The 69,151-nt window shown below is 54.6% G+C and overlaps 2 protein-coding genes across 2 annotated transcripts in view; both read left to right on the top strand.

Annotated features, from left to right (window-relative positions):
- Positions 1-17,907: 17,907 nt before the first annotated feature.
- On the top strand, positions 17,908-37,882 carry RPH3A (rabphilin 3A). Its single transcript, XM_041410240.1, has 20 exons — positions 17,908-18,031; positions 18,423-18,437; positions 19,476-19,610; positions 27,113-27,242; positions 27,430-27,516; positions 27,878-28,040; positions 28,415-28,441; positions 30,412-30,549; positions 30,655-30,735; positions 30,871-30,943; positions 31,007-31,203; positions 31,900-31,979; positions 32,540-32,614; positions 33,613-33,722; positions 34,291-34,417; positions 34,861-34,917; positions 35,060-35,211; positions 36,623-36,704; positions 37,177-37,273; positions 37,592-37,882. The coding sequence occupies exons 1-20, from the start codon at positions 17,955-17,957 to the stop codon at positions 37,720-37,722; spliced, it is 2,034 nt and encodes a 677-aa protein (XP_041266174.1). The 5' UTR covers positions 17,908-17,954; the 3' UTR covers positions 37,723-37,882.
- A 15,337-nt stretch (positions 37,883-53,219) lies between these two features.
- The window catches only part of WSCD2 (WSC domain containing 2), a 24,154-nt gene continuing 8,222 nt past the window's right edge, over positions 53,220-69,151 (top strand). Inside the window, exons 1-6 of the mRNA XM_041410429.1 lie at positions 53,220-53,618; positions 62,044-62,961; positions 65,667-65,781; positions 66,816-67,000; positions 67,805-67,926; positions 69,110-69,151. The exon at positions 69,110-69,151 is cut by the window's right edge and continues 133 nt beyond it. Coding sequence (XP_041266363.1) covers positions 62,586-62,961; positions 65,667-65,781; positions 66,816-67,000; positions 67,805-67,926; positions 69,110-69,151 — 840 coding nt within the window. The 5' untranslated portion in view covers positions 53,220-53,618; positions 62,044-62,585. The remainder of the gene's footprint in view (positions 53,619-62,043; positions 62,962-65,666; positions 65,782-66,815; positions 67,001-67,804; positions 67,927-69,109) is intronic.

The raw sequence follows: 69,151 nt of genomic DNA on the forward strand, positions 1-69,151 counted from the left end.
TTGGTTCACCCAGCTCTGGATTTCACTCTCCTACTTCAACCCTCTGATGAGGGACACAGGACACAGCCAGAGCGAACCAGGCTGGGCAATCTCTGCTCCCCATTCCCTGCTCTTATTTGCTGCCCCCTGCCCCTCAGTTCACTCCAGCCAGGACAGGAATCTGCTGCCACTCTCCCTCTTTGGGGACGCCGGGAATCGAGGCAGGAATTTCCCCCGCTGCTGGAGGGGATTTCTCCGTGTGCCCGGCAGGAGAGGAGCAGCGGAGCTGCCTTGGGAAGGGAGGGATCGCTGGGATCGCTGCGGCAGCCCCTGATTTACTCCATCCCTGCACTGCGGAGCAGACGGAGCCGCTCCGTCCTTTGCCTCCGGGGCTGTGCAGAATTCCACAAACCCTCTGGATTTCTTTTTTTTTCTTCCTCCCCCTCTTAAATCCTTTGGAGCGGGGAAGTGTCGGTGAATTTTAAACAAGCTCCGGAAAGCTGTGCATTAAAACATAACGAGCCAGAATATCAATTGTGCCGAGGGAAATGAGGGGAAGGAAATGGTGGCGTTGGGCTGGGGCTGCTGCTGAGAGATTGGGACCTGCTGAGTGATGGGGGCAGAACGAAATCCAAATCCTTCATTTTCCCACCAGCAGGGTCGTGGATGTGCCGGGGGAGCTGGAACAGTCAAACCCTAGAGGGGAGAGGGGGAGCTGGAGGTTCAGAGAGGAGTTAAAAACTGGATTTGCTGGAGATGCTGAGGCCTCTGGTCCCTTGGGAAGCCGAGGATGTCACTGAGCATCACCTTGCCCCCAAAATTCCCTCTCTGCCTCATTTTCGGCCACCTCAGCCCGTGCCAGTGCCTGTGACTCAGAGAGGATCTGGCTGGGTCTGTGTCCTGCAGGTGAATGCACCAAAATCCTGCTCCAAAGTCCCCATCAGCTCTGATTAGGGAACAAGAGGTGCCAATTTTCCTTCTGTGGCTCCTGCCGGGTGCCAGCTCCTCTGGGATTATTGATGTTCTCTTTGTCCTGGGAGTTTGGGAGCTCAGGAACACTTCACCCCCAAAATTTCAGCTGTATTCTTTGACCTGAGCATAATTTTCTATCTGTTAAGTTTAATTATGCTGCTAATTTCTCTCCTGGAGCAATTAAACCCCAAAATGCCAAAGCAGGCGTTGAATCTGTGTTTAATCTTTAATCAAAATGCCAATCAGGACCTGGCCACAAACTGCACGTGGCACTGTTGGATCCTCTGGAAAATCCTCTGGTTTGAGGTCACCAGGCTCTGTGTGGGTGAATTGCTGACACTTTTGGGTAGGAATCCTCTTTATCAGCCACTTTTGGTAGCACAGGGCTGAATCACTGGAAGAGTGAGTGAGTTTAACCCCAGGCTCAGCTCAGCAGGGAGGGATGTGGGATCAGGATCTGTTACAGCCAGGGTGGTGCAGGGACATTATGAGAATAAATCCCACAGACTCCATGGTCTCCATGGTGGAAAAAGACCCTTTTTTATCCACAGAACTCCTTTTTATACAGTTTTACTCACCTCGTGTGGGACTCCAATTGGTCAGGAGCTTTCTTGCAAATTATTAATTATTATTAACAAGTTGTTGTTAATAACAATTATTAATAACACGTTGTTATTTCTGCATTGATTGGTCACTCAAACCCTCAGTGTGTACATGCAGGGAAAGTTGTTTGTGACAGATAGTTTTCATTTTTCTCTCTAACATTTCTATCTAAACACTTTATACAGGTGCAAGTTGTTTTTTCACCCAGGAATAGATTGTTATGTTAATGAACTGCTCACACCAGGGTTGCTTTCACATTTTAACTTGCAAAGTGCCAGCTCGACTTGGAAGAAATGACAGGCCAGCCAGGGCAGGCCTGATTCTATCATTTTTCTTTATGATTTTTCTACCTTACTGGAGCAGGAGATCCCGCTGTGCTCCTTGGTCCTTCCTGGTGATGGATTCCTCTGGGATCTTCCCGTGGCTGCAGGAGTGATGCCCACCCCAGCCCAGGCTGTCTGGGGCTGGTGGGATTGTCTCCAAAGCCAATCCAAACCCGGATTTCTGCCACTCTGAGGAGTGGAACAGAGTGTTCCTGTCATGGGAAAATCCCTTGGGAAGAGCTTTGGCACCTCCCAGCAGCACCTGCCCTGGCTGTCATCACACCTCGGCTGCTGGGAGATGTCACAGAGGGGCCCTGCTGCCCTCTCCAGGGGAATTCCAGGCGTGGGGAGCACCAGGGATGAATGGGGCAGCACCTTCCAGCCTTTCCCAGCCTGGAATCACCACAGGATCCATCAGCACCCTACAGAAATGACCCCAGGAAACCCCAAAATTAGGAGAGGACCTGTGGGGAATTGCTGCTGGAGATGCCACAGGGGGAAAACTCAGCTGGGAGGGTGGGAAGAAAAGGGAAATGTGTGTTAAATCCACTTTGGGGGATGAGCTGAGGCAGGAGAAGCACGGTGTGGGTGGGAGAGGCCCAGCAGCACATCCTGGCTGTCATAAATTGCATTTTCCGAGCCATCCCAAACTTTGGTGTCAGTTAATTCACAGTGCCCGGCTCTGCAGCGGAGAAATCCAGGGCAGGTTTGTGAATGCTGCATTGCTGGCAGCCAAAACACAAATACAACCTGAACAGCTGCCAAATGGGAAAAAGCAGGGGGGGGAAAAAGCGGTCTGTGTCAGGATCTACAGCCCTGGAAAAGAACAGGCTCAGCTTGGGTGGCTGGGATGAGGCTGGCACCACTCCTGACTTCCCTCCTGGGGCAGAGATTTGGGAAAAAGAGAGAGAGAAGCTGTTTTCAGGCTGCCTGGAGCTCTGGAGAGGGTCCTGGGAAGGGATTTGAGTGGGTTTTGGGTCTCTGGGATGCTGCAGGCTCAGGGAGAGGCACATTTGGGAAAGTGGAGGGGTAAAAGGAGTGTAAAATTCCAGCTGTGGGGCAGGATTGGTGATTCCTGTCCTGGCTGGAGCCTTCCTTCCTTCCTTCCTTCCTTCCTTCCTTCCTTCCTTCCTTTTTTCTCCCGGTGTTGTGTACTCAGGAATATCAAAGCCCAGGGGTTGTTTTTCCCTTTAAGCAGCAGTGAGATGATTCCACTGAAGATCAAAGCCACGCTCTGGCATCTCTCAAACCCTCTCCTCTCCCTCCCCTCCGAGGAGATGCAGGTGTTGGAGAGAATATTCATGGAGAGATCCTCCAGGATTAACCCTTCCAGGGCTGGGGAATTGCAGAGGCTCCAGTTTGCTCTGTGAGGAGCCACCTGTCCTTGCTGGAGCATCCCAGCAGGATGTGCTGCCTGGGATGAGCAATATCTGAGTTTATTCCCAAAACGGGGCACTCTGGCAGCTGTAAATATCCCAACCAGCCCTTTCCCAGCTCCCAAATTAAATCCTTGTGCTGCAGGCCCAGCAACCTTTCCATTCTCCTGTGGGAATTTCAGCTGCTGCTGCTGCTTTAATTCCTTGGAGCAGCGGCCTGAGCAGGGATCAATATCCGGCTGGATTTGCTGGGAGACAAAACTAGCTGGAAAACAGCCCTTGGAATGAGATGGGATGGTGAGCTGGGGTCCCAAATCCAGCTCCTGGACCTTATTCCTGCCCTGGCCCTTCCTGGCCAGGCTGGGATTTGCCCCTGGGATGGATCATCAGCCAAACCCCTCTGGACAGAACCCGGTGACAGCCTCGATCCCTGAGCTTGTCAAACACCTCCTGTGCCTGGGCAGGGCTCTCCTTGCTCATTCCCTTGTGGGAACAGTGTGTGCTGCTGCCAGCTCCTGATCCAACAGGGATTTTTTTCCGCCGCTCCATGGGGAAGGGACATTTTCATGGAATTCCAGAACGGTTTGGGTTGGAAGGACCATAAAGTTCATCCCATCCCGCCATAACAGGGATTTTCCCCCCCCTCCATGGGGAAGGGACATTTTCACAGAATTCCAGAACGGTTTGGGTTGGAAGGACCATGAAGTTCATCCCATCCCGCCATGGGCAGGGACACCTCCCATATCTCAGGGTACACTTCTTTTTTCATGGTTTTGTTTTAATCCCAGCGTGCTCCAGCCTGGCCTTGGACACACTTCCAGGGATGGAGCAGCCACAGCTTCTCTGGGAAAGCAGGGGCAGAGCAAAATGTCCAGGGTGTGGGAAAAGGAACCCTCTAAAAATCACAGAGAAGAGAAACAACAACAAATTTGGAACCCCAAATCCCACCATGTGCTACCAGCGAGTGCCTGGATGGGATAACAACGGGATGGTGGCTTGGGAAAAGCAGGAGATGATGAATCCCATTTTTTCCGCCGCTCCATGGGGAAGGGACATTTTCATGGAATTCCAGAACGGTTTGGGTTGGAAGGACCATGAAGTTCATCCCATCCCGCCATGGGCAGGGACACCTCCCATATCCCAGGGTACACTTCCTTTTTCATGTTTTTTTTTAATCCCAGCGTGCTCCAGCCTGGCCTTGGACACACTTCCAGGGATGGAGCAGCCACAGCTTCTCTGGGAAAGCAGGGGCAGAGCAAAATGTCCAGGGTGTGGGAAAAGGAACCCTCTAAAAATCACAGAGAAGAGAAACAACAACAAATTTGGAACCCCAAATCCCACCATGTGCTACCAGCGAGTGCCTGGATGGGATAACAACGGGATGGTGGCTTGGGAAAAGCAGGAGATGATGAATCCCATGGATCCAGCTGTGGTACTTGGTGAGCAGAGCCACGGTGAGCTGGCACTGCCATCCCCACCGCCGGGCACCTCTGCGCCTCTCCCCGCGCGATGCTCGGCTGGGAAGGGGAGAGGGAGCCCCCAGCTGAAATCCTCTGCCCTGTGCTGGCAGAACGGGGGGATATTCTTGGAGCCGGGCTGGGGGAGCCAGCAGACACTTGCCATGCCGGGCTTTTCTTTCCCGGTGTAAAATTTCCATTTGGGAGCGAGCTAAGAGCGGGGCGAGGCTCCCCCGGTGCGCGCAGGAGAGCTCATCCAGGGGAGAGCGCTCCCGGCTTTCTGAGCCGGCCGGGAATGCAGCCTGGACGCGGCTGGGGCTGGGAATTGATGCAGATGGATCCAAAAATCGGGCTGAGCTGGCATCTGGGGATCTTTTTCCATCAAGCCTGCCACGGGGGGATTGTCCTCGGCGCGGAGGTGCCACCGGTGCCACAGGGGGACGGGCTTGGGGACAGCAGCACCTCCAGGAGCCCGGGCACATCCTGCTGTGCCCACCCTGGAGCTGGCAATTTTGGGGGCCCTCCGGCATCCCAATCGCGGGATTGCAGCCGCCCTGTCGCCATCCCTTCCCGGCGGCTGGCGGCTGGCACAGCCCGGGCACGGCAGCAGCCCCCGGCCGTGGGAATGGGAAGTGGCGAGGCTCTATTTTAAACCACCGCTGTGGGTTGGTGACCTAGAAAAGCAGCTCCGGGAGCAGGAGTGTGAAGTCCAACCTCCCCCGCTGCGAGCGGGGCCGCCGAGCACAGGGTGACCTAAATAAAGCCACGGGAGAGGTGTCGGGGTGCTGCTCCCCCAAATTAAACCATGGAGAGGTGTTGGGGGTGCTGCTCCCCCAAATTAAACCATGGAGAGGTGCCGGGGGTGCTGCTCCCCCAAATTAAACTATGGAGAGGTGCCGGGGTGCTGCTCCCCCGAATTAAACTATGCAGAGGCGCCGAGGGTGCTGCTCCCCCAAATGAAACCATGGTGAGGTGTTTGGGATGCTGCTCCCCTAAATAAAACTGTGGTGAGGTGTCGGGGTGCTGCTCCCCCAAATTAAACCATGGTGAGGTGTCGGGGTGCTGCTCCCCCAAATTAAACCATGGAGAGGTGCCGGGGGTGCTGCTCCCCCAAATTAAACCATGGTGAGGTGTCGGGGGTGCTGCTCCCCTAAATAAAACCATGGAGAGATGTTGGGGTGCTGCTCCCCCACATAAAACCATGGTGAGGTGTTTGGGATGCTGCTCCCCCAAATTAAACCATGGAGAGGTGTTGGGGTGCTGCTCCCATAAATAAAACCATGGAGAGGTGTTGGGGTGCTGCTCCCCCAAATTAAATCACAGAGAAGTGTTGGGGGTGCTGCTCCCCCAGCCCCAGGTTTGCAGCTCAGGACCCTCCCAGCCCCATCCCTGTGGGTTTCAGAGGGACAAGAGGCATTTAAATGATAAATCACAATGCTCGGCAAGGATGCAGCAGGAGCAGCTCTGGGGGTCCCTCCTTCTGGAGGGTTATGGAATACATCCATGGGATATTTCAGCAGTGGTTTGGCAAAGCTGATGCTCCTCTTTGAGAGGTGGGAGGGGAAATAAAGCTGAAGGGAAAGCTCCTTCCTCCCCTCTTTTTAATGCGCTGTCAGGAGGAATTTCAATTATTTAAAGCTCACAGGTACGTGCTCCTTGCAGCCTCTGAAATGAAACAACGCCCAGCTCTCCTCAGCCCCAAACCCAGGAAGGTTCTGGGCCGCTGCGTTCAGCTGAGTGCAAGACAGGCCAATTAATTAAATCAGTAAATAAGTTCTCCTAATCCCATTAACAAAAGAGGAGCTGGAGATTAAATCTTTGATGGCACTCGCTGCAAAATTAATGCAGGCAGTCTGTTAGGAAATGTATTCTTCCCCTCACCTCGCCAAGGATAGCAGTGCAGTTTTATAGGACAGGGCCTTATCAGGAGTGGGAAATTGATGTAAAACCAGCACAGATCTCATTAAAAGGCTGTAATGAGCTGCAGACACAACGAGCTGGGCCTGCTGAGCTCGGGGCTCTGCCAGATCCTGCCTGTGCCACCACGGGGAGGGGACATGGGGGTGCTGCCCAGGGGTTTGGGGTCCCTGTGGGTTTTCTCAGCTTTGGGATGAGGCAGGAAGTGCCTGGGAAGGGGATTTTTCACCCAGGGTGGGAGGGAGCAGGGTGGGATGCTGAAACTCCCTGGTATCCCTGGCAGGTTGGCAGCAGGGGACTGCCAGGCTGGGGGGAGGCACGGGGGGCGGTGAGAAACATCCTGGAATCCTCCCAAGGTGCTGCTCCTCCTCGGCTTCTCCAGAGGAGAAAATCCCTTCCCCAGCCCTGGGAGCAGCACCACCGGAACCGAGGGATGAGGGGGGAAATTCCTTTCTTCTTCTTTTTTCATGGTTTGTGGTTCTTATCCCAGCACTTTCACCAGGGGGGTGAATCAAGGATGGCTCCCCTGGCTTGTGCCTGGCTTGGTGTTTTCTCAGGGTGGGCTGGAGGGGTTGGAGGTGCTGATGAAAGGGGGGGATCCAGCTGTGTCCCTCAGAGGTCCCGAGGGAGAATCCCAGGGATGGTTTTCTCCTGCTCCAGCCTAAATCTTGGCTGGGGGTTTTCTCTCCTGGAAAAAGGAGATGCAAACTCTGTGGTTCCCAAAGTTCTGGGACAACCTCTCTGGATTCAGCTCCTGCTGCTCCCATCACTCCTTCTCCATTCTCCTCCTGCTCTTTTCTCCTCCCCATCTTTCCCCAGGACTCATTCCCAGAGAGGAGCTGCTCTGGCAGGCTGGGGGTGGATTTGGAGCGCAGGATTGTGGATCCTTTCCCATCTTTCTTGTGTTTCCAAGAAGGAAATCCCTCTTAAGCCCTCGGTGGGTGTGATGGGCAGCACATGCCAAGGATGAGTTAAAGTCCCTGTCACATTCCAGGGAGATCCTGGAGGCAGATCCATGGGGATCTGCGGCCAGGCCAGCTCGGGGGAAGCAGCTCAGTGATTTACAGGAGTGGAAAACGCTCCCCTGGGTGCCTGAGCTGCCACCAATCCTTCGAATTTAACTCACTGGAGCTGCTCAGGGAGGGCCTGACCTGCTCCTGATTTATTTTCCCTGTATTGGAATTGATGACAGCAGAGTTATCCAGAGTTTTCGTGTGCCTGAGCTCCCAGAGTTTATCCATTGCCATTGGAACTCTCAATGAATAGAAACATAATAATAAAAATTAATATATACATGAACATAAAATGAATATATAAATTAATGTTAAATATTCTATAGATCAAATAAATAAATATAAAAATTAACATAATAGAAAATAAATATATACATAAATATATACATTTATATATAAATATATACATAAAATATATAAATCAATGTATAAATGAATAAATAGATGAATGTATGAATTAATGCATAAATAAATATATAGCCCTCCCTGCTTTGATCCACTGGAGGATCTGCCAGACTGCCAAACTGCACTTCCAATTCCACAAAAAAAATTCCAACTGGCTCTTTTATTTTTGAAGAGGGGCTAAAAAAAGGAGAGTGGAAATGCCAGGGATTTAGAACAGACAAGAAAAGCAGGTGTTGCTTTGTTTCCTTTCTGGAAAGCCACTTTTAGATCTGATTTTCAAATTGCTGCTGCTTTTTGTGAATCTCTAAGGAAGGTGTCAAGACAGATCAGCTTGAAAGTGCCTGTGCTGCTCTCTCAAAGTATTTTGCATAAGTGAGGCAATTCTTTTGCTAAATAAAAACACACAGTTGGGCCTGGAAGAGGAGAAAATGTCCATCAAGGATGCAGCTGATGCCAATCAACACTCAGCCTTCAGTGCTGCAATACTTTCCTGGCTGAAGGCAGGGAAAAGCTCCATCCTTCAAGGATTTCTCTCATCAGGGATTTCTCTTTACATCCCCCCAGAGCAGCGTTTTCATGGGGGGGTTTACTTGCAGCTGGGGAAAAACCTTTTTTGGGGAAGTGGTGAAATCCAACTGGAGGAATGAGGAACTTTGCTCCTCCAAGGCTGAGGCAGCGTGGTCCCGGCTCGTGCCTGGGCTCAGGAGGTCTCTGGGACTTGGGAAGGGCTGCCAGGCTCTGGGATCTGCAGGAATCTGGGAGGGGCAGCAGCTCCCACAGCTTTTGGGGGATGCTGCAGGTGGGGAGGGTGTGGGATCTCAAAGCTCATCCCAATCCACCCCTGCCATGGGCAGGGACACCTTCCACCATCCCAGGGTGCTCCAAGCCCCATCCAACCTGGCCTTGGGCACTTCCAAGGATCCAGGGGCAGCCACAGCTGCTCTGGGCACCAGTGCCAGGGCACCACCACCCTCACAGGGAGGAATTCCTTTCCAATCTCCCACCCAGCCCTGCCCTCTGGCAGTGGGAGCCATTCCCTGTGTCCTGTCCCTCCATCCCTTGTCCCAAGTCCCTCTCCAGCTCTCCTGGAAGCCCTTTAGGAACTGGAAGGGGCTCTGAGCTATCCCTGGAGCCTTCTCCTCTCCAGGAGAACACTCCCAGCTCTCCCAGCCTGGCTCCACCCTTGGGAGCCTCTTTGTGTCCCTCTGGACCCGCTCCAGCAGCTCCAGGGGCATGGCTTGGGATAAAAGGGGATGGGATGAAAGGAGGATGGAAGATGAGGGTGGCAGAGGGCTGGGGAGCAGAAAGAATGGAAGAGACACGGAGAGGGGATGGGCTGGAGGAGCGCAGGGCTCCCGCTGTCCCTCCAGCCCGGGCAGTGCCAGGGGGGGCCGAGCGGCTGCGCCTGGGATGGGGGCGGCTCCTTGGGGCGCGGAGCGGGGCGGCCCCGGCCGTGTCCCCTCCCGTGTCCCCTCCCGTGTCCCCTCCCCTCGCCGTCCGCAGTGCTGCCGCCGGAGCCGCGCAGCGCGGCCGTGCGCGGGGAGCGGCCCCGGAGCCCCGGGACCCCCAAACCCCGGCACCCCGGCCCAGGTAAGGGGGGGATCAGGGGTCCCCCGGCTCCGCGGCGGGGATGGATCTGGAGTGCCGCGGGCTCCGCAGGGACAGGGACCGGGATGCGGCTCTGGGGGATCGGGATGCTCGTCCGGGGGTGTTCCTCGCCCCCGCACCCCGCTGTCGGCCCGGGGAAAGTTGCGGCATCCCGGAGGGTGCGGGAGGTGGGTGACACCCCCACGCCGCGGTGTCGCCCGTGGGTGGCCGGTGGCAGCGGCTGGAGCGGGTCCCCGGCGGGGCGTGGGGCTGGCAGCGCCCGTGGCTGCGGCTGCGGCGAGGCTCTGCGTGCTGCTGCTCGTCCCAGCCGTGTGCGGACAACTTTGAAGCGTGTTGGGCATTTGCGGGGGTTGAACCCCCCAAAATTGGCTTTTTTTCCCCGTCCCCGGAGTGTGCCCTGCGGGAGCTGCGGTGGCACAGGGCTGAGCCCCTTCCCAGAATCCTGGCAGCGGGGGGATGTGGGGAGAGCCCTGACCGTGCTGCTGGGACATTTTGGGGTGCTCTGCTCCCTGTTGGGGCTCTGCAAGGGCATCGCTGCCCGGTCAGGGCGGCCCGCGGGCTCTGGCAGTGCTGCTCCTTCCCCAGCATGGACCGAAGTGAAGGAAACGGCTCCAAAAACCTTTCTGGAGTAACCTGGAACCTCCAGGAGGCAAAAGTACGTCGGGAATGAGGCTGGGGCTGCTGGAAGCTGTCGCTCCCAGGGATGGGTTCTTCCAGAAAAAGCAACTGGTTCTGTCTCTTGCTGGTGTCTTTCTAATAATTCTGGTTATAACTGGAGCAGCAATTTGTCTTTGTGTGATGATGAACGCTCCTTCATTTCCCTGCTCTGAGCAGAGGCAGCTGCCCCGGCCGTGCCTCTGCTCTGGGCTCGGGCCATGGGAGTGTGTGTGGATCAGCCTGATCCCCCTCTTCCCATGAGGTTGCAAGAAAAAAACAAACAAACAAACAAAAAAGAACAAACCCAAAAAACCAAAACAAAAAAAAAAAAAAAAAAAAAAAGAAAAAGAAAAAAAAGAGGGATAAGGCTTCCAAACACGGCCAGTTGGCTCCAGGGATGCAGAGATGAGAACAGATGAACCATTTGCTTTAATTACTGGTATCAAAAGCCCAGGCTGCAGCTTAGCCTGAAAATAAATATTGTTAATGTTGTGACACTGGGCTCTATTTGATGATGCATCATTCATCCGGGAGGGATTGAGCGAGCTGCGAGCTGCTGCTGCTGGAGGGCTGACTCAGACCTGCCTCGGGGGTTCCGTGGGGAGGGCTCAGCCCGGAGCTCTGGGGCAAAGCCTGGGGCTCATCCCGGAGCTCTGGATCTCATCCCGGAGCTCTGGATCTCATCCTGGAGCTCATCCCGGAGCCCTGGGGCTCAGCCCCACTCGCGGCACAGGGAATGGCTGTCGCATCCCGTGGGCATCCCGCGGGAGGGGAGCGCCGCAGCAGCCTCGGGCAGCGCTGTGGCAGCGCCGGGCGATGCGCTGGGAGCTGCCGGCCGTCACCTGCAGGGTGGGAATCCAGGAATGCCAGCCCCGCTATTCCTTCTCGGCTGCAAACCCCGGCTCCAGCTCGGCTCCCCGCTCCTTCACAGCCTTCCCTTTGCGCTGCCCGGCTCTGCCGGCCGCGGAAAAGGCGATTTTTTGGTGTGGATCCCCCTTTTGTCAGAGAGGGTGACAGCCCGGAGCCCATTGCGGGGCTCTGCGTGGGGTGGAACATTCCCAGCTGGTGGAAAACTGCTGCGGGAGGGTGCGGGGCCCCAGCCTGGCTCTGTGCGCGAGTTTGGAGGGACTTGTCGCGGGGGGTGACAACGACGGTGGCGGCAGCGGCGACCCCTGGGCCAGCTCGCTGGTGGCCCCGGCTCGCTGCCCTCCTGCCGCCCGCAGCCCGGTGACGCTGTCACTGCAGTCGCTGCTAATTAGCGCTGATAGTAATGAACCGCTCCAGGTGGTCCCAGCCGAGCCCGCAAGGGCTGGGAGGGGAGGGATGAAGGAAGGGATGAAGGAAGGGAGGGATGAAGGAGGGGATGAAGGGAGGGAGGGGGCTCCGCTTCCCCAGGCCGGGCTGATGAATTCCCCCGCCTTCCTCAGGCCGGGGAGTGGCTGCGGGTGAGGCCGTGCTGGTTGATAAAGGTTCCCTGGTGGGGGCAGCGATTCCCTTCTCCAGCCCTGGCAGGTTCGGATGCAGCTCTCTGGATCTGGTGGTGGTGGGGGCACGTCTGGCTCCGTGAAACCAGGTACGGAAGGGGGTGCAGGGAGGAGAGAACGGGGAAACAGGGAGCCCAGAGTGTCCCAGGCTGGCGCAGACCCTGAGCTGGTGGCTGTGTGCTCCTCCCTGCCCGTGCCCTCGGGGATGCTCACACTCCCCACAGCCCTGCGTGGCTCCTCTGCCCCAGCCTGGGGACGCCACCCCCGCTGTCCTGTGGGTGACACCGCAGCCCTCCACCACCCCTGGGGCACCTCGTGGGGACTGTCACTCTCCCCTGGCAGCCAGCAGGACCTGCCACCTGCGAGCTCACCCGGCTGGTGCTTCCCAGCCTTTCCCAGCGCTGCCCCTCTCGCTGTCGCTGTTCGAGGGTCCCTGCTGGAATTCTGGTGGCTCTGGCCACGCTCCCTGTCCCTGGCATCGAGGGTGTGATGCTGGCTGCCTGTGCCCGAGCCCTGCAGGGATCTTCCCGTTGCTAAGCAGCTCCCGTGGAGCGATGGCAGCACCGGGGTGGGCTCAGACCTCACCTGGATCTGCCCCTCGGGCAGAGTTGGATACACCCAGGAGTGGGTTATTTATTTAATTTTTTTTCCCGTTGTCTTTCCTGTAATTAATCAAGGGGAGTAAATCCTTGTGACAGCACCCTAACGGTGTTTGGTTTGAGAGGGAGCTGCTGGAGGAAATGTCAACGTGCTGCTTAAATAAAATTGACTGAGCTGCTGCTCAGCTGCCTTGGGACGCAGCTTTGTCTGGAGGATGACGGGGAGCTGGGAATTCAGGGGGAGAGGAATGAAGGCAGTTCTCAGCACCTTGTGGGAATTTAAAGGCAGCAGTGCCATTAGCCAAGCCAAAAGGAGTTGGTGTTCCCAAAGACTCCCAGGGGATGTGGCGTGGATTTAACTGGAGGGCACTGGAGGCATCACTTTGCTTTTCCTGCCTCTGGTCTGTCACTGTCACCTGTGGACTGTGGCTGTCACACTGAGCTTTAATTAACTAATTAGCACCCCACTGAGCAGGGAAGTTGTGGGGCTGCTGTTCCCTGCAAGGGTTTGGTGTGGAGCTGAAGGGTGAGGTGACCCCAGTGTTGTGACTCGCTGGCTCTGGGTCATTCCCAAAAGCTGCATCCCCAGGAGCCCTCAGCCCCCGTGGGGCAGTCAAGGGTCTGATCCCACACCGTGGCTGTTGGAGGATGTGGGAACATACAGGGTGTGCTGCCGTGGCTGCGTCACCTGGGGTGACACCTCTGGCGTTGTCCTGTCCCTTGCCCAGGTGTCCGGGAGGAGCTCCAGCCCCAGCTGAGCTCTGCCTCCCTCCCTCTGCTCTTACAGGAGAGCCTGGGCCGTGGGCTGCTCCCTCAGCACCATCCCCTTGGGCAGCTTGCCCAACTTTGCCCGAACTTTCTAAAGGAATTTGCACGTGGGATGAGACAAATGCTGGAATGTCGGGGCTGGAGGGAGTTTGGGTGTGTGGGACCCTCCGGGGCTGGGCTGCCCTCCTGCCCCTCCCTGTCACCTGCTGATCACCTTGCAGGGTTACACTGCTGCTCTTGCAGGTATTTTGGGGGATATTTTCCCTTTTCCCCCCACCCTCTGCAGGTAAATCCAGCAGTACCAAATCCTGCCTGGAGCCAGAGGACACTGAGGACCTGCTGCCCCTCCCTGTAGCCATGAATGTGCTCCACAGGGAATGGTGTGGGGTGTGCAGTGGGCAAAGTCCTTTTCCTGGGAAGGGACAAACCTGGATGTGTGGTGTGGTGTGGTGTCTGTGCCAGGTGTCTGGGCAGGATTTGGAATTCCCTGTGGTTTGCAGCCCTTCTGGGTGCCAGGCAAGGAGCAGGGCAGGACCTGGTGCTGGTGGACTTGGGAGATGGCTGGAAATGTCCCCAGGAGCTGGGAGGGGTTTCCAGCCAAACTTGGTGGTTTGGGATGTGTGCCCTGAGTGGTGAGGAGACAATTCCACCCTGGCTCATCCAAGCTTTGGCATTTGCTCCTCACACTGCTCATCTAGAGGGGGTCTCCATGGGTCATTGTCACCCCAAAATGAGCCCCATAAAGCAATTCCATCCTCATCCCCTATTTTCCCATCCCTGGCTCCAGCTGTGGAGCATAAACCCACTCTGGTGCCAATGTGCAAACCCCACCATCCCAGCAGAGAATCGGTTGGATCCACTCCACTTCCCAGCCTCCTGCTTGCTGATGACACCCAATAATCTCCCACCTGGCACCAGGGCAGCAGCTTGGGCTGCTTGGTTGGGGTCTGGCTGCTGCTCCGTGTCCCAGGTGAGTGGATGATGCCCAAAATCTGCATTTTTCCACCCGGATTAATCACATCAGGCTTTGTCAATGGAAAAATTACCTCATCATTGGCACTGGCAGGTGGTGAGAGCAGCAGACTTATTCAATATTTAAGAAAGCTGCATTGCAGAGCTCAGGAGGCTGGAGGGAGAAATAGGTTGCCTGTGTCAGTGTCTGCTGCTGGAGACAATCCCCTATTTTCCCATCCCTGGCTCCAGCTGTGGAGCATAAACCCACTCTGGTGCCAGTGTGCAAGCCCCACCATCCCAGCAGAGAATCAGTTTGGATCCACTCCACTTCCCAGCCTCCTGCTTGCTGATGACACCCAATAATCTCCCACCTGGCACCAGGGCAGCAGCTTGGGCTGCTTGGTTGGGGTCTGGCTGCTGCTCCGTGTCCCAGGTGAGTGGATGATGCCCAAAATCTGCATTTTTCCACCCGGATTAATCACATCAGGCTTTGTCAATGGAAAAATTACCTCATCATTGGCACTGGCAGGTGGTGAGAGCAGCAGACTTATTCAATATTTAAGAAAGCTGCATTGCAGAGCTCAGGAGGCTGGAGGGAGAAATAGGTTGCCTGTGTCAGTGTCTGCTGCTGGAGACAATCTCTGCAGGCATCGGCTGGCAAGCTGGTGGAGCTCGCTGGAAAAACCTCACCCTTACCCTGGGAGCTTGGAAAAGATGGAATTTTGTCTCTTCTCCCCGGGTTTGGCATTCCCAGGTGGTGCCTCTTTGTGCCGGGCTCCCTGCAGGTGTCCAGCTGTGGGTGGCTCTGGTCCCTGCAGCGCCATGGGGTGGCATGGGCTCATTCCATGAGCATCCCGCTGCCTTTCCAGCCCTCCCCCGGCTGCTGGAGGGTGAATGGGACCTGCTGACTCCTGACACTGCACCTGCTAACTGCTGACACTGCTCCTGCCAGGTTTTGGGTGCTGGAGGTGAGCCCAGGAGTGAGAGGGACCCACGGGGGGCGTTCAGTCCCATTTTATTAAAGCGTGGCCAAGGCCACGGGCTCTGTCACACAGCAGCAATGGAGCAGCATGACTGGAGTCATGTGGCCCTTCCTCAAGGCCAGAAATTAAGACCTCACTGCTATTCCTTGCTGGTTTATTTAGCTGTTCTTTTGCACTGGGTGCATTGGGAATTTGCACAGAGTGGTTTTTGTATTGCACTGAATAGCTTATGTTGTATCACGTGGTTTGTTCTAACTTTCACCATCACATGGCCTTTCCCTCACCCACCCCAGTACCCCCTGGTGGTCTCTGCCTGGGTGAAGAGACCCTCCCCTTGCCTCCCCTCACTGTATCCCATTGGCTGTGGGCCTCTTCCTCTGTCCCCATTCCCTGGGGTATAAAAGTCCCCTGCCACCAGGGAACGCCCTCTTTCTCCCACGGGTTTGTCCACCTGCTGTGTCTCTGAATGAAGGAGAACGTTTCCCACGTGGAGAGGAGCACTTCTCAATCTTTTACCTTTGTCTGTGAATTATCCTGTGGGCCCAGGAGTGAGAAGGACCCACGGGGGGAGTTCGGTCCCGTTTTATTAAAGCATGGCCAAGTCCACGGGCTCTGTCACACAGCAGCAATGGAGCAGCATGACTGGAGTCATGTGGCCCTTCCTCAAGGCCAGAAATTAAGACCTCACTGCTATTCCTGGCTCTGCCCGGGACCTGCCGCCTCGGCGCCGGCGGGAGCTGCCAGCATCCCTCGGAAAACCTCGGGATGAGGCAGCTCCTCCCATCCCCAGCGACACCAGGGCAGCAGATCCGGGACCCTTCGGGGTCAGCCAAACCCTGGAAGGTCTTGGCACCCTCCTAGGTTGGGATATTTCCATTTCATTAAGGAAATGCTGCTGCATCCCATCGATCCCCGCTTGGATGGCCACATCCTGGTGCTCAGGAGCCAGGATCTGGCAGAGGGGAGGGGAAGAGCCACCCTGAGCTGTTATTTTGTTCTTTCCCATGTGCTAAAAATGCTGGAAGAAGCATTAGGGCAAGCGGGGGTAGTTGCTGGAAGTAATGCAAAGTAGATTTTCCAAATCTATTATTTATAGGTGGAGAAAGGGATTGTGTATTCCTCCAGGAGCAGCAAAAGCAGAACAGAACACTCGTGGCCTCGCTCTTATTAGCACAAAGTTCCAGTTGGACAAGAGTTTACCTTCCTGATCCCTCTTGGCTAGGAAAAAAACAGGAATCTTCCCCTCTTTTCCCCAGTTGAAGGGTTGGGGTGGACATTCCTGCCCCGTGTGACCTTGGGACAGTCCCTTCCCCACCTGCATCTCCCCAAAAATGGGTGGTGGCATCGTGGTGCTGCCCTTGCTCCCTGCTCAATCTGTGCCCACCCCGGGACCCCGGGATGTTTCATTCCCAGTGGGAGTTCCGTGCTGCAGTGCGGATTGTGGAGGTGGTGGGGGGGACTTAAATGAACAATTTCCTTCGTTAAGTGACCTTGTTAATCAGAGCCTTCTGCTTTGGCACGGGAACAGGCGCTGTGTGAACCAGCAGAGCACTAATTACCCACGTGCTTCACTTCTCCTGCTTTTCCAAAAATACTTTTTTACATCCCCAACTTTTCCATGAAGCCAAGGTGAGCCTCAAGCCTCCACAAATCCTCAGGGAGTGAGGAGAAACTCCTGCAGAGCATTTTTTCCTTTTTTTTGTTTTTTTTTGGGGGGAAAGTTGGGTGTTTTTTCCTGGCTTGGAGCTGTGGCAGTTTTGCAAGCTCCTGTTTTCCATCATTTCCTTGGTATAATCTCCCCAGTTTCTCTGTTGGAGTTTTGCTGGAGTTGTTTTGTGCCCTACAAAGGTGCATTAACCAGTTTGGGCAGAGCTCTGGTCCTGCTGGGATGCTGATTTTGGGACCCACTGGGATGAGGGGAACTGAGAGGTCCCTTCCAGGCAGGGAGGAATCCAAGGCAGTGTCATCCCAGGGCAGCAGGATGGGAAGGTGAATGATCCATGGGCTGGGAGCAGCCTGCTTGTCCATGGTTGGACTCTGCAGAGGGGTTTTTAATGAATCTTTTAGCTCTGCTGCAGGCAAATCTATCAAATCCCTGGTTTTCCCTCAGATGAGGTGACGGATGAATGGATCCATTCATCCCCATCCCCCTGCGCTGAGTAGGAGCAGTGGGTGGAGGGGTAAAACCCCTCAAAAAATGGGAATAAAGCAACAATCAGGCTGTGGATTCGACATCCATTGGTATTTTAAGGAGAAGGGTTTGAAGAACCCTCTCTGGATGAGCCTTTGGAGAGGAGTGGAGAGACCCCCCTGTTTGAGTCCTGGTGCTGTGTTTTCCCTCCTGGATCCACTTGGCAAAAGCTCCAGTAAACCAAAACGAGAAAGGAGGAGGTTTTTGGTTTGGTTTTTTTTTCCAGAGGGAATGTGGTGTGGGAAAGGACAGCGAGGTGTACTGGAATCTGGGGAGAAAGTTTCCTTGTTTGCAGCTGTTTCTCTGGAATGGATCCCCCTCTTCCCTCCTGGCTCTGAAGCCTCATAATTAATGTGAGGTTGGGGCTTCATTAATTACATCCAGGCTGTGCTGCCCTCGTGGGAAGGAGGTGACTGGAGGCTCCTGTGTCTCAATATCCAGACTAAAGTGACATTCCTGCTCCAAACCCTCTTAATCCCACAAAGCCTTTCCCGGCGTGACTTTTAGTGATTTTTTTGGGGTTTTTTTTTTTCCTACAGCCTGGCTGGAATCTCCATTTCTTCACTGGCTTCAGGGAGCAGAGCTGTTGAAGTCCCTGCTGTGCCACGTTGGTGACACTCAGAGGGGCACTGGTGTCCCCAGCCTGGTGCCCGGGCTGGCGGGCGATGACCGACGCGGTGCTGGGCGGCTCCTCGGACCGGTGGATGTGCCCCAGTGACAGGACCATGTCCCTCCGAGCCAGGTGACAGCAGGGCACAGGGAAGGCCCCAGGGTGGGTGGTGACACCACTTTTCCCCGTGGGGACACCGGGAGTTGGTTCAGTGCTGTTGCACGGGGACGTTTTGCTGGGTTTGATTCTAAACGCCTCGAGCGAGGTGGTGGGGACAGAGCTGGGGTGTGCAGGGACCTGGTGCTGTCCCTGTGTCCTGTCACCCTGCAGGGTGATGCCACTCTGGAGCACGTCTCCAGCCCGGATGGGGGCTGGGTTTGGTGCCTGGAGGTTTGGAGTTGCTCTTTGGGGACACTGGGGCTCCATGGGGAGGGACCCTGAGGTGGGAGGTGTCACTGGCTGGGCTCTCCTCGTCCCTGCTCTCACCTAATCCTTATTCCCTCTCTTTCCCTGTGCTTCCCAGCAGTGAGAAGGAGCAGTAAGTATCTTTTATTTTTCACTTATTCCTCTTTTCCTGCTGCTTTGATGGTCTGGGAACAGGAAAAAACTGGGTTTGGATGCAAAAAAAATTAAGTTTGGAAAGTGTCACACAGGGTTTTAATGAACTCAAGGCTCAAAGCCATGCGGGTCTGCTAATCCAGAGGGGGAAAAGAGTCAGGAAAGGTCTTTGGATGAGCAGGAAGGTGAGGAATGTTTGCCTTTTGCACCCCTGAGTGGCAGACGTTACCCTGTCACCAGGTTAGCACTGCCTGACGCCCAGGCTGGGAGACAGGATCTTTGGGAATGATGTTAGAGGGACAAACACTCCCATATTTGGAGAAATGTTCCCAAAAAAAAACCACCCACTCCTGTGCCACCACCCTGGTCCCGTGGCTGCCAGGCAAACCTGGAGCTGCAGGGTGCCAAAGGAAACGTGCAAATAATGGGAATGGTTCTGAAAAGGAGTTTTCCCTCTGTATGAAACCAATATTCCCATATGAAACCACCTAAAAATGGAGATCAGAGCTCCCAGCCATGGGTGGGGGCTCATTGCAGGCTGGATGGGGTCTGGAGGATGGAGAGGCGGGCTGGGTTTGGGGTTTGGAGGATGAGGAGGGGGCTGGGTGAGGGGTTTGGAGGATGAGGAGGGGGCTGGGTGAGGGGTTTGGAGGATGAGGAGGTGGGCTAGGTTTAGGATTTGGAGGATGAGGAGGTGGGCTGAGTTTGGGGTTTGGAGGATGAGGAGGTGGGCTGGGTTTGGGGTTTGGAGGATGGGGAGGTGGACTGAGTTTGGGGTTTGGAGGATGGAGAGGTGGGCTGGGTGAGGGGTTTGGAGGATGAGGAGGTGGGCTAGGTTTAGGATTTGGAGGATGAGGAGGTGGGCTGGGTGAGGGGTTTGGAGGATGAGGAGGTGGGCTAGGTTTAGGATTTGGAGGATGAGGAGGTGGGCTGGGTGAGGGGTTTGGGGTTGGGGGCTGGGCACAGCCGGGGCGGGGATGGACCCGTGGCTGGATCCCTGTCCCCGCTGTGCCCGCAGGCTCCCGGCGGGATGGGCGGCACAGCCCGAGCGGCAGCGCAAGGGCGAGGAGCTGACGGATGAGGAGAAGGAAATCATCAACCGGGTGATCGCCCGCGCCGAGAAGATGGAGGAGATGGAGCAGGAGCGCATCGGGTAAGGGGGGGCTGGCGACACCGAGGGACACAGCAGGGACACAGCAGGGACACAGGGACCCCGGGGCCGCGGCAGGAGGCTCTGCTTGGCTGCTTTCCTGGGCAGCAGCCTCTGCACTGCGGTGCTTCTCCTGGAAGGAGCCTGCGGGGATCTTTGGGCCCCGGCCAGGAGGAACCTGGGAGGGAGCGGCTCCGGGAGCCTCGGGGGGCTGGAGCCTTCTGCTCTCATCCCGGGTTTTTTTTTCAATGGAAAAGGAATCATTGATAGCAGCTCACTGAGCCAGAGCACGGAGGAGTTTGGTGCTGTTGTGGGATGGATGAATCCCGCTCTGGAAGGAGCTGTGTGAGGCTCAGGAGGGCTGAGTGATGCTCACTCGGGGCTGTGATGCTCGGGTTTGCCAGGCTGGCCTCTGGCAGGGAGGCAGCAGTGGTGCTGGCCCTCAGCTGGCCAGGCAGCTTCAGGGAGCTGCTCATGGAAATCCTGATTTTCTGGGATTTTTCTTTTCTGGGTCCTGGGGTCCCCAGGGCCACTGGTACCTCATTTTTCACCAGGGGCATTCCTGGTGCCCATGCAGAGGGAGGGAAGTGCCCATGTTTCCTTTCCTGCCAGGTAAAACGAGCTAAGGACGAGGTATCCATCCCCTTCCTCTGCTGGGAATGGTTTTCCAGAGGGGATCTCCATGATCCCGTTGGAATCTCCATAATTCTCTTTTCCTGACAGAGGAGCACTTTCTTCTCACTGAGCTTAAGCATCCACCACTCCTTTTTTCTTTTCCCAGCAGGGAAAACACTCAGCCCCAGGCAGGAGCCACACTCCCCACTGCTTTGGGAAGTGCCAAATTCCCTCTCACAGCTCATGAACACTTTGCTGTCCCTTAAATACTGGGATGCTCTGGCTGTGGAGAAGATTTATTTCCTCATTTTCCAGAAATCCTTGCTTAGGATTTGAACATCCTGGGAAGGTTTTGCCTCTCCAGGGGCTGCTCTCCCTGCCTGGGCTCGGCTCCTGCCCCGTGGATGTGCTGCTCCCTGGGGCTGGAGGTGCCTCCAGGGCTCGGCATCACTTTCCACCAGGCAGCGCTTCCCCCTCTCGGCTCTTTGGCAGAAGCCGGGTGAGAGCGGCTCTCTCTGAGTTTGGTGATTCACGCCCAAGAAGAGCTCACAAACAGCTTTCCCTGGCGTTTCCCTTTCCTAGCCCGGTAAGAATTCCTTCCCAACGCGCGCGATGCTCCTTGGATGAGCCGCAAATCATCTCGGGGAGAGATTTATTTCGTACAGCTGTTTTCCAGCCCTTCCCTTTGCCGAGCCGGAGGAGGTTTGCTCATCCTCATTCATGAAAAGCCGGGCGGAGGGGCTGGGAGCCTGGAATTCTGGCGGATGTGCAACCGCAGCTGATTCCCCTCCTGCGAGGAGGAGGAGGAGGAGGAGGCGTAGCGGGAGCCGTGCCAGCCCCTTTGTGTTTGTTGGCTTGCACAACAAGAGCTGTAGGATGTTCAGCCCCTACAGGGAATGTGGGACAGCGGCTGGATCAGCCTCGCAGGGAGTCGGGAATCATCCGCTCGGGTGTTATCCAGGACAGCTCATTCTGTTAGAATAAATATATTATCTAAAATAATCCGGGTTTGCCAGGCTGGCCTCTGGCAGGGAGGCAGCGGTGGTGTGGCTGGCCCTCAGCTGGCCAGGCTGCTTTAGGGAGCTGCTCATGGAAAGCCTGATTTTCTGGGATTTTCTGGGGTTTTTCTATTCCTGCAAAGGGAAAAATTAATCCATTAGAACTCACCCAGAGAAGCTGTGGCTGCCCCATTCCTGAAGTGTCCAAGGCTATGTTGGAGCAACCTGGGATAGTGGAAGGTGTCCCTGCCCATGGCAGGGGTCCTTTCCAACACAAACCGTTCCATTATTCCATGAAAACACTGTTTTTGGTTAATATAAGGAATAGCTCATATGGAGTGAGATTCCAAAGGAGGAATATGTGGTGAATACTTGGATTTGCCTCAATAAGTGGAGCTGTTTGAGGGATCCATTTGAGCTTTACACCCAGTCCTTGAGGAATCCTCAATCCCACAACCAGGTCTGTGGATGAACCTCCTCATGCCTCAAACCCTTCCCAATTTTTTGCCCTCCATCTCCTGTATCCTCCACCCCACCAGCCCCTTGTCTTGGGAACAAATCGATGCCTCTTGTCGAGCTGTTGTTTGTGGAATTGGACTTGGTGTCAAACCCAGCTCAGACTAATCCTGTGAGGGAGTATTTTTAGCTCTGAGGGTGGATGGATCCCGTGGGATACGTGAGCTGGATGCTGATGAGGCCTGGAGGACAGGGACGCTGGGTGTGGGGGGGATTTTTTGTGTCTCGTGGCTCGGAGAAGGACGGGAGGAGCTGGAATCATCCTGAACATGACACAGCAGGAGCACGTCGGGCTGGAGCTGCTGGGTGATCAGGATCTTCCTTTGGGATGAGGGACATAGAGCTGGAAGTTTTTGGGAGAAGGGATCATCCATGTGGGCAGGGATGGATCTGTTCTTGTCTGTGCTTGGGGGTCTCGTGGTGGCTCTGGTGGCACTCTGGTGACACTGGTGCTATTCCAGCTGCAATCCACGAGGATCCTGTTCTCCAGCTGCCACAGGAGCACCTGCAGGCACTAATTGACTCCGTTCTGCATCTCTAATTGGGGGCCATCAATAACCCAGCCAGGCTGCTCACTGCCTAATGAGCTCCAGCATGCTCCTGGCATTGAGGGAAGATCTGAAACCATCCCAAGGTGGCAATGGATATTTCTGGAGAGCACGGAGCTGGCTCTCCCAGAGGGAAGGTGACAGCTGGCTCCTGGCTCTGGCCATGGCCCTGTGGTCCCCTCTCAACCTGCAGTGGCCTGGCTGTGTCCCCCTGGGTCCCACCTTTGCTCCAAGAGGAGCAGCTCTGCAGCAGGATTGGATTTTAATTTAACTCGGCTGCTCATGGCTGGGATGACACCGGGATAACTCAGGAGCAGATGGAAGTCCCTGGGGATTAAATCATTAACCTCAGTGGCAGGGAAGCTGTCTGGGGACCACAGCCTGGGATCTTCATCCCTGTGTGCAGACAGCACAGAGATAAAATTCAGGCTCAAGGCAGGACAGGGAGGTTACTGGAGACAGCTGGGAGCCTCTCCTGGGATGCCAATTTCTGGAGGAGATGAGGTCCAGTCGTGACCAGGGGACAGCTTGTGCTGCTGGAGATTTTGTGGGGGTTTGGTTGAGCTTTCCCCTCCAAAAACCCCCTCCTCTCTTATTTCCAAGGCTGCAAAAATTCCCAGCCTGCTGGAGCACATGCAGCAAACACCTGGATGAGCAAGGGATGGGATATTTGGAAAAACTCTGTGGGTCTTCCCTCTGTGGGTGAGGGCTCAGCCTGGAAAAGCCCCAGTGGTGCTTTACCTTTAGCTCCCTGCTCACTTGGAGGGGAGGAAAATTGCTTCTCATTTCTCATCCCAATTTTAATTATGTTTCCCTTAATCTGGAGCTTGGCTGCTTTTCTTGTCCCTTTTCCACCAGGAAAATGAGCTTTAATTTAATATTCATTCCCTTTAAGGCACACGATTTCTCCACGGAGACGAGGCTGGGCTTCATTCTGGAGGCTCTTGGTGACCTCCTTTGTGTTTCACTGGAATTTTTTTGCCATGGATGTGGTGGCTGAGCCCATCCCTGCTGCTTCCTGCAAGGCACTGAGGAGCAAGTGGATCATGGTGGCCTGGACCAGGTCCTTCCTCGTGGATCAGGTCCTTCCTCCTGGATCAGGTCTTTTTCCACCCTTTTTGCTGCACTAAAAATCCTCCCTGCCACAATTTAAAGCCCATTAAGGACATCTTGGCCATTAATTTTTTGCAGTTCTGATGAATATTTAAACACGGCAAACTCCTGCTCCGTTGTTTAAGCCTCATTTCCTGGGATCATCAGCACTTCATTCTGGTCACTCTGTCCCTCTTCCCACCCCTCTTCTCCTGCTGCAATGCTGAGAGTTCCATGGAATCATCATTTAGGTTGGAAAAGACTTCTAAAGCCATGGAATCCAACCCTAAACCCAGCTCTGCCAAAGCCACCAAGGCTCTGTCCCACCCAGGACTGAACCCAGCCCAAGGGACCCCTCATCCCTGTGGGATCCTTTTCCTGCCACAGACCATGGGGAATATTTGGATGTGCTCCAGGGATGTCCCTCACGGCCCGCCTTCCCCCTCCCAAACCCCAGTCCTGGGGTTTGATTTCCATCACCAGGGGCCGTTCCATGGCTGTTATCTCAGGTGCAACATTGCAGATAAAGCTTCTCCTCTCTCTCCCATCGGTGCCTAATCCCTGTAATCCCTGTTTCCCTGGCAGGTGAGGGATCTCTCCCCAGCCCGGGGCTGTCCCTGAGGGCTGGGCTGAGCCAGCTCCCTGCCGCCGGCTCCAATTAATCCACTCCCCGATTTTTTTTAACAATTGGAATGATGTTTCCCGGGGAGTTGAAGCGCAGATCGTGGGGAGGAAGATGCTGCTGGAGCAGTGGAAGGCAGAGAGATGAGCTGGAGGCTGGTTGTGTGCAATAAAAGTGAGGAGGAAACGATCTCCAGTGGAGAGAAAAGCTTTTGGGAAGGCAGAAATCTCATTCCTGGTGAGGGCGGGGCTTCCCTTGGTTATTAATGGGAGAACGGGATGGATTTGCATCTCTGGAGATGCTGGATGGAGCTGGAAACAAACCTGGGCTTTTTTTCCTCCCAGTTATTGCCTTTATCAGGAGCTTCTCAGCCCAGGGGTCTGGGCACAACCCCCCTTTCTTCCTGCCAGGTTCACACCAGGACTTTAAATTGAACTTTTTCTACAGTTCTCTCTCAGCAGCGTTTGAGTCATGGGGAAAAAAAAAAAAAAAAAAAAAAAAAAAAAAAAAAAAAAAGGAAAAAAAAAAAAGAAAAAAAAAAAAGAAAAAAAAAGAGCCCAATTTCTCCCTCTTGAATGGGTGTTTTAATTAGGGAAATGTACTTGGCTTGCAAGTGGTGCCACAGGTGTGTCCTGGCTGCTGAGCTCTTCCAGTTGTTCAAAAATCCCACTTAAGGAGCAGCTCGTGCTAAATGAGAGCCTGGGAGAGATTTTTGGAGCTAAATAATGAATCTCTTGAAATGCAAAGGCTTTTTCCTCTTTTTTGCTTTTTTTTTTTTTTCCTCCCTCCCTTTGATTGTGCCATTTGTTCCAGTTTCTATAATAAGTTTGTTTGGGCTTGCAGATTTCCAACTGGAAGCTGCTTTGCTTGGAGCTCCTGCAGCTCAGAGGGAGGAACTGCAGGGGATATGGGGTTTGTCCATGAATAAAAGAGGTTTTTTCCCTCAAAATGCTCCCCCTTGGTGAGGTGGGGGATGATAAAAGCTGGCTGTTGTGGGGATCATGCATTCCATGGGATGTGGGCTGGGGTTAATTGCTTTTAAATAACGCTTGGGGAACAGCCAGGATCCAGGTTTTAATTGGAATTGATGGTTGGGTGTTTGTGGGGTGATGCAGCTCTGCTGGATTCTCTGGGATTTCTGTGTTTGCCACAGGCTCTGGAGCTTGGGAAGGCACCAGGGGTGGATGGTGGCTCCAGAGCTGGGTTATTCTCTAGGGAGGAACCACCTGTGGATGTGAAGGGCAGGGATGGACCACGGCACCTCTCAAGTAAATCCCAGAATGGTTTGGGTTGGAAGGATCTCAAATCTTCTCTCATTCCATGGGCAGGGACAATTTCCACCAGCCCAGGTTGCTCCAAGCCCCATCCCACACTGGAGCAGGAAGCTTCTCCCCGATGTGGGAAAGCACAAAATCCTCTGGCTGTGTCCTGAGGGTGCTGTCTGTCAGCACAAGGATGAGAACCAGGATTGCTGCATTTCGAGCCCCCGTGCTCCCGGTGCTGGCAGGAACTCGTGATCTCTCCCATCTGCTGTCTGGTGACACCAGAGCTGTGAAAACAGAGACTTGTGCCCACTGCTGGCTCTGTCTGGCTCTGCTGCTGCCCACCCAGCCTGGCTTCCAGCTGGGAACAGGCTGCAGGTTCATCTGGAAGTGGCAGGAGGCGGCTCCGCAGCCCAGCGGGATCAGCCTCGCGTGGGGAGCAGTGGGAGATTCCTGGCTGGGTTTTGGCAGAGCTGAGGTGTTAACATGGCTTTGCTTGGGTAATTTGTGGAATTATGGGTCCACATCCCTGAGCGTGGCTGGGCTTGGTGGCTTTGAGATGTCCCTGTGGACTGCAGTGAAGCCTTTTTGGGCTGTGATGTCCTAAAATACTTCATTTTGGGAAGAAATTCCTCCCTGGGAGGGTGGCGAGGCCCTGGCACAGGTTGCCCATTCCTGGAAGAGTCCAAGGCCAGGATGGAAGAGCCTGGTCTAGTGGGAGGTGTCCCTGCCCATGGCAGGGGTGGAACTGGATGATTTTAAGGTTCCTCCAAACCAAAACCATCCCATGCTCATATAATTTCCCCTCCTCATGCTGCCGTTCCTTTATTTGCCTTTTCCCCACGGAGCCCATGAATTTGGCTGTCCAACCCCAACCCCAGGGTGTGTGCAGGGAACCTGTGGATGGTTTATGAGCATTTCAGAGGCCCTGGCAGCCGAGTCACCACGAATCTGAAGCTGTCACCCCTCGTGGGAAAACGCCTTTCCAACACCCGGCGTTTTTTTTCCGCCACGGCGCCGTCAGATTTGGGTCAGGCTGCCACGGGGGGCTGCTCCCTCCGGTGGGCTCGGGTCTCCTCCTCCCTTTCTTCGTTCCTTCCTTGCTGAATGACATAAATAATGCAGCTTTTTTGCCTTGCTGTGCTATTTTTAGGGCCAGGATTCTGGGTTAGCTGAGCGCACGACGCCGACGCCAGCTCCCGGCTGCTCGCAGCTCCTTCCTCCTTTCCAAACTCCTTCGGCCAATGCTGCCTTTCCAAAACTTCCTCAGCTGGTTTTGGTTTTTGGGTTTTTATTTATCTTTGCAGGAACCAGGTGTGTTTTCACAGCCTGACCTCCAGTGGGCCTTCATGTCAATGCAAGAATTTCCATCAAATATACACAACATTATTTTTCCTCAAATAATAAGAAAATTTATTAATTAATTAATTCACTCCTCATTAGAGGCCTTCCAGGATCTCCTCCTTCAGCTCTTCATGGGCAGCTGCCGGGCCTGGGTGGAAAGGTTTCTATTTAGGGACAAGTTGCTCCATGCAAAGCTGCTGCCTTGGATGGATTTTCCATGTCCATGGAGCTGGGGCTGGTGCCACCTCTCTGGCAGCATCCCTGGAAGTCAATATTGTGCCATATAAACCTGTTGGAATCCTATTTCCCACTGGGATGTGATTATTATTTATTATGGGATTATTTCCCATAGCTGGAAAGGGAGAAGCTCCATGGGGAGCAACACCTGGAAAAAGAACAGCCAGACCCAAGGCAGCAGCTGCCCCTGGGGAGTGGGGCCTGTCCCCATGTCCTGCCCTTTTCCTGGCATTCCCTGTGCCCTTGCTGACATCCCTGTGCCCTCTGGCAGGCGCCTGATGACCCGGCTGGAGGACATGCGCCGCAGCGTGCTGGGGGACGGCGTCAACCGCTGCATCCTCTGCGGGGAGCAGCTGGGGACGAGGGGCTCTGCCTGCGTCGTCTGCGAGGACTGCAAGAAGGTGAGACTCCCCCTAAAGGTGAGACCTGAGCCCCACAAACCCCCCCAGCCCGGGGGCACCGTGGATTTTGGGTGCTCGTTTCCATAGCACCAGAGTCACTGGTGGTCGTGCAGGCACAGCTGTTGCTGCTGGTGTTGGGGACACTTTGGTGGCACCGGTGTCACTCAGATCTTTGTTTTGCCCGCAGAACGTGTGCACCAAGTGCGGGGTGCAGACCACCAACAACCGGCCCCAGGCCATCTGGCTCTGCAAGATCTGCAGCGAGCAGAGGGAGGTGCGTGTGGCCCCTGTCCCCTCTGTCCCCTCTGTCCCCTCTGTCCCCCCCATATCTCTGAGACCGGACTGACTCAACCTCCCAAAGGCCTCCAGCACCACCCAGCCTCGCCCAGCGTCTGTTTGAGCATGGTTCTTACAGGATGGTTTTGTTTTCTACGCAAAATGATGTTTTATTTCACGAAAACAGAGGTTTGGGGGTGCAAGGGGCTGTTGTGGGCAGAGATTGGCTGCTGTGGCATGAGCAGGGGAGTTAATTGATTCATTAACTAGCGGGATGGGCTGCAGGGTGGGGATGTTGGGTTGCTGGAGGAAGCCCAAGGTGGTGTGAAGCCCTGAGAGGCCCCATCCTGCTCCCGCAGGTGTGGAAACGCTCCGGTGCCTGGTTCTTCAAGGGTTTGCCCAAGCAGATGCTGCCACAGCCAATGCCCGTCAGCAAGAAGGGACCCCAAACCCCAAGCGAGCCCCGCCCGGCCGAGTCGCCCGCCCCAGACCCCAAAGTCCCCTCCCGGGCACCCACCCGAGGTAGGTGACAGCGAGGGCTGCCCCCCGGCACTGCCAGAGAGGCTCTGGGCTCCTTCCCATCCTCAGCAAGGGAAAATTCTGGGGAGAAAGCATCCGGAGCAGTCGTGTGGCTGCTGCCCGTGTGCTAAAGGGGGTAGCAATGGAGCCTGGAGAGGTTTTATCCAGGATTTCCAGGTGGGGTTGCAGGACATCCTCGAACAAAGCAGCCCCGGGTGGGGATCAGGGCGCGGCTGAGGGTTTGGGACGTGGTGATGGGGAAGCCTTGAAAAAATAAGGATAAAATACCGGGGAAACAGTGGCTTTGTATCCCGGGATGGGGTTGGGGGTGCGTGGGCCGCAGCTTCACCCCCTCTCGCTCTGTTTGTGCCCCCAAGGCCAGGCGGATGCCGAGGACACCGAGGGTAAGCACCGGCCTTTGTCCCCTCCCCGTGCCGAGCCCTGTCCCTGCCTCCTCCTCTTCCCAAGGCGTTTTCCCACCCAGTTTCCCCACGGGATGCTGCGGCAGGATCTCTCCTTGCTGCTGCTGCCGCCCACCCTGCGGGGGGCCCGGGTTATTCCAGGGCTTCCCCACCTCCCGCACACGCCGGGGCTGAGCCACTGCCGCTCCCGAGCCGCCTCCGTGGGTGGTGGGACCTGCTGGGAGGGGCAAGTGTTTTTTTTGTTTTTTTTTTCTTTTTGTTTTTTTTTTAATTTTTTTTTTCTGGTTATTTAACCAGAAATCCTTGGAAAACCTCCCGGGGAAAGTTTAGGATGCTTGTGGGGGCTTGTGCCGGTCTGTGGGGGATGGAGCAGCCCAGCCTAGTGCTGTGCACAGGAGGCAGAGCAGGGTGAGGAGGCAGCAGTGGCTTGTTCTGGTTATTCCTTGCGCCCTCCGGCACTTCCAGTGGTGGAATCATTCCGTTTGGAAGAGCCCTCAAAGCCCATGGAGTTCAGCCATTCCTCCAGCACTGCCAAGGCCACCACTGAGCCATGTCCCCAAGGGCCACATCCACGCTTGCTGTTAAATCCCCCCGCAGGGATGGGGACTCCTGGGCAGCTGTGTCAGGGCTAGACAATCCTTCCAGTGAAGAAATTTTCCCTAATATCCAACCTTAACCTCCCCAGGCATTACCTGAGGCCGTTTCCTCTTGTCCTGTGGCTTCTTGCCTGGGAGAAGAGCCCGACCCCCAGGTGGCTCCTGCCAGGGAGGTGTGGAGAGTGAGGGGGTCTCCCTGGGCGTTCATTTTGGATAACAGCCCCCAATTTCACACTTCCACATGGGATGCCAAGGGGATGAGGATCCCTGATCCCCCTCCAACACTATCTGCTCCTCATTTGGGTGATCATTAAGTTGGGAACAGCACAGTGGCTGCAAACCCTCCTCTTGGCTCCGTTGGAAGAGGCAAAGAGGGGCTGGGGGAACAGCTCCCGCCTGGAATGGTCCCTTCCATCCCACCCTTCCTTTAGCCCGGGTTCTGATGCCCCCAGCTGACGATCTCCCTCTTCCCGTGCAGCAGCAGTTGGGGAAAGCACTTAATTAAGGCGATTTAATCACGGTGCCGTTAAACCTCCCAGCCCCACGGGCAGCTTTTATTAATCCACGGCTCCTGGAGTCGGGAAGGCTTTGCCAGCTCCGCACGCCCCTGCCGGTGCTCAGCATGCTCCTGCCGTGCCCATGATTTTCCTACAGCTCCCTTGGAAAATTATTTATTGCACGGCTCTCTCTGCACCACGGGGCTCCTGCTCCTGGATGCTCATTTCCCCCGCTCCCTGCTCTTCAGCATTCCCGGTGTATTTCCCTCTCTCCCTCCTCCTTTCCCCCCACAATCTGTTGAGTTCTGATTTGTCCTCACGCCCGGTGACCCTGAGAGCCCAGCCAAGGAGAAACAGCCCATTTATGTCACGGCAAAGATTTATCCCTGGCGTCTCCAGCAGCAGCCAGGTGAGCGCCGAGACCTTTCCCGTCACGTCCGTGGGGTCGCAATTCATCACCCCGGAGCGCTGGGCTGGGATTTATCCGCTGGGTGATGGAAGGGAGAGGCAGAGGCAGCTGCCACGGCTGTCTCCTTAATAAATGGGAGATGATCAGCAGAAGGGAAATAGGATCCCCCCTCCCGATCCCAGGAATTTGGAGCTGTGGTGCCATCAAGGGTCTGAAGGGTGCTGAGGACCAGGTGATGGATACCTCAGGCCTTATTTTCCCGTGGGACTCTTGTGTCCTTGGGGATTTCCTGAGCAGGTTTGATGGTGCAGAGCCCTCCTGCCGCAGTGCCCGGAGCTCGGAGGTGCCGCTGCGGTGGCCGTACCCATTGTCCCCCTGCTGCTGGCACCCAGGCCGGGGACGGCAGCTCGCTTTTCCAGCCTCACTGCTCCTTTCTCCCTCTCCCTGCAGGCACCGACGGCACAGCGGCCGCCCGGGGGAGCCGCAAAGCGGCCGAGGGCCGGCCGGGTCCGTGCGGCAGCGAGGACACCGCTGGGGACAGCGACAGCCGCGACTACGCTGCCGAGAGCGGGGTCAGCAGGAGCCCCGGTGAGAGCGGCGCTGCTCCTGCATCCCGGCACGGACAGATGGGGGGACACAAAGCCGGGAGCCATCTGCGGGTGCTCTCTGCTGATCGTCCCTCGTTCCTTGCAGGTGTGAAGAGAACCAACTCCGTGCAAGGCCAGCGGCCACCCCCGCCGGCCAGCGCCGCTGGACCTGCCCCGGCAGCCGCAGGTAGGATGCGATGGGAGCGCGGACAAGGCGTCCGGTCCCTGGGGACACCGCACGGGCAGGGACTGCGGCTCTGCAGGGTGGGAGAGGGCACCAGGGGATGTCGCAGGCGGTGATGCCACCCACCTCTGTCCCCAGCGCCGGCGGCCGCAGCGGCAAGGCCGGGTCCCGGGGGTCCCGCCCGCTTCCCGGAGAGACAAGGTAACCCCGGGCGGGCTGCGGGGGGCTGGGGGCAGCGCGGGCCGGGGGATAACGGGGTCCCTCCCGCAGCGAGCCCCCCGGAGCCGGCCCGCGGCGCCGCCAGGGAGGAGAGGGGAGGGGGCTTTGCCGTGCCCCCCGGCAGGGAGGACAGGCCAGCCTGGCAGCCCCCTGCTGCCACCCAGCCCCCGCCCGCAGCCGCGGCCCCGCAGCGGCAGCAGCCCCGCGAGGAGGAGGAGGAGGATGCCAACAGCTACGACTCGGATGAAGGCAGTATGTAGCCGGGAAGGGAGGGAGGGAGTTTTCTTTGGGAAATGTGGGATTTGGAGGAGGTTGCTGGCTGGGCGTGACTCGCGTTGGAAGGCGGTGGGTGTCCAGCAGGGAAAGTCCTTGGGGAATGATGCTTCCCTGCGGGGCTCGGAGCTGGGGCGGGATTTGAGGGGGAGGATCTGTGGTAGAACATCCTGGGTGGGAAGAGCTGCTCGGGGTCGGGATCGGGTGCTTGGATTGTTTCATCCTGGGATGAAGAAGCTTGCTTTTCATCCCTGGGATGAAGAAGCACGAGCCTGAGCTGGTTTCCAGAGAGCCAAGACGGGAGCCAGGTGCTGAGCCCAGCCTTGGGAGGAGCTGCTGTCCCCAGCTGGAGCATCTCCTCAGGGGTCAGGGTGGAATTGCTGTGGGAAGGGTTGGCAGGGTTATTCCTCCTTTGCCTGGAGAATATTGGAGTCAGCTCCAGAGCCCCAGGCTGCTCTCCCTGGGCAGTCCCTGCCCTGCAAAGCTGTGCAGAGCTCCCAAATCCACCTGGATTTGCGGCGGTTTGGCCGCTGCCAGCACAGTGTCACTGCATTAAACAGCTTTTACGTTTGACCTGCAAATCTTTCTAATTATTACTAATCGGGGATGATTAAATGCAGTTATTGGCTGGGGTTTTAACGAGGTTGTTTCCTCCTCTTCCTCCCTCTCTGTCAGCCACGCTGGGAGCTCTGGAGTTCAGCCTGCTCTACGACCAGGACAACAGCTCCCTGCACTGCACCCTCATCAAGGCCAAGGCAAGGGCTCCTCTTTTCCTCTCCTTTCTCCTGGTTTAAATCCATCTGGCTCCCAGTTTCTCTGGTACAATGGGAAGGAAGCCATGTGGCTGCTGGCAGAGGCTGCTCCCTTGGGAGACTCCAGGCACAGCTGCTCCTGGCTGGGGAGGGTTGTGGGGCTTTTCCTTGTGTGCCTCCAAGAGATCTGTGGGAGTGGTGATGCCCTGGCACAGTCCTCCCAGAGAAGCTGTGGCTGCCCCATCCCTGGAAGTGTCCAAGGCCAGGCTGGACAGGGTTTGGAGCAGCCTGGGACAGTGGAAGATGTCCCTGTTTATGGCAGGGGGTGGAACTTGGTGATATTTGAGGTCTCCTCCAACCCAAACCCATCCTGTGGTTCCACAATGCTGACTTTTCCTGGGATGGGTTGATTCAGCACATCCTGGCACCCACAGCTGCTCAGGACAGAAGCTCTCGGGTCACTGAACACATTTTCTCTTTGCGTTTTTCATGGGCAGGTTTTTCTCTTCCCTGTCTTTGCTCTAGGAGAATTCACATCCTATGTTTCCTTTATCCTTTTTTAGGGCTTAAAACCAATGGATTCCAATGGCCTGGCTGATCCCTATGTGAAGCTGCACCTCCTGCCCGGAGCCAGCAAGGTGAGGCTTTGCCAGGTTTGGTGCTGGGGATGGAGCAGAGGTTTCTCAAATCCCCCTCAGATCAGATTTTCCCTGTTGATTTCTCTGCTTGCTGCTGTTTTCCCTGGGGATGTCTCTGATGCTCCCAGACGCTCTCCCAGACCCAAGAACAGCTCATCCTGCAGGCAGGAATCTGCTCAGAGATGGAGGGAAGCTCCAGAGGAGGCATTGCTGTTAATGCATCACAAAACATCTGCCAAAAAAATCTAATTATGCCCAGGGTTGGAATTATCCATTTGCTTGGAAGCTGCAGCACGTTCTTGCTGGAGCTGTGGGGGAAACTCTGGCTCCATCATGGAAATTCCTGGAAATCTCCCTCCCCAGCCCAGCTGAGCTGATCTGGGTGGGCAAATCTTGAGGAAGGAATGACCACCAGCAGTGCTGGCTCTTTCGTTAGAAGGTGCAGCAGAGTTCTGCTCAGAGGAACCAGGAGTAAAACCAGGGGAAAATTGATAATAAAGTAATTGGATTGATTTTACACCTGTACTTTATGCACAGGGACACCTGGTCTTGTTTGGAGGAAATCCAGGTGGGATGTTGGGAATTGCTTTGATTTCTGCTGCTCTCATTTGCTGATATTTTTTTTTTTTTTTTTTTTAATTTTGAATATGTTGCTGTGAAAGACACACAAGCAAGTGACAGCTCCTCAATTCCCCACTGTCACCTCTTTTAGACCACAAGAGCTGTGACTTGAGCACATCCACATCCCACATTCTGCCCTGGGCACCTTTTCCCCTCTCCTTGAGGGAATAAACCCCAGGGAATGACAAAATCCAGGCTCTCCTGGCTACCACATGTAACAAAATCCCCGGTGCTTGTGCTAAATTCCACTTTGATGCTCCCTGGGAGCTCACCATCACCCAGCTGTGCCAGCTGTGATGGGGGATCCCTGCCAGGAGCTGGGATTTGGGCAGGGAGGAGTCCTGCTGCGATTCCCCTGTGTTTGTCTGACCCCACAGTCGAACAAGCTGAGGACGAAGACGCTGCGCAACACCCGGAACCCGGTGTGGAACGAGACCCTGGTGTACCACGGCATCACCGACGAGGACATGCAGAGGAAAACCCTCAGGCAAGCCCAGCACGAGCCCAGGGGTCCCACGGGCTGGGGCTGTGGGGGTCCTCACTCACAGCACCACCCCCAGGAGGGCAGGGGGGGTTAGGGCTGTGAGAAATGCAGTTTTGGGTTAAAATCAACACGAATTTGGTCATTTGGATGGTTCTTTGGAGAGAGGAGAGCTGGCATTTTGACCTTGTAATTTAATAGTAAATTATTGATTACACTATGATTTTTATCATCATAGAGATGTGCATCTCTGCTGATTTGACAGTAGCCCAGAAAAAAAAAGTCCATATAAATATCTCTTAAAATTTATGTCTTCCCCCCCCCGCCCCTCAGAAAACTTCCACCTCCTGATTTCTTGCCCCATCACAAAGCAAATATTACAAATGTTGATTTTTTTTTTTTTTTTGGCAAGATAGAATTTGGGTCTTGATGGCTTTTGTTCAGAGGAAATCCAGATCAAGGGTGGGTTTGGGTGGTTTTGTTTTTCTTTTCCCTCCCCGCAGGAATGGGTTTGGCTCTGGAGCTGGGCACTGCTCCAGCCTGGTTGATGTTCCCTTTTCCCTCTTCCCTCCAGGATCTCCGTGTGTGACGAGGACAAATTCGGCCACAACGAATTTATTGGAGAAACCAGAGTTGCCTTGAAAAAACTCAAAGCCAACCAGAAAAAGAACTTCAACATCTGCCTGGAGAGAGTAATACCAGTGAGTGTCTGTGAAAATTCCTTCTGTTCCCCTAGGAAATGGCACCTGAGGGATGCAGGGATGGGCTGGAGGGGCTGGAGGTGCCTGACTTCCCTGGTGCCTTTAGGAGTTGCATTCCCACCTATGCCTGGGCTGATGTGACATCCCAAGATGAGAAGAGATAAGAGCCTGGTGGGAATCCACGGGAAGTGACTCCAGGGCCTGCTCCTGTTGGCTTTGTCAGCCCCTGGAGATGGATGTCACCGTGCAGGAGGGGACAGCTTGCTCTGTCCCTCGTTGAATCCACTGGGACGGGGTTGATGGAGAAGATGGACATTCCTGAGATCCCTCCACTTTGGAGTGCAGTGCAGGAGCTGGGCTGCCTGCATTCCCAGGTGTTTTTGCTCTGGGATGTGCCTCTCCCAGTCATTCACGGCAGTCTCCTTGTCCCTTTCCCATCCCAGACGAAGCGTGCCGGAACAACGGGTGCATCCCGTGGGATGGCTCTGTACGAGGAGGAGGTGAGTCCTCGGAGCAGGACAAGCTCCATCCACATCCTTTCCACCATCCCTTGTGTACAACCCCATTATCCCCCCAACATTCCCTGACATCCATCCCATCCCGTTTTTCCTCCACGCGCACCTCTGGCGGCTCCTCCCGCAGGTGGATCGCGGCGGGGACGTGGAGGAGCGCGGGAAGATCCTGGTGTCCCTCATGTACAGCACCCAGCAGGGCGGGCTCATCGTGGGCATCGTGCGCTGCGTGCACCTGGCGGCCATGGACGCCAACGGATACTCGGATCCCTTCGTCAAGCTGTGAGTGAGCCGGGAATGGCTCCGGGCTGGAATGGCTCCCTGCTGTCCTTCCTCTGGAGCGCTGGCACGGCACGAGCTGTCCAGTGGTGGTGGTGTCCTCCTTGTGGGTGGTGTTGACCCAGCCCTTGGGTCTGTGGCTCCCCGGAGCTCCCCAGGTGCCCAGATTCCTCGTGGAGAATCCCAGGATTGTTAAAGGCTGGAAAAGACTTCAGGAGTCCAAGTTTTGGCTGACCACCTTATGTCTGCAAGCAGAGGGCACGGGGGGGATGTGGGGAGGGTTTGTGTGGTTGTGTTTGAGGGTCCCAGAGTCAGGGAAGAGATGAGAGTCTTGACTCTGTGTTTCAGAAGGCTGATTTATTATATTATGATGTTATATTATATTGAAATGCTATCCTAAAACTATACTAAAAAGAATAGAGAGAAAGGATCCATCAGAAAGATGGAATGGAATGGAATGGAATAGAATGGAATGGAATGGAATGGATGACAAAAACCTGTGACTCTCAGAGAGTCCACGCAGCTGGGCCATGGTTGGTCATTAATTAGAAACAACTCACATGGACCAATCACAGATGCACCTGTTGGTAAACAGCCTCCAGGCCACATTCCTCACCATCAGACAGTTAATTGTTCACATTTCTTTTCTGAGGCTTCTCAGCTAGAACAGGAGAAAAATCCTAGCAAAGGATTTTCGTAGAATATCCCAGTGACAGGTTTGGGGCTGGTGCCTGACTTCCCCAGGATCCATAGGAGTGAGATTCCCACCTGTGACTCATCAAGGGAGTCCAGGGACAGTGGAAGCTGGAGGACAGGGGGTCCTTCCCTCCACCTCTGACCCACCCTGGCTGCAGGACAGAGGTGGCTCCACGTCCCTCCGTGCCCTGCTTGCTGCCCCATAAACCCCCATGGCTCCTGGGAATGTGGGGGAATGAGGTTTTTATTCCAACTTCATATGAGCTGCACCACAGAGAAATCCCTGCAGCCATTCCTGGTGGGGGTTTTGCTCCTGTTTTTTTCCTTTGCCTTCAGAAAAAAACCTCTGCTCTCCCTAAAACTCATTCAGTGACTCTCATGTCGAACATATTCTGCTCATCTTTTTGTAGCTCAGTGGAACTGAGCAGTTTCCCTTCCCAGTCTCTCTTTATTTGTTGTATTCTCCATTTCCACAAACAGAAGATGGTGGCTTTACATGTTTGAATCAGCTTCTAACAGAGATCTAATTAATCCCAGCTCTAAACTGAGTTCTGGATCTGCACAGCCACAGCCCCACACTTTTCCCACATCCTCTGGAAGGTGGGAAGGGAGACTGGCCTTAAATAAATCTCTTCCAGCCCAGAAGATCACTTTTTAAAGCTTATAAACTCCCACTGTTCTTGCACTTGAATTTTGAGCTGTTTTCTGTTGCCCCCAGTTGGCTGAAACCTGACATGGGCAAAAAGGCCAAGCACAAGACACAGATTAAGAAGAAAACGTTGAATCCTGAGTTTAATGAGGTATGGATGGATATTTTTTATATTAATAAATCAATTCACTGAGCACTGTGTTGAGTGGAGGAGGTGGAAGACAAACTCCCCAAGGTTTGGCTCTTTGCTCAAGCTCCTTACCCACTCCTGTGCCCGGGAATATTTTGGGAATGACTTTGCCATGGCAGCACCACACACCCTGAAAGCTCCCTGCATCCCAGCTGGGGATGTGGGTGGGATGAGCATTCCTGGGGGTGGAAATTGGAAATTCTCCACTGATGCTGCTTGGATGGGACAGCTGGAAAGGGCTCACGTAGGTGCTTGACTCCTGGAAAAGAGGTGCCACAGGGAAGGAGCGTTTTTCCTTCATTAATTATAATTTAACCATCCTCTCCTTGGATTTTGAACCCAGGCTGAGCAGAGATCAGGTCCAACCCTTTAACTGCAGCTTTTAGGGTGTGTTTTCCTTTGGGGTGTGACGTGGGCGCTCCCATTTCTGCAGGAGTTCTTCTATGACATCAAACACAGCGACCTGGCCAAGAAATCCCTGGACATTTCCGTCTGGGATTACGACATCGGAAAATCCAACGACTACATCGGTGAGCGATGGGCTGGGGGATTCTGCCCCCTGGGGCATGGCTTTGGTGCCTGGTTTGGGGAGGGGGGGGCCTGGGTCACCTGCCCAGGTGGGATGATGGAATCTGGAGGGTGCACCCCCCACACTGCCCCAATTTCAGCATCCTGGGAGGTCTTCTGGGCAGGAAAAGCACCTCCAGGCTTCTAATCTTCCGTTAGATTTTTTTATCCAGGAGGTGGAAAAAGCATTGCAGGGTGTGAGGTGTGTGCCCGTGGCAGGATTTCCTGGAACATCAGCACCACCTCTGGATACAAAGTCTGCTCTTCTCCCCTTTTCCCAGGCGGTTGCCAGCTGGGAATCACGGCCAAGGGCGAGCGCTTGAAACACTGGTACGAGTGTTTGAAGAACAAGGACAAGAAGATCGAGCGCTGGCACACCCTGCAGAACGAGAACCATGTGGCCAGTGATTAAAGGGAGCCTCTGCCCGGCCCTCCCTGCCCTCTGCCACGCCCCTGTAGGTCCCTGATGTCCCTGGTGTCCCGTCTTCCAGCACAGCCACGCCTTGCTACAGCCTCTGATCCCAGGGTCCTCCGCCTCCTCCAAGCCCCCTCCATCCTCCCCTCCGCTGGAAACTCCCCCAGATCTTTTCTATTCTCCTTTATTTATTTTCAGCCGGGGGAGGGAGGCTGTCAAGTTCCCCTGGTGTGTAATTTTGGCAAGCAATAGTTCCCTCCTGACTGTTCCCTCCTGACTGTTCCCCCTCCTCTCTCCCTCCCCGTCCCCGTGGCAGCGTTCCCGTCACGTTTCTGACGCTCTGTGTCCCTCCAGCCTCCGCTCCGGCGTCTCCCCCCGGGAGATGGGAGTGCTGGGCTTGGGAGCATCAGCCTATCCTTGCTTGTGTGATCTCAATACCTCAGTTGCAATAACGAAAAAGCTCCTTGGCTTTGGTGTGGGTGTCACCGTCGCCTGGTGTCCGTGTCGTTGTGGTTAGGCCAAATCCGGTGTCACCGGCGTCATCCTGCGAGTCCTGCTTGAGCTTCACCTCTGGTTCAGCCCACCTGAGCAGTGTTGTGGCACATCCTTTGCTGAGAAGATCCACCACCAACACCATGACAGCGACAAGGAGGGTTTAGGGAGCTCTGTGCTCGCAGGGGAGCAGGTTTGGGTTGGTTTCTGTCGTTTCTGGCCGCCGCAGGCGGTTCCTCCGCCCGAGGAATTTGGGGGTTCTGCTGCTGTAGGAGCCCAGCTGTTTTAGGGTTGTGACTACCTCCTCTTCACCTCTGAGCTGTGTAGTAGTGACTGGCCTAGCCCTGAAGGGGTCCCAGGTCCCCTCAGACCCCTCCTGCTTCCAAGGATTTGCTATTCCTCGGGAGGGAAGCTGAAGGAGCTGCTGCTTCCCCCCAGCCCCCTGATGTGTGCAAGGATTATTGCTTTAAACCACCACAGCTCCTGGAATTAGCTGGAACAGTCTGAGATCTTCCAAACTTGGGTTGTTTTGGTTTGGTTTTCTTTCATTTCCCCTAGTTTTCTGCACGAGAACCCTCAGCCTGCACTTTAAGGGTGGCCTGGAGCTGTTGGATCTGGTCTGGACAGCAGGAGAACACAGACTGCAGCTGCTGCTGCTGGGCTCTGGAACCATTCCTTGGCTCTGGAACCATTCCCTGGCTCTGGAACCATTCCCTGGCTCTGGAAAACCCCAGGCCCTGTGAATAGGAGCACACTAAGCACATATGGAATGTATGGAATTTTTTTGTCACACTGAGCATGGTGTATGAAACCTCTCCCCCCGAGCCCCCTGCCCCCTCTGCTGCTGCTGCCCTCTCTCTGAGTTGGATGAGTTCCGTTCTCCTGATATTTCCTTGATCTCCCCCCACCCCCAGCAGCACTTGCTGATGTGCCCTGAGTGTCCCCAGCCCTGGGTGACACCAACCCCTCTGTGCTGGGCTGGCCCAGCCTGGCACAGGCTCCCCCCTCCTTGGATCTCCAGGTGGGAAAAGCCAACCCAACCCACCCCAGAGGGTCCAGCCAGGGCTGGGAATCCTCTTCCATCACCCCAGGTGCTGTGGTGGTGCTTGTGGCTTGGCTTGGGATGGAAAGGAAGAGGACACCTGGAAATTTTCCCCTTTTTCATGGAATTCTTGCCTCTGTGCCGGTCAGTGTGGCATCCCTGGGCCTCTCTGGCCAGGAGCAGACTGAAACAATCCTGGTTTTTTTGGACTGTTCCCCTCTGCATCCTGTGCTGAAGCCTCCCTGCTGCAGGCCCAGCTGAGCTGTGGGATGGTGGGATCCAGGAGCAATGCTTGGACTCTCCCTTTTTCAACCTTAATGACTCCAAGCTTCCACCACCCTTTCCAGAGGGATGGACCTGGCCCAAACATTCCTGGTCATACCCAGAGCAGCACCTGGGCACAGAGCTGTGCTGGGGAAATGTGTGGCTGAGGGTAAAAAAAGCCTTTAAAAATAATTATTTAAGCAATTCCTTAATTTCTCCCAGTCCTGCAGCAGCCCAGCCTCCTTTGTATGTGCAGAACAACTCACTTAAGGTTGCCCTTATCCCATCCTGTATTCCCATTCCCTGTTCAGCCTGCTTTCTTTGGGAAAAGGGTACTCAGATCATCTCTTTGCACCTCCAAAAATCAAGTGCAACTTGCCAATCTCCTCAGTATCGTGCAAAACCACAGCCCTGGTCTCTGTCCCCTCCTCTTCTCAGTTTTTCTGATGGTAATTCCTGCCCTGAATGACTTCTTTTTGTTGTAAATAAAGCATGCACCTATGGATTGGGAATGGTGAAAAACAAACAAACAAAAAAAAAAGGCAAAAAAAAGAAAATTAAAAGCCTCTTCTACTGCTGTTTGCATTCAGACTCGCATGCAGTGATTTTACAGCCAAATATCAGTTTACAACTGTTAAAGAGGAAAAGAAAATCTTACACAGGAATTAGAAATCCTCCAGTCTTCCGCTGCATGCAGCACAACATCCTCTCTTGATGTGGTATCTAATAAAGTGAGACTATTGGAAAAGAACAAAAAAAACCCAGATTTTTTGCTTCTTTCATTCCCTGTGGGAACAGGAACCTCCTGGGATGAACAAAGGGCCTGGTTCTGGGAATTCCTGGTGGGTTTGGCCTGCTGGAATTGAGTTGGGCTGGAGATGTTGAGAAGTTTTGGGTGGCTGGGAGAGAGATTCTGGGAGAGAGATCCTGGCTCCCCCGAGGGGATAACAGGAATTCCTGGGTTTGGGAATATCCTGGGTAAAATCATGCAGGTTTAAATCATCCACAGGCTCCCCTCACTTGGTGCCTGGGGGTGAAAGCCCCGAGGAAAAGCAGGAGTGGTGGTGGGGGAATTTTTTTCCCTCCCAGTTCCCTTCGTCACCCCCAGTTTGGGGAGGAGGAGCCGCTCCCCTCGGGGGGGTGGCAGCTCCAACCAATAAAGTATTTCCTTTTATTTCCTTTTATATCCATTTATTTCCTTTTATATACTTTTATTTCCTTTTATTTCCTTATTTCTTTTTATTTCCTTCCTGTCTTGGGGCGTTTTCAGGCTCGTTCCCATGCAGGCTGGTGGCAGCCCCGGGGTGGGGACATCCCCAGGGGGACCGGGGGCGGCGGTGGCCGGGCCGGTGGCGATGCCCAGAGACAGCAGCAGATGTCACTGGAGCTCCAGGCACGGAGAGGGGAGGAGGTGCCGGAAGGATGGTCCTGATATTTCCAGGAATTTGGGAATTTTTTGGGGCAATCGCACCCCGCTCCTGCCGCTCCTAAGGCTCAAACCTTCAGCGGCAGGGAAGAGTCGAGGCTTTGTCCTCTTGGAAAAACGTTCCCAGCAGACTGAAAATTGATCTTTAACTTATTTTTTAATTGTTTTTGTTTTCCAGCGTTGGGTTCTTCTCATTGGTTTTCCCTCCTCTTCTCCATTTCCTGCCCAGCAGAGAAATCCCAGCGGAGGAATTCCAGCCCCATTCAAGACCTCCCAGCCAAGAAATCCAATCCAAGGGGTGCCAGCAGAGACCATCCAGCTCCAGATGAAGACTGGGATGAGGATTCTCTGGGATGAAGGTGCTGTGGTGTTTGTGGATGAAGCAGAGCCAGCCGTGGTTGGTTGTGAATTCCTGCATGGAAAATTATTCCAAACAGGGATTCTGCTCAAATCCATAGGAATAAGAAAGGAACATTTATTCCCTCTAATTCCTATTTCTCCTCCCATTTTCTTCTCAGCCTCTCTGGGAGGAAAGTCCTTGGATTGCAAATTGGGCTCGTTCAGGACCATCCTTTGAATCTCCTACTTCTGTAGGTGCCTTCCCACTTTTAATTCCACCTCAGCACATCTGAACCACTCTGTTCTCCCAGCCCCTTTCCTCCAGTGCTAGTGGGATTTGCACCTTTGGAGCAATCAAAATTTGGATTCTCGTCCTGGTGCTGGCCAGGACAGCCAGGAGCAGGGATTTACAGTGGTTGGGAAATCAATCCCAGTTTGTTCTTGATCCAGGGGGCTGGGAAATGGGGATGGCAGCAGCACCTTTAGCAGCTGCCAGGACCTGAGGCAGGTCCTGATCTGGGAGAGGGGCCAGGACCATCCCTGGAGAAAAGCCATGGGATGGAGGAGTTGGCAAAGTCTTAGGCTCTTATTCCATTGCTGTGAAATCCAGTGTGGCCAAGTGGCTCCTCTCCAAGGCTCCTGTGGCTCCAGGAGGTCACAGCAGCACCCAGACAAAGTCTTAGGCTCTTATTCCACTGCTGTGAAATCCAGTGTGCTCCTCTCCAAGGCTCCTGTGGCTCCAGGAGGTCACAGCAGCACCCAGTGACCCAGCTCATGCCCTGCAGTGCTGTTTTCTGATTACCTCCTGTGGGATAATTCATTAAAAATTCCATTTTAAGGAGCTTTCCTTATCTCCTGCCTGATCCTGGACATCAAGAGCAGGAGGGAAACCTTTCCCGGCTTCCCATCTCCTGGAGGAAAAAAAATAAAATAAAATAAATAAACCAAGCTTTTCCTCTTTAACATTTCACTTTAAAAACAGAGGAGCTCAAATAAATAAATCCCTCCTCTATCCGCTTTGGAGCCCAGCTTTTCCAAAAGCCAGCAGGGAGAAATCTCTTTATCTCCGGGGGCAGAGATAACAATGTAATTATGAGCTGGGATTAATGGCTTTCATCTCATCAGTCCTCAGCCTGAAATAAATGGTTCTCTCTCCACCCCAGTGTGGCTGCCCCCTCCTCTGGGCACTGGCCACTGCAGTGGTGAGGGTCCTGCTGGCATCTGGAGAGGCCATGAAGATTTTCCTGGGGGAAGCTGAGTTTTGGGACCTTTTTTTTCCACTGGGGAACGTTGGATCTTGTGTGGGAGAGGCCAGTGGAGAGCCCCAGGGGATGCTCAGCTCCTCCTGTGCCAGTGAAATACGGAGCTGTGCTTTAGTGGTTGTGAGAATTTCCTGACTTTTTGGGAAGAAAAATCCAGACAATAAATATCAGGTTTTTGGTTTTGTTTTGTTTTGTTTTGTTTGTTTGTTTTTTGGGTTTTTTTTTGTTTTTTTATTGCAGGCAGCAGAATGGGAGTGTAACTTATGGCAGTTGGGCAGAGGAGTGGTCAGCAGCTGCCATAAATCCCAGATTCCAACAGAATCCACACTCCTAGAAAAGTAGGTGGGATAATGGGAAGGGAATTGGAAAAGGAAAGGGAGTTTGATTAAGCCCAGAGTAAATATTAACTGGGCATAATGGTGACTGGTTTGTACTGGGAGAGAACCCAGGAGATGGAACTGGAATGAGGAATGCAGCCGGTGTGGGGATGGGATGGGATGGGATGGGATGGGATGGGATGGGATGGGATGGGATGGGATGGGATGGGGATCACTCCCTCCCCCAGTCCCTGCCGTGTGGATCCAGCCCTTTTACATCCTGCTGCTGCACCAAGAGCTGGAAAACTGCATTTTCCTGGGATCCAGGTGGGTTCTGATCAGCTGGGAGTGGAATGTGAGCCTGGCAGGAGCGGGGTGGGAGCTGGGGAGCAGCTGCACCCTCGCTGTGGGGGACACGGCCACGGCTCCTTTGGGGATATTTTGGGAATGCTGGGCCATGAACACAAGCCCCCCACCAAAGGTCATGGACTGATTGGGAAGATCAGGCAGTGGGATGCCAGCACCTGCCCTCCAAGCTGGATGGAGCAGCTGGAACGAGGCTGGAAAACTGCAGTTTTCTGCTCTCAGAGATCTGAGCAGCTCCCTGAATCCATTAGGGCTGCAGAGATAACGGATTTCTCAGGTTTGCTGGGAAAAAATCCCCACAAACTCCTTTCAAAAGCTGTCTGAACAAAAAGGCTCGCCTTGATCCGGTCAAACCGGGGAATAAAAGCTGTGGCAGACAAAAAGGAGAAAAAAAAATTAATTTAGTTCGGGTCAAAGGGAATTGCCACCGAGAAGCCTTGGGGGTGTTGGTAAACAGGATGGCCGAATTTGAGAGGGAAGGAGCCTGAGAAATTCGCGGGTGTCTCTGTCACTCCTCTTTGTCCCCTGATGAGGGTCAGCATCGTTAATTAAGGGCCAGCTGGGCAGAGCCCAGGAGCTGATCGGTATCTCCCTGATAAGAGCCCTGTCATGGAAACCCTGAGTGCCACAGCCAAGATCTCCAGAGCCTCGGCAAATCAGGGCTTTATTCAGCTTCTAACAAAGAGTATTTTCCTTTTAAAATCCCAGTTATTCAGCTCCGTGCGACTCCCGCTCCTTTGTAAAGGCAGGTGGCACTTCCAGAGGGGGAATTCAGGCTCTGCCTTATCTCCAAAACTCTCCCAAAGGATGAGTTTCCAGGAGCTCTCACCTTGCTGGAGCTCGCACCTTTCATCCCCAGCTGCTCTCAGGGTGTTTTAAATGTCTTGGCCTTGCAAATTGGCTGTGATCGAGCAGCTGGAAAGTTTTCAGGGAAACAAGGCTTTGGAGACCGGCAGGAAAAGTGGGAATGGAAACCTGCCTGAGGGAAAGCTGCTCTGCCAGGTGTAATCGAGGTAGGTTATATCCTTGAAAAACGCACTTCTTCCATCCCTGGAAGGTGAGGCTGGATGAGACTTGGAGCAGACTGGGATAGTGGAAAACACCAGGGGGTGCAATGGGGTGAATTTTAAATTCCTTTCCACCCGCAATTTTTCTGGGATTCGCGGGGGAAGCAGAAGAACGAAGCAAAGCCCGTTAAGCAGCTGCTGAATCAAAAACCCGGGAAAAGGGAAAATAAAACCCAGCAGGTCCCTGGGAAGGGCTCACAGGAGCTGGCAGGCTCCGGCGCACCAGGATAACCCCGAGCAGGAGCTGCTTTCCCGGAGTGGGAATCTTATCGATCTCCTTTGTTTTACAAGCGCCGCTGACGTGATGATATTTGGCAGCAGCGTTAAGGCTGAAACATGAGCCGCGCTCGGGCCTCTTTATCTTTAATTGTTTGAAAAATGACACGGGCATGGCGTTGGTGCCCTGGAAATCATCCCGGGGCTGCGGGGCAGCTGCTGATGCGCAGCTTGGGAACCTGCTGGTGTGACGCAGGCACCCGTGGGGGTCACCCACCTTTTCCCAATCCCTGGAATCTCGCCGTCCTGCAGAGGTGGCTGAAGGTGCTGGGAAGTCTCCGGTGCTCGTGGAAGTGGTCGCTGGATGATGTCCCCGGGGCAGGGTGTGACAGGAGGGGGTGGCAACAGGGCCACCCATCCATAGGGCAGCTGGTGGTGGTGGTGGCAGCACAATGTTCATCCATCCCGGGCTGTTTTCCATGTCTTTTTTCCCCCCTAATCGACCTGAAATCCTGGTCAGCATCCCACGCAGGGTCTGGGGAGAAAGGCAGAGGGAGGTGGGGTGTGCTGACATTTAATTCAGGAGAGGATTTAAGGATTTACGCTGAAATGGAGTTTAAAATTCCTTTCCTGGTGCCAACCAGCTGCAGCCAAGGTCTTGGGACAGCCACGGCCCGGAGTGCTGCTCTGTCCCTGGGATGGGGAGGATTTACACCCCGGATATTCCGGCTTTTGGAAAGGGGTCTGACACCTCTTTAGGCTGCCACGGGCACTTGGAGCAGGTCCCTCCCTCCACGTTTTGTTTTCCCCAGCTGGGGGATGACGGGGTGGGAATTCATCCCTTTGCTTCAGCTCCTGGAAAATCAGTCCCTGCCTGAGGGGGAATGTGCTGACCCAAATCTGCACCTCCTTAACTCTTTTATGCTGGTGAATTTGTAGAAGAGACACAGATGCACTGGGAGGAAATTTTCAGCATTAATGTGGAAAGGAGCCTTTTAAACACCCCCATTTATTTATTGACAGGGATGCGGCGCTGGCACAGGAAATTTGCTCCTTTGGGATGCGAGTGATGTCGTGGCCTTGGGGACACGAGGTGGCTTCAAGGACAAGGAGCAGCCAGGAGCTGATAGGCAAATAAACCTTGTCCCCAGGTCATTGTCACCGTGTCCTGGTGTCCCCAGGGCTGGAGCAGAGCCCAGGCACCCCAGGCTGTCCCTGAGCATCCCTGTCCCTGCCCTTGGCATCCTGCTGCTCTCCCGGGATTCCTCTTGGATGTGGATTTCCAGGGAGTGCTGCCAGCATCGTGTGGTGCAGGAACAGGTGACAAATCCCTGTGGAGAGCAGGAGGGTTTGTCACTAAACTGGGAAGCAAGACTGGGGGCTGCAGCTTTGTGCCCTCCATGTGTCTGTCCCATAGATGGATGGGATGGATGGAGACCAAAACCATCTCTACTCCTGGATCTGTTCCTGCACCAGTGGAGCTGGGATTGGGGTCCTGAGCAGCACCTGGAAGGCTGCACATTGTGGGATATCCAGAATGGGAACAATGGACTGACTGTCCCGTGGTTCTGGTGTCCACCTCCTCTGATGGAGCTGCTGACATTCCCGCTCCATTTTTGAGATGAGCCTGGCTGTGGATAAAACAATTTGCTGAGAATCATTAACCTAATGATGGAGGTTTTGGATAAACAGCTGCTAAGCCTGGCTGGGTGGAAAATGGGCTTAATTGTGGCTCTGGAAAAAGACAGGGAAAAGGGATTGGGATGAGCGCTGGGGGGTTTGGGGGTATCAAGGCTGGGTCTCCTCCCAGCCCCCCCAATTCCCGTGACTTTCAGCCCCACCCCTCTCCATCCTGGAGATGGAAAGGAGCAGGAATGGGATGGGAGCACCAGAATCCTGCCTAGCCATGGATTTATGGATAAAACCCCAGGACCACATCCCAGCCCTGCTGCAGGGTCAAAGGGCAAACTGTAAAGCGGCTTAGGGACCTGAAGCTGTTCCTATTTTTGGAAATATTGGAGATGATGGGAACTGGCACTGGGCAGGAGGAAGTTTGGAGTGAATATTCCCATTTATCCCAGACAAGCAGGTTTTCCAGGAAAGGAAATGTCACCAGCTCTATCTTTAGGTGTCGTTGCAATCCTTCTATTTTTATCAGAATTAACTTTGGAGCTGGGTGAGCTCTAAATGCCAATAATTAAACCCAAACAGCCCCAGGATCAGGTGCCACCCCCTGTCCCCAGTGGAGCCCTGGCCCTATTATTTGAAATTGATGCAATTATTCTTCTGGCAGAGTAATAAGTTTCTGTTCTGCAGTACCCAGCGGACCCTAAAGCAGAACAAATGCTTTAATAAACCCAGGATGGGCCTTCCTGGAAGCTGGAATGTGGGGTTATTAAGGAGTGGAGCAGGTTTGGGAATGTTTAATAAATGATTGCCTGATATTTCTTGCTCACAACGTACCTTTCTGATTAGTAAATGTTTTCTGCTCGCTGATTAACTTTGTTTATTTCTTAATTAGGTTCAGCGCCGGCTGTCTGGTGGTTCCCAAAAAATTGTTTGATTAATAGGCCTGGATTTACATTTTCATTAAGCCCCCCCCCTAATTAGCAGTGCCAGAACAGGCAGATCTGGGCCCTCAGAATGACAATTTTAGCCCATTAAGTAATAACTGTTCTATTGATCGGGGATAATGGAGCACAGGCAGTAAATCCATGGCTGAGTCACAGAATTCCCGGGGGAAGGTTGGGAATGCTCCCCAGCAGCACCTGCTGCTCCCTTTGCCTCCACTCGGTGATTAAGGGGTTAATTGGTTCCAGTCTGGGCATGGATTGGTGAGGGAGGGCTCCCAGTCGGGGAGGGGAATCACTGCTTCCCTAGAGGGGATGGGATGGGATGGGGAATGAGGGATGGGATGGGATGGGATGGGATGGGATGGGATGGGATGGGATGGGATGGGATGGGGAGTGAGGGATGGAATCGGAGGGGATGGGATGGGGGATTGGGATGGGATGGGATGGGATGGGGAGTGAGGGATGGAATAAGAGGGGATTAGGATGGGAATGAGAAATGGGGCTGGGATGGAATTAAATGGAGAATGAGGGATGAGAATAGGATGGGGATAGGGTCATAAATAGGAATAGGGGCAGGAACAGGGATGGGATCACAAGGACAAAGAGGAGGACACTGCCAAGGAGTCGCTTGGCTGCTCCTCCCCAGGGAAGTCCCTGCTCGTGTCAGCCTGAAATGTGTCTGGAGAGGCTTCCCCAGTGGAGAGAGGAGACTCTGGGGGACAAACAAACCCTTTTCCATATTCCCAAGGGACATGCCAGGCTGTGGGGCTGTCACCCTGGCTGGGTTTTGTCACTCCAGAGGAGCCCGTTGCTATATTTGCTCTCACCACAACCGTGGCTTTTTCTTCCTTTTTTTGTTTTTTTTTTTTTTTTTTTTTTTTTTTAAATACTGGATTCTGCTCTCCAAAAGTAGGACACAGCCATTCCACGTGCCTGCTCCAAAGCTCCATAATCTCCTGCCTTTGGCCAGGCTGGGGAATCGTTGTGCTGGGAGCTCTCTGGCCAGGAGCAGCTTTCCAGGAGCTCCAGATCCAGGGAGGAAAGGTTGGAGGGGATGGATCCCCTCCAAGAATCCCTGGGATCTCCTCCTGTTTTGTGGGATTATGTCACTCCTGCCTGGGGCCATCACTCAGTGATGTGGCATTTCCTCCTTCCCCCCTGCCCTCACCCCGGCCCTGGGCTGCTCCTCTTCCTCAGGAGGGCAGAGCCAATCCCTCTGCCAGGAGCTGCCAAGGGAGGATGGCAAAATGGTGCAAAAATGAGGATTTTGGAAGCTTTTCCTGAGTTTCCCCATTCCACATTGGAAGAAATCTGGATTTGCCTCACTGTTCTCCAGCTTTTCCCCCTCTGGAGTGCATCTCTGCCCCAGGGAGGGTGAGAGGCAGCTCACAGCTCATTTATCAGCCAGAGCTGAGGGAAGAGCCAAAATCCTGTGGCAAAGCCACGGGAAGCAGCTTTGCCTCTGGATTCACAGCTCCATGGAAGCGTGAGGATGATCCCTGTGCACACAGATGGTTACTCTGCTCCCCCCCTGCCAAACACCTGCGCTGCCACCAGGATTTGGGGACCTGCTCCAGCTGGGAATGTCCTGATCCAGTCCAAAAGCACCACCATGGCTGGGAGCAGCCACAGCCTCCAAAACTCCAAAAAGTGTTCACTGGAAAACTTCCAGCTCTGCCTCGTCCTGTCCATCCATGATGCAGGATTCATGGAGCTGCCTCTTGCCCAGGTCAGGGCAGATCATCCTCCCTGCCTCTGCTCCAGCCCTTGCCCACATCCATCACTGTTATCCCGGGGATTTAATCATCCCTGAGGCTCCCAGGAGCTGCTGGAGGATTTATTTCCCTGCATCCCAGTGCTGCATCCAGGACACGCTGCCCTTCCAGGGTGGATGCAGCTGGGGAACCCCTCGCTGATCCAAACCCCTCATCCCTCCAAAAATTCCCTCCTTCGAACATTTTTCCTCCAAAAGCCCCGAGTTTGCCGGACAGGAAGGAATTCCAATTTGGTGATGCCTCCATGGATTCTCCTGGCAGGACCTGGCACAGTTTCATCCCAGTGCCTGCTGCGCTCCAAGGGCAGCTTGGAACAACAACACGTGAAAGACAAACCCAGATCCATGAATTAGTGGGAAGAAATGGAAATTCGATCCCTTTTTGAGGTTTAAAGGGAAGGTGCTGTGCCTGAGGGGGGCTGGGGGAATGGGATGTGCCTCCTCTCCTTATGGAGCACCAGGAGTACTCAGGACACCCCTGACAAGAATCTCCATCACATTTTGGGCTTCACCACCTCTGCAGAACAAAGCCCTGAGCCCAAAATCAGCAGGAGGCAGGGGCATGGATTGCAAAACGCCCATTGCTTAGGAATTCCTGCCTGGCTTAAGGAATGCTTTGTGTTCAGGGAGAGAATTGTGCTGCTGGGGACAAGGCGGGGCTGGTTTTAAACTAAAAAAGGAAAGATTTAGGTTGGATTTCAGGGAAGAAATCCTTCCCTGGGAGGGTGGAGAGGCCCTGGCACAGGGTGCCCAGAGAAGCTGTGGCTGCCTCTGGATCCCTGGAAGTGTCCAAGGCCAGATTATATGGAGCATCCCCTCCTGCCCTAAATCTTTCTTTCCCAACCCAAAATGCCCCCCCACCTCCCACCCCCCGGGGCCTGCAGCACATTCTCAAAGTGCTGGTTTTTTATAATTTATTAGCAGGCCAATCTGATTTAGGCCCTGCTGACAAATGGGATGTTGTATTCCAGGAGTTTATCCCTGGGGAACAAATAAACAAACACAGCGCTGGAAACCTCATGAATTTTTTAAAGAGTTTATCAAAACCTTTTTTTCCCCCTTTTCCCACAGGCAGGGTGGCTGAAAGGGGAAATATTCTCTCCATCTGCATTCCCAGCACTTCTTTCCCCTTCAATCCCTTAATCCTCTTCTTTCCAGCTTTAATCCACACCGTTGCCTCTTTCTTGTTTGGTTTTTTATTAATTCCCCCCACTCCAAATAATCACAAAACCAACACCAATACTCCAGAGCTCCGTGTCCAAACTTCCAGCTCCGTGAGCATCCACAAAAGCCTGAGCATTGCATCATCCCAATTCCTATTTTTTCCCCCTCTTTTTACCTTGGAATGACCCCGGATTTGCAGCCCCGGGGCGTTTTTTGGGATTGCAGGCAGCGGGAATTGGACATCCATCACTGCCTGCGCCGGGAGAGCCGCTCCCCACTGGAGACATCGCTGCCACCGGCATCCTAATGAGTTAATTAAGGAAAAGCAGGGCAGGAGAGGTGCGGGCCCTCCGGGAATGCTTCCCGGGAGAGGCTCACGGAATTCCCAGGGAACTGTGGCTGCTTCCCGGGGGAGCAGGGGAACACCAGGACCGAGGAAAAGCCTTCAGCAGCTCCAGGGGGATCACAGGGCGTTGGATTCCCGTTCCAAAGAGAGGCTTCCCGAAATTCCCCCGCAGCTGCCAGGGGCTGCTCTGTCCTTTCCTGGAGATGACTCGCACGGATCTCCTGCCTCCAACCCCTCCAGATCCCAACATTTGTCCCTGAAAGCAATTCAAACCCATGGGGAAAACTCTGCTCAGCCCTTTTTCGGTGATTCCAGCTTCTTCCTGCCCAGGTTGTACCGGTGGAAAATGAATGTGGAAAAGAAGAGCAGGAAAGGCCAGCAGGAGCTCGTTATTCCACAACTTTCCTGATTCCTGGGAATTATTCCCTTTCCTGCCCCACACAGCTCAGGTGGAGCAGAGGTACCGAGAGTGCAAGATTTGCTAATTATGGACTTTTAATCAGCTGCTCCCTGATAACTCAGCCCAGCACCCCAGTCCAGGAAAACCAGGATTGCAAGGACATTTTCCACCTGCAAAGGAACACCCTGGGAGGTCAGCAGGGATATAAATCCACCAAGAAATTAAATGAGGCTCCTTATCCTGTCCTTCCCTGGATGTCACCACCCTAATAACCCAGACCTGGAAGCACAAGCACAGCCTCATCCTTGGGAAGAAGGCAAAACCTCTGGAAAAGCTCTGGGATGCTGCTCCAGCATCTGCCATGGGAATGGCAGGGACCAGCAGGAGAGAAAATCCCTTTCAGCTGTACCCTGCACCCCCCAGCCCCCCAAAAAAGTTGAATTTCCACTCCCAAAAGGCCCCAAAAGTGACTTCAATCCCAAATTATTTTCCCACATCCTGGCTCGTTAGGGAGCAGAGCACAACAGCACCAGGCATCCCATTTCAGTTGGAGATTCTGACCTTTCTGCTGAGGATCTTTCCAGCCATCCTGTTTCCAGGTTTTTTTGGGGGCTTTTTTTTTTTTTTTTTTTGGTGTGTGTGTGTGCTGGCATTTCCTAATACTTCAAATGAGATGGGATGCAGTTTTTCCAATATCATAATGCACTGCATCCCCTTTTTCCCAAGCCCTCGGGTAATTAGAAGGTTTTTCAATGCCCATAAACGAGGGCTGCAGTGCTGGGGAGGAGGGGACGGTCACTCCAGTGTCCCCACCGGGGTGGAATCCAGCATTTGCCCTTTTCCAGTGAAAGCCACCCCGGTGCTGGGCACTGGGAGCCACTGGCTCCTTTTCCCTGGATAAGGCTGGTGCCAGGAACCTCCACAATCACTTTTGGCTCAAAATCCAGCGTCCCTGACGGAGGGATTTATCTGGGGACACTTCAGGCCAATGTCAAAAGTCCCTTGTCAATAACCTCGGTGTTTTTGGGATAAAAACAACCCTCAAACCCTGCGGAATTGGGTCCTCCTGGTGCAGCATCTCTGGGAGCAGGGATTGGGAATCGCTTCCATTGCACCGTGGACCATAAGGAAAATAGATTTGATGTCCCAGGAGGGTCCTGGGAAGCCAAACTTTATTCCAACAGATGGTGCTCCCAGGGGAGGGCACCGCGATCCCACCAGGAGAGCTGGAATTGCAAACACCCCCTGGGGAGCTGCGGAGGGAGGGGATATCCCTGTTTTTAGAAAATACAAGGAAGAATCGCTGGTTTTGGGGGGAATACGGGCGAGTTTGCAAAGCCCTCAGGCAATGGCATCCACCTCCCCCATTCCCAAAATTCCCGGAGTTTAGCCGGAGGGAGGAAGCGCTGTGCGGCCGAACACAATCCCGGGAGGATTAAAATAGCACAGACCAGCTCCTCAGCCCCCAGACTGGGACTGAGGCAGCATTCCTAGCCTGGTTTCCTATGGAAACGAGCGCCGAGGTCCAGCGCCTGCCCGGGTGGCTCCTGGCACAGGGATGTGAATCCCGCAGGGATCGGCCCAGGCTGCGCTTCCCTGGGCAGGATCCAGCCCTGCCTCTGCTGCTTTCCCACCGGGAATGGGGATCCCCGCGGGATGAAGGACCCCTGCGGATGTGTTGGACACCCCCCGCTCTCCTGGCACCCGGAAAACTCCGCGCTGCCAGCCCGTGTTCATGGATGTGGCTTTGGGAGAGGAGATTCCCAAAGATTTGGGAGGAGGTGCTGCCCTAATCATCTTCAGGAGTTCCTTCTGGAGCCCTTTGGAATTCTCTCCTCACCTGGAGGGACTCGTTGTGTGCCACAGCCGGGAATGCTGAGGGATTGGAATCACAGCAGAGCCCGCACCGGGAAGGGGATGAGGGTCCCAGCTGCCACCAGCAGCCCCTAAAATCCCCCCCAGCGCTTAAAGCTGGCAATAAAAAGGGTGGGGAAAAAATTCCTGCTCAACCTAATCCCTTTTTAGTCACATTTTTTTCTTATTCCCAGGCTCGGGAAGATTTGGAGTTAATTTTTAATTGATCTGACAGCACAATTCCACATATGCAAGCAAATATACCCGCAGATATATCCCATTATATATTTATACGTCTATTTATTTTGATATATTTAGCAATGATGTATTTATTTAGAATGCTTATTTAGATAATTTATATGCATTTCCATTTATGTATGTAGCTATATATGGAATGTACGTGTTCATCTACATATTTATATTTATTTATTTATATTTTAAATGTAGCTTTAATCCTTGCCGGCTCCATTCATTAATCCCCGGGCCGGTCCCGAGTGCCGGGAGGATGGAACCGTATTCCCGGGGGGCATCCAGATCCTCAGCATCCCTCACTTTGAGCGCGGCCGGGGCCACCTGAGAGCTGTTTCCCGGCACTGAAAAACAGAGAAAACAAGAAATAAATTTTAAAATGTATTTCCCATCGGGGGCGGCGGGAGGGAAGGGGTTAAGGCCGGCAGCCGGCGGAGGGAGCGGAGCCGCTGGATGGAGACATTAAGAAGCGGCGCCCGGCAGCGGCTGCGGGCAGAGCCGAGCGGCAGCAGCCGGGCTGGGCTCTCCTCGGCCGGCACCGGCATCACCGAACCCCCCCCGGGCGGTACCGGCACCGTCAGAGCCCCCCCGGCAGCGGGGCCGGGCCGCGGGCAGCGCCCGGAGCCCCCCCGGCCCCGCCGCTCCCGGGGGCGGCCGCGGATGGAGGCAGCGAGGGATGGATGGAGCCAGGGATGCATGGAGCCAGGCATGGAGCGGCGGCCGGGAGCAGGGCCCGGGGACGGTGAGGAGGAAGAGGAGGAGGTGGTGGGGGAGGAAAAAGGGCTCGGGGGAGGGGGCAGAGGAGCTGCCTGCGGGGGGAGCGCGTTGGAACCGGGGCTAAAGGGAAAAAAAAAACCCAAAAAACCACACAAATGAACAACCAAAAAATAAGAGAAGAAAACAAACAGCACCACCACCTTCCACAGCCCCCCCCGCCCCTGCGCGAAATGCGATTTTAAAAAAATAGGAGAAAAAAGGAGCGCGGAGCTCCGCGAGAGGGGGTCGGCAGGAGCCCGGCCCGCCGGGAATTGTGCCTGGGAATTGTGCCTGGGAAGCGGCGGCTGCGGGTGCGGGAAGTTGGGGGGCACCGGGTCGCCCCCGCGGCTTTGCGGGAGTTGATGATTCCCGCCTCATCCCGGCAGGGATTTTCCGCTGATTTCTGTTGATTTGGGAAGGGTTTTGCTTCGCTGAGGGAGCCAGGCAGGAGAGAGCTCTCCTCATCCTCATCCTCATCCTCCTTCCCAGACTTTGTGCAGGAACACCTCCGCTGGGGAAATAAGGAGCAGAAGGGAACGTAATCCTGCCAGAAGCCTCTCCCCTGTTTATTTTCCTCTTCCCACATCCATGCTGGCAACTTGGGGGAATAATTTAACATAAAGATGAGCAGGGAGAGCAGAGGCAGTTGCAGAACGGCGTGAAGGTAACCTTGAGCCGAGCCCTATAAACCCCGGCCTCAGTCAAGGCAGGATTAAGGAAACTTTCCTGGCAATACAGAGCTGGGAATCCCAGCCTGGCCCTGGCAATTACAGCCCCGGGGTGCCCCCACTCAGCCTGGCTCGGGCCCACTGCACCTTCTCATCTGGTGAGTGCTGTGTCCTTCCATCCTCTGGGAATTTATCTGGGAGTTATCCTTTATTAGGGGCTGTCCCTTCCCTGGGTTGGGAAAGAGCTCTCCCTTGGAATATCCAAAGCTGTTGACCTCCAGGGGCTCCTCCAAGACAGGATTTGTTAGCAGTTGTTAGTTTTTTTAATGTATATTATTACATTATAGATATTATTAGCAATTATTGTGGTTTTATATAGATTATATTACATCTATTTAATATACTATTAGCAGATGCTATGGTTTTATATTTATTATTCTATTATCTATATTATTAGCCCCTACCATGGTTTTTATATACATTATATTATAATATTCCGCATATTATTAACTGTTATTAGGCCCAAGGAGAATTCCCCAGGGGTTTTGCTCTGGTTTTTGGGATGCTTTCCCCAAATCCTGGTGCTCAAAAACCTGAATCCAGCTGCAGCATCAGGGCTGCAGGTGCCTGGGTCCAGAGGGGCTCGTCCATGTCAATGTCCCTGCCTTTTAGGGTCCTGGATGTTTGGGATCCTGGCAGATGGGAATCCCCCCTATGGAGCCCTGGTTCTCCAAGGGGATTTGGGGATGATTTTCCTCTCCCAGAAAAATACTCCTTTCTTCCTGGGGGATCTTTTCCCCATGGAAAGCTGGGCCAAGCATCAGCAGCTCCAGGCTCCCATCCAGATTCACCATTCCCATGGCTGAGGCAGGATCCAGGAGTGTTCATCCCTGGCTCAGTCCAGATCCTGGGAAAATCTCATCTTCTCCCACCCTCCTCGGACCAGCAGGGACTCACTGAGCAGAGCAGGCAGCTCTGCCATGGGAATTTGTCCTTCCCGATGTGCTGGCTCTCTCTGGAGCCAGGAGCTCCTCCTGGGACTGGGGATGGAGCGTGGGACAGCAGGATCTGCCCGTGCTGAGGGATGAGCCTGCAGCATCCATGGGAACGGCAGATCCCTCCCCAGCCAGGCCCCCTCTTCCTCCTGCAGCAGGATGAGGGGAAAGAAAGGAATCAGCTCTCCCGGGGAAGGAGGTTTTGAAGGAAGTGTTGCACGAAATCCTCCTTCTCACCCCATTAATGTCCGTGGGTTGTGCAAGGCATTGTCTGCTGCTGGAAAAGCTCGTTAGTTAATTGCCCCAGTGCTGCTGTAATCCCAGATTAACGAGGGCTGAGGCAAATCTCCATGGAGCAGACCTGAGAGTGGGATTTATGGGGAGATTGGATTCGGCTCTTCCCTACCTGGGGGGTCCTTGGGGGCTCCATCCTGGGCTGGATGTGCCGGGTGCTCCCATGGGAAGAGTTTTCTGCGACACCCATGAGGGGTCACACTTCCCAAATCCCCCCCTGATGGCCCCCGTGGATCCCATCGGGATGGGATTTAGGCAGGTCCGCCTGGATTTCCCTCGGGACAATCTCCTTTTGGTGCTTCTCACCACCTCCCGTGAATCCCGGAGCCAGGACTGGGCTCTGGTGCTCAAAACCTGGGGATGAAACCCTTTGGCTGCTGCGGGGTTTTTCCTCCTCGTTAAGCACCAGGAGGAAAACAGCAGCGTCCTGGCTTTCCCTGGAATAAGGAGCTGTCAGCTCGGGATGTGCCGGCAGCTGCGGCTCAGGAATGCTTTTCCACAGCGACAGGGACATGCAGGTGTCCATGGATGGAGTGGCCAGAGGATTTGGGGAGGATGAGCAGAGCAGGGAAGGCCGTGCATCCCCCAGGGGTGGCTGCCAGCCCCGGCACTGCCTCTGGAAAAGTCCATCCCGTGTGTCCTAAACCTCCTTCTCCTCCGGGATTCAGGCAGCTCCGTCTGGGGGAAGCTTTGCTGAGCCAGCAGCTGGCTGGGATCCAGCTGTGCTTCCCCGGGGAACAGCCCCGGCCTTCCTCCCGCCCCCCTCCTCCTCCTCCTCCTCCTCCCGGCTCCGGGTGGGAGCGCATTCCCTGGGATGCACATCCCGGCTCCCCAAGGCTGATTGAAAACCGTAACTGGGTTTTGCAGGCTGGGCATGAAACCCCCCGAACGTGAGACATTAAAACTGCTTAGGTTAAACCCTGTCACAGACACTCAGCGTCCTCCCAAGGAATTACATCACCTTTTCCAAGTGCTTGAGTGTCGGGAGGGTGGGAAGAGACAGGAGAGGGAGTCTGGGGGTCACTGAGACCCCGCAATCCAGGGTGGCCTCTCCCAAATACCGCTGTGTTTCACCCAAAAATAGGGAATTAAAGGGAAAATTGAGGTTTCTCAGCCTTGGACGCAGGGATGGGGTGGATGCTGGCAGCAGGAATGCTCAGGGTGGGATGCTGGAAGCCGGCAGGGATGTGGTGGGGGAAGGTTGGGATCCTGCTCCCCAGCACTCAGATTTAATGCCCCTGATCCCAAAGGAGGGAGCTTCCCGTTCCTTCCACAGCCCCACCCAAAATACCCCGGGCAGGTGGGATAACGCTGCTGGAGAGAACTGGATCACCCAGACCCCTGGGGTTACTGCAGATTAATTAATTAATGAAAATGCTAACGATGCTGGGAGGGGAGCTCCGAGCCCCACAGCTGGATCCCCACTGTGCCACCTCATTTCCATCACCCCACAATTCCCTGGACCCTCTCCCTGCCCCATTCTCTGCAATCCACGGCGATTTCCTCCCCTATTTCCTTCCCTGCCTTCGGCAGCACCGGGTGCTTTTTAAATGATTCATGACTTAAACCATTTTTCTTTATGAGCTGCTTTTCACACTTGTGAGGGGAATTCAGCCTCCAAGAACCTGGAACGGGCTTTGATGGAATTGTGGGTGGAGGAGCAGAACGTGAAGTAAAAACTCCCCATTTTCAGCTCCACTTGGGCCATTGTGGAGGAGAATATCCAGGGAAGGGAGCAGAGCCATGGAGATGGGATTACCTGGGAGTTAGAGGTCTGGAGGCAACAACATTTCTTTGCTTCTGGGGGCTGGAGCAGGCTGCTCATCCCAGCTGGGATTGGGTTTGGGAGTCTCTCATCTGTCCTACAGCAAATTCCCATCACCATCATGGTGATCCCACTCTGTGCCAGCCCGTGGCTGTGGAGTTTGGGCAGGAATCAGCATCCTCGGGGAGGATCAGCATCCCTTGGGCAGGAATCAGCAATCAGCATCCTCAGGGTGGGAATCAGCATCCCTTGGGCAAGAATCAGCACCCATTAAGTCGAGGTCTGGAACATCAGTGGGAATCTGCAATGCCAGGCAGCTCAATGTCATAATTAAAAATGGGGTTAAACTTCCCTAAATAACTTGATTAAACAAAATTGCCTTTCTGGGCCACGTTGCAGGCCCTGGGCTCGTGTAGCTCTGTCCAGTGATTGGAATAAGCCAGGGCAGGATCCATCCTGATGTTCCTGGATTTATTTATAGCTCAGCCCTGGCAGAAACGGGGTTGATGCCCTGTGGGCTCTGTCCTCTGGAGAGCACAGGGAGCACTAAGAGGAGGTTGTGCAATTAGCACGACCTCATTTCAGAGGAGCATTTAGAGACCTTAATCAATTAGTCTGGGGCAGCCCTGAATGGATCCCAGATCCTTCTGGATCCCGGTGCCTCATGCCCTGGGAAAGTGCTGAGGCCATTGATAAATTCCCAGAATATTTCAAAGCCAGTTTTTGTCCATAAGAAAAACAGCTCCCTAATTCCAGTCCAAACTCCTCCATGGATTCCCAGCAAGGAGGAGGATTTGCAAACCCCACAAAACGCTTGGAAATCCCCCACAGAAATCCACCAGCAGATGGGCAAATCCTGGATCTTCAAATTGAGCCAATAAATCCCTAAGGAGAGGTTTTTCCTTTGCATCCCTGGCTGGTTTGGCCTGTGGAGGGGATTTAGGGGCTCCACAGGGAAGCCCAGGCCTGGGAAGTGTCTCACCCTTAAGGATGAGGATCCGATCCCGGTGCAGCTTCCTGGGATGAGTCTGGAAGCTGCTGAGTCAGCTGCTTTTAAGGCTTCCCCAGCGGAGAGGAGGCACAAATCCATTTCTCAGCAAAATGAAGGCAAAGAGAAGCTGAATAAATAAACTTGGCTTTGATTTGAGGGCGACTGACAGCTCCCTGTGCACGGCTGGCCCTTGGGAGAGGCACGGGAAGGTTCTGGATGCTCCAGGTCTGCCCTGCTGGGATGAAATAGCCCTGGCTTATCTCAGTTTCATTCCCAGCCATAACGGGGCTTAAATTCAGCCCGGTGAATCTCATTTGCTGCTTCTTTAATGAGTGGAAAAGGGTGAAAATCCATTTTCCACGGGACTGGAAAAGAGGATGGGCAACTCCACCTGGAATCTTGGGCTGCTCAACCTCTGCCTGGGCTTGCAGGCTTGCAGGACATCTTGTAGGACACTCGTAGGGATGGAGGCTGGAGGGTTTGAGGGATGCCCAGTTACACAGGGTGCCCAGTGTCACTGGAGGTTGTGCTGGTGTCACTGGGGGTTGTGCTGGTGCCCCTGTTTGGTACTGGAGAGGATGTGGAGCTGCAGGAACTGCTCTGGGATGGAGGGACACGAGGCTTTCTGGTGGTCCCTTCACCCAAGTGGGTGGCTTTTGGTGACAGCAGGTCCAGGGAACCTCCATGCCCTGGGTCCTGTGTCCCATAAGTCCCGCACCCCACGGATTGGGGTCTTTTACCCCATCCCCTGTGTCCTTCACTGCATTTCCAGGCTTGGCAGAAGCATTCCAGCATTCCCAGGCTGCCCAGAGGGGTGCAGCACCTGCTGTCCCCGTGTCCTGTGGCGTGGGACCGAGGTCAGTCCCTGCGTCACAGCCCTCCCGAGGGGTCACCCCACTGATGTCACCACCCCTCTGTTTGCCAGCCCTATTCTTTCCCCGTCCCTGTGATAAGAAATGTTAATGAGGGGGTGAAATTGGATATTCCCCTGGCCTGCTCCTCCTCATGGAATTCTGGTGGTGGTTAATTTGCTGGTTTTAATGGGCCCATTGTTCTCCCGGGCCGGGGGAGCCACGTGAGGGTGTTTGGCCCTGCTCAGATGGGAGGTGCTGCCTGAAGACAAGTGAACCTCGGGGCTCAATAATTGCAGAGCAATTTGAAGACAAGCCTCAAATCCATATTTGATGGGCCCTTCATTCATCCCGGACCTGCTCCCGCCTCTCCACGCGCTGAGGGATGGATAACCCTGGGTAAAGCTGGCAAATTATGAGGGTTTCCTTGCCCTGGGGACAGCTGACGCGGCTCAGGGAGGTGGGTTGGGTGTGCAGTGATGTTCAGAAGGCATCCCGGGGCTGGGAGGAGGATTTCGGCTCCTGCTGGGATTATACTGAGGCAGAGCAGTGTGTCCCGTTGATGGGATGAGGATTTTGGCTCCCGGTGGGAGCGTGGTGATGGATGCAGGCAGGGAACCATTCCCCAATCCCGGCCGGACCCACAACCAGGCAAACGCCCCCACTGGGCTCTGCTGAGCTTTGGCCCCTGGTGCTGAAGGCTCTGGGGGGGCAGGGAGGGATTCCCCAACCCTGGCACTGCCAGCCGGGAGGATTCTTCCAACGCTGCCGCTCCCAGGGCTGGGTCCCTCCCTTGGGATGCTAGCAGGGGGCTGGACCACAGCGGGTCACAGACAATTCCCCGGCGGATAATTCCCTCCGTTCCCTGCTGTCCCAGCAGTTTTCCATCCAAGCAGCCGCCGGGAGGCCAGGCTGAGGCCTCTGCATTGCGCTGGCTGGGGACTGTCCCCGTTTGCTTCATTAGTTCGGATGACAAATTGTGTCACCAGTGTCCCCCGGCCACGCCGCGGGCTGGGCTGGCACCGGCGCCGAGCGCAGCGGGATTCAGGCAGCGGGGTCGGGGACAGGACGGGACCCCTGGGGACACGGTGGCGACCAGGGGCGGCCGCTCCTTCACCCCAGCACGGGGGTGGATCCGTCCTTACAAACCCAGGGAGCGCTGGCGGGATGCAGGGAATGGCGTTCTCGGATGGTTCCTGCATCCCTCAGCTCCCGGTACCCCCAGCTGATACTGGGAGCACTGGTGTCCGTACTGGGAGCGCTGGTGCCGGCCCTCCTTGCCGCCCCCGGGAGCCCGGAGCCGAGCCCATTATCTGCTCCAGACAATTAGCAGAAGCATTAATGGAATATATGCAAATGCGCAGTAATTGACCTGTGACTCCGCAGTTCATGATGGAGAAGGATGAGCTCCAGATGGCTTAATGAGAGTAATTTAAGCCCCTTCTTTATATGCTGTGCCAGAGCCTGGCAGCGGCCAGCCGGGGAGGGGAGGAGGGTGGGGTGACACTGGGGACACTGGGGAGCAGGGACAGCCTTGGGGACGCTCCATTTGCTCCCCAAACCACCCTGTATCCAGCTCCTACCCCAACCCCGGGAAGGTGGATTTGTTCTGGATAAGGGAAAGCCAGAAAATCCTGGTCAGGGAGTGCAGGAGAGCAGCCAAACACCCCCGGGACCACCGGGCTGGGGCTGCTCTCCCAGCACGGTCCCCCCCTCCCTGGCCATGCCGAGGTGCCACATCCTGCACAAAAAAACCCAAACCGCTGCTACTCCGAGGTTACTCAGCCTTTACTCCAGCTGTGTTGGGGAGGGCTGGTTTGGGGTTGTGCCCCTCCACTGCTCTGCCCCAGCCTCTCCAGCCCCGAGCTCCACAAAACTCCCGCGGCAGAGCCGGAGGTATCTGAATAACCACTCTGGGAAACCAAATTAAAATATTGATGTATAATTCATGCCATATGTTCCACCAATATTTTTTATTTAATCAACTGAAGACAGATGGCAGGAACATAGAGGCCATTAAACTAATGGCACTTTGTCTTTCCATTTATTTCCGTCTCCTTTCCTAAAATAAGACGAGACCGTGACAGGCAGCACACCCCGGGCACTTGGATGTGTCAGCAGGGGCATTTCCCACGTGGCATTTTCCCAGGAAGGGCTGGAGCAAATCTTCCATAGGTGGGGGGTTGGAAGGAGAGAAATCCAGCTGGATTTCTCGGGAAGTCCAGCCTGGTGGGGCTGGAGGGAATTGTCCCATCTCTGCCCTTCCTGTGCCAAGAGCCACCAGGGATGGTCCTGGTGCTCCTGGGACAGCACCATGCTGGTGGGAAAGGGGATGCTCCTGCTGGATGTAGAGGATATCATGGCAATCTCTGGTCCCTGGGGACACGAGGGACTAGAGGGACACCCAGGGATGTCGTGCTGCTGATCCTGTGGGATGCTGGAATAGCAGCACCCCACTGCCCATGCATGGATTTCAGCTGGGATCTGCTGCTGCAGAGATGTTTGGATCTCGGGGTGCAGTGTGTCCGTGCAGTGTGTGTGCACAGCTCATCCTCCTGGGGGTGAAACTGGGTGAAAATGGAAATTTTCCATGTCCCAGAGCCATCCTGGAGCACCACTCCTGCACGATGAGGCAGTGATGTGCAGGCTCAGGGATCTGGGCTCACCCCACCAGCATCGCTCCCACTGCACCCAGTCACCCACCTGGGAGAGGTGGAGCTGCCCCTCCCCAGGGCTGGAAGGCGATGAAGACCGCGGGTGGCCTTCCTCACCCCCTAGAGGGTCAGGGCCACCATCCTCCCGTGTCCTGGGTCGCTTTCCTGAGTGTGCCTCTCCTTTCACTTGCAGGTGGAGATTTCTTGCTCTGGGAGTGAGCTGAAAGGGGTTTCCTTACACAAAGCGTCCCAGGCAGCATTCCAGGCTCCAGGTGCCTCCAGGCACCTTCCATTCTTTGTCTGAAAGGGCAGCGGTGCCGTTCCCATCCCAGCGATGCCTGACGGAGCCGGTGCCGCCGGGAGCGAGGAGCTGCGGCAGCTGATCGGCTTTCAAATCACCTTCAAACCTCGATTTCCTTAACATGATCCCTCCATCAGCGCAGTCCCCGGGGCACAGCCGGGGGACTTTGCCGGCAGGAGAATAAACCGGGGCTGGAGGTGACAGCCAGCGCTGGAACACCCCGGCCACGAGGCGGGGACTCCAAATCCACCTTCCCCAGCACTCCAAGACTTTTTAGGGTCGGGTAACAGCTCTGCACGACCTCGCCCTGCAGCTCTCACCCCATTTGCTCGCCGGGATTCACCTCGCCGGGATAATCCCCTCCTCGGAGCATCCCCGGAGCCGCAGAGCAGCTTCCCCGCGGCGCCGGCTGCCGGGGAAGGCATGAAGACGCTATGGCCAAGCTTTTGCTAAAACTCCAGCGGTATTTTCGGCGCAAACCCGTGCGTTTCTTCACTCTGCTGGCTCTGTACCTGGCGGCAGGCAGCTTGGTTTTCCTGCATTCCGGCTTCTCCGGGGAGCCCAGGGTGCCGGGGAGCCCGCGGAGCCCCGCGGCCGCCGAGGGGCCGGGGCTGCCCTACCTGGGGGTGATGCAGCTCAGCCGCGGCTTCAAGGCGGCAGCGACGATGCCGGCGAGGGGCCGACGACACGGCCCCTGGTTCAAAAGCACCTCCAAGGAGCCGTCGGACAGGGGGAAATCCCGGGAGAACGGCGGACCCCGGAGCCGGGCGCTCAGGGGCAGGAGCGGCCGCGAGAAGGAGGAGGACAGAGGTGAGGGCTGGGGATGTGCGCCAAAGGGGGTTTCTGCTTTTTGCCTCTCCCAGGGGGGCATCACGAGCTGGGGCAGTGATGTCTGAGCTAGTTTTGGGTTGTGTGTCCCTGCCAGGACCACCCCCAGCTGCAGGAAATGTGTATTTATTTGTTTATTTATTTATAAACCACGTGCACGCGCTGCTGGGGCACGGAGGTTTTCTTCCACATCCCACGGGAATGCTCTGGGGAGCAGCACCCTGCTCTGGAGAGCATCAGTCCAGAGAATATTTCCAGAAGGATCTTCTCCCTTCTTCTTCCCTCTTTCCTCTCCTCCCTCCCCAAGTGCCAATGTGCTTTTACTTTTCCATATTCACTCTTTCCCCTGGTGCATCACCGAGCTCTGAGGCCCCCCTTCCTGTTAGAGGTGATTTTGGGGGTGGCAGCTGGGGGGATGCTGTGCCCCATCTTCCTCCCACCCTTTGGCTCTGCCAGGGGCCAAATTCAGCTTTCATTCTGCTGGCCTGAATCAATCCAAAATCCAGGTTTGTGTGGGTGTTGTGTCGAGGCAGGGGCTGGCTGTGATTCCCATGGAAGTGCAGACAGGGCTGGGCTGTGGCCTCTGGAGCCGGGAGATCTCTGCCTGGCTGGGGTCTTCTCAAGTGGGTCTGTTGTTAATGATCAAGGATAAGAAAATGGAATAATTCCTATTGATTTATAAAATTGTTTTTATTTATCCTGAAGGCAGCCAGAGCTGCACATTCGGTGGGATTTGGGTGGCTGGGCTCCAGCAGGAACCCCCAAACCCACGGCAAACTGGGGCTTTCCCAGGGGTCCAGGCTTGATCCCCCAACCTGGGCTGCTCCCAGGAGGGCTCCTCCTCCTCCTCCAGTAGAATGTGGTTGTGTTCATTCCAGGAATGATGCACAGTCCAGGCATGGAAGCCAAAGGAAAAGTGGTGCTCACGGGATTTTCTCATGCTAAAAGGAGCTGAAGGGGTTCCCCCATTGTGACCCCGCTCCGAGGGGTCTCTAGGGAGTTTTGCAAATTAATGCAAATCCATTAATGCAAATTGACTTCAGTGCAGCCTCAGCAGATGGTCCCTGAGCCCAGGCTGTCTGTGTCTATAAAGACCCCAAGCAGTGTCCGTGTCCCGGGCCATATGTCCCGAGTGCTCCAAGATTAACCTCACCCAGCACTGCCAGCAGGGATGGGATGCTGGGCTTGGGATTCCTGGGTTTATCTGCTCCCAGGTGCTCTGGGAATATAATTTTCCCCTTGGAGCATCTTGGCAGCTCCTGAGTGGGATGGTGTGGAGAAATTCAGCATTTTGAGAAATCCCACGTGCCCGGTGTTCCTGGTGTGGCTGGCGGAGCTCCTCCCCCTTGCTTCCCTGCTCCTCTGGAGCCCTGGGGTATCTGTCAGGAACAGGTGGATTTAATGGTATTGGTAATTAAGTGGGGACAGCTTAACGAGCTGGCTGCGGAGGCTCTGCCACGTGAAATCCTTCCAGAGGGAATACTGCTCCAAAAATGGTTTAGAGAGTGATGTGCAGCTGCCTCTTCCTCCTCTTCCTCCTCCTCCCTCTCCCGGCAGTGTCAGATGAAGGTGTGGGTGGAGAACAGCCCTGTCTGCCAGGGAACAGCCTCATCCCCACGGGAATGCAAATCCCAGTGGGAAAGGGCATCTCCTGCCTCCAGCCAGGGAGGTTTTAGGCAGTGAAGCCAAGGGAAGCCCAACCTCAGCCACATCCATCTCAGGTGCCTTCCTGGACAAATCCAACTATTCCCACGTGTGATACACAACCAAGCAATTCCATGAGGATGCAGGGACCAGCCAGCCCAGGTAGACAGCTGGAGCCATCCCTGCATCCCCAGCTCTGGGAAAAATGGGATGCTTGGGGAATTTAATGACAATCACTGGGTGGATGTGTGTGTTTGCTCACAGCCGTGTTTCCAACAGGTTCCAAAATTCCTCCTGGAGAGGTCCACCTCTCCCTACAAACTGCCAGTACCACCCTCCCCCTTCTCTTGTGTCCTCGTCTGTCCCTAATTATTCCAGCTGGCTTCCCAATAAGTGGCAGCACGCATATGTCAGAAGCACTGGATTGAAGGTAATGCACATCAGTCACCGGCTCCGTGCAAGTGTCTGGAGCCATCCCACACCCGCTGGAATCCTCTGACCTGCCAGGACCTGCTCATCCCTGTGGGAATGCTGTGTGGAGTAACTGGGAGTTATGGCTCTGGTGGTTCGAGTTATCTGGCACATTTCTCTCCATCCTCCTCCTCTTTGGCCTCCAGGCTGACTTGGGAAGGTGGCTCCAGCATTGGTGGGGTCTGTGCTGTGCTGGGATAATTGGGAATGAGGGCACACCATGGGTGGGGTGAGCTGGCTCAGGGACCCCAAGGAGACGTGGAAAGCAGGGAGGAGGTGAGAAGTGTTATCCCAGAGCATGGCTTGGAACTGGAGTGTCACAGTGAAAGAAATTCCTTCCTGTGAGGAGGGGGAGGCTCTGGCACAGGATGCCCAGAGAAGCTGTGGCTGGAAGCATCAAAGACCAGGCTGGATGTAGCTTGGAACAACCTGGGACAGCGGGCAGTGTCCCTGCCTGGTTTGGAACCAGAGTTTCCAAAGCAAACGGGAATGCTGCTGCACATCCCTATTTAAGGAAAAACCAAGAGGGGTGGGATCAGAGGGTTGTGACCCTGTCCCCTGTCTGTCCCCAGCCCGGTACATCGGCTGCTACGAGGACAACACCCGGCAGAGGACCCTGCGCGGGATGTCCTTCTTCGACTACAAGAAGATGACGGTGTTCCGCTGCCAGGACAACTGCGCCGAGCGGTAGGGATGGTGACAGGGGCTCCATGGATCCCAGCACACTCCATCAATCCCTGCACACCAGCTCCATCAATCCTTTCCCACCATCTCCATCAATCCCTGCACGCCATCCCTCTCAATTCCTGCACACCATCTCCATCAATCCTTTCCCACCATCTCCATCAATCTTTTCCCACCATCTCCCTGAATCCCTGCACACCAACCCTCTCAATTCCTGCACACCATCTCCATCAATCCTTTCCCACCATCTCAATCAATCGCTGTGCACTCGCTCCATCAATCCTTTCCAGTAGGATAGGATAGGGTAGGATAGGATAGGATAGGATAGGATAGGATAGGATAGGATAGGATAGGATAGGATAGGATAGGATGAAATGGAATTAAATTATACGATATTATACGATGGATTAGGATGTGATAGGAAAATAGGGTAGGACTGGAGGTAGAATGAGATAGGATAGGATGGAATGGAGTGGAGTAATAGGGTAGAACAGACTAGAAAAGAATAAGGACAGGATAGGATAGGATAGGATAGGATAGGATAGGATAGGATAGGATAGAAAATAATTGCAGAATGGGATGGAATAATGGAAAGGATAGGATAGGATCTGATATTTTCAGTTGGAAGTGCCCTGCAAGAATAGGATAGAACAGACTAGAAAACAATAAGGATAGGATAGGATAGGAAAGAATTGTAGAATGGGATGGAATAATGGAAAGGATAGGATAGGATCTGATATTTTCAGTTGGAAGTGTCCTACAAGGGGTATTAGCCCAAAAATGAATCCCTGGCATGCACTGCTGATCCCAGCACTGGCCATAAGCAGGAATGCTCCATGGAATGGAATGGAATGGAATGGAATGGAATGGAATGGATGGGATATTTTCAGTTGGAAGTGCCCTACAAGGATTATTAACCCAAAAAAAAATTCCCTGGGATGCACTGCTGATCCCAGCACTGGCCATAAGCAGGAATGCTCCTTCCAAACCCCCTGGAGCCGGGGGGATGTGCTGAGATCCCATTTCCCCCTGGGCAGGGGGTACCTGTATGCGGGGCTGGAATTCGGGGCCGAGTGCTACTGTGGGCACAAGATCCAGGCGTCCAACGCCAGCGAGTCCGAGTGCAACATGGAATGCAAGGGAGAGCGGAGCAACACCTGCGGCGGGATCAACCGGCTCTCCATCTACCGCCTGGAGCTGGCCCAGGAATCCGCCCGCAGGTGTAAGTTGGAGGCTGATCCCAGCTCAGCCCTGGAATGGGGGGATTTCTCTTGGTGCTGGAGGGGTGATCCTGGCATTCCCAAGCTGGGTCATGGCTCCATGGATGTTCTTGGAGAGTGCTTCTTGAGTCTGGGGTAGTTTTGTTCCTAAATATCAGGAATCTCCTTGTGGGGAATGCTGCTGGCTGGGGTTGGATGGAATGAGGAGCCCGAAGGACTCCTGCTGGACTCCCTCCTTCAGGGAATTTTGGGTGGAGATTTCTTTCCCCACGGCCAAACAGAACCATCAATGTCTCCTGTGTGTGCTGCAGGATGAAGGATGTGCGGGAATTCCAGACAGAGCTGAGTGTGCTCCCTCATTAGCTCCCAATTAGGGAGCTCTATAATTACCCACATTCCCTGCTCACCTTTCCTCATATCCAAGGAGTGGGAAAGGGGATGGCAACAACCAGGAATGCACGAGGGGCTGAGGGTACCAAGGATTTGATTCCAGACCTCACCAAACCTGGCCCTGCTCTCCTCCCTGGCTCTGCCCCTGCTCCATCCCTGGGATCACGGAGCTGATAAAAACAGCCAGGAAAATAAAATATCCCTGACTTTGCTGCAGGGGTTTTGCTCTGACTTTGCTCCATCAGCAGCCAGACGAGCGTCATCCATGTGGCTGCACTGCTGGAGGGGCCAGGAGCCACTGGAGCAGTCGGGAATGCCGTGTCACACAGAGTGGCAGCAGTGTCATTTTTGGAGTGTCACTGGGGCCTCTCTCACTCTCTCTCTCTCTCTCTCTCTCTCTCTCTCTTCTCCCCCAGATGGAAGCGCGATATTCCGGGGCTGCTTCCGTCGGCCGGAAAACGTCTCCATCGCCCTGCCCACCAGCCAGCTCATGCTCAACATGTCCGTGGATAAATGTGTGGATTTCTGCACAGAGAAGGTACTGGGATACACTTCTCTTCTTCATCTTTGTTTCCATCATCATCAGAGTCACACTGGCAGATCTGAACCCAGTTTAGGGACATCATTTTCATGTTTCCAAAAATGGGATAAATGGATTTGTGTCCCTGCCACGGGAGGGAGTGGAGCCAGCAGCAGCCCTGGGAAAGTTTGGGAAGGAGCATCCAAGAATTAGAGTTTAGGTTGGAAGGGACATTAAAAGGAGCCACCATGGGGTCCTGCTCTGGTCCAGGGGTCTCATCCTGGAGCACGGTGCCTCCGAGCAGGGAGGGGAAAGATTGGCAGTGGGAACTGATGGAGGACGGATGCTGGGGTGGGCTGTAAGGATGCTGGGAATGGTCTGGAATTATGCTTGATATAAATTGGAAGGATGCTGGAAATAAGGCAGAAGACGCTGGAATAGGAAGGATGCTGGAAAGGGTTGGAAGGATGGTGGAATGGGATGGAATGGGCTAGAACAACACTAGAATTGTCTGGAAAGATGCTGGAATTGGAAGGATGGTGGAATGGGCTGGAAGAATGCTGGAAATGGGCTGGAAGGATGCTGGAAATAAGGTGTAAAGATGCTGGAGTTGGAAGGATGTAGGGGTGGTCTGGAATAGTGCTGGAATCAGAAGGATGCTGGAAATTGTCTGGAATGGTGCTGGAATGTTCTAGAATTATGCTGGGATCAGAAGGATATTGAGAATGGTGCTGGAACTGGAAGGATGCTGGAAATGTTCTGGGATGATGCTGGAATGTTCTGGAAAGATGCTGGAAATGGTCTGGAATGGTGTTGGAATTGGAAGGATGCTGGACATGGTCTGGAATGATGCTGGAATGGTCTAGAATGATGCTGAGATTGGAAGGATACTGGAAACTGTCTGGAATGATGCTGGGATGTTCTGGAAGGAAGCTGGAAATGGTCTGAAATGATGCTGGGATTGGAAGGATGCTGGAAACTGTCTGGAATGATGCTGGAATGTTCTGGAAGGATGCTGGAAATGGTCTGAAATGATGCTGGAATTGGAAGGATGCTGGAATGTTCCGGAATGATGCTGGAATGCTCTGGAAGGATGTTACAAACCACCCCGCGCTGCCCAGCGTGGCCGGGCGCCGGGGGCGAAGGCTCTGCCATGGCTGGGGGGTGGTGCCAGCGCCGTTCCCTCTGGCCATCCCTGCAGGAATTCCCGCTGGCAGCGCTGGCGGGCACCACGTGCCGCTGC

The sequence above is a fragment of the Onychostruthus taczanowskii genome, unplaced genomic scaffold, assembly GCF_017590055.1.
Source record: "Onychostruthus taczanowskii isolate IOZ18803 unplaced genomic scaffold, ASM1759005v1 scaffold32, whole genome shotgun sequence".
NCBI lineage: Eukaryota > Metazoa > Chordata > Aves > Passeriformes > Passeridae > Onychostruthus > Onychostruthus taczanowskii.

What these genes read in the sequence shown, in the direction of transcription:
- RPH3A (XM_041410240.1), top strand. Translation starts at nt 17,955, where the DNA reads ATGACCGACGCGGTGCTGGGCGGCTCCTCGGACCGGTGGATGTGCCCC. An exon ending in CTCCCGGGCACCCACCCGAG is followed by an intron (nt 28,041 to 28,414) that starts GTAGGTGACAGC and finishes TGTGCCCCCAAG; the next exon opens with GCCAGGCGGATGCCGAGGAC. An exon ending in ATGCAGAGGAAAACCCTCAG is followed by an intron (nt 33,723 to 34,290) that starts GCAAGCCCAGCA and finishes TCTTCCCTCCAG; the next exon opens with GATCTCCGTGTGTGACGAGG.